At 31.9% G+C, this 72,089-nt stretch overlaps 1 protein-coding gene and 1 long non-coding RNA gene across 9 annotated transcripts; both read left to right on the top strand.

Moving 5' to 3' along the window:
- Positions 1-2,057: 2,057 nt before the first annotated feature.
- LOC141529763 (uncharacterized) lies at positions 2,058-3,335 on the top strand. Its single transcript, XM_074246452.1, has 2 exons — positions 2,058-2,820; positions 3,192-3,335. Exon 1 carries the CDS (start codon positions 2,073-2,075, stop codon positions 2,817-2,819), a length of 747 nt encoding a protein of 248 aa, XP_074102553.1. The 5' UTR covers positions 2,058-2,072; the 3' UTR covers position 2,820; positions 3,192-3,335.
- A 17,334-nt stretch (positions 3,336-20,669) lies between these two features.
- Positions 20,670-49,520, top strand: LOC141529662 (uncharacterized). Of its 8 annotated transcripts, none has more exons than XR_012479638.1 (7): positions 20,670-21,235; positions 27,536-27,909; positions 28,118-28,319; positions 28,770-29,018; positions 30,452-30,742; positions 30,829-30,898; positions 47,453-49,520. It is a non-coding gene; the product is annotated as an uncharacterized LOC141529662 (long non-coding RNA). The 8 variants fall into 8 exon arrangements; XR_012479633.1 differs by having other exon boundaries at positions 20,670-21,454; XR_012479634.1 differs by having other exon boundaries at positions 20,670-21,497.
- The last annotated feature ends 22,569 nt before the right edge of the window (positions 49,521-72,089 follow it).

Below are 72,089 nucleotides of genomic sequence, written 5' to 3'. Positions count from 1 at the left end.
AATAAAATTTGTTTTTCTTAATAGTCTTATGAACGTGGACTTGGCACGATTTTTTTACAGTGAAACTGTTTTTGTTCGGATTTATATTAACATACGTGTACGTAACAGACAGAAATCGATTAAATGTGAATTACAATTCTTAGAATCACTCAAACAACCACCTGTTGATGCTCTAACCATCAATGTAGGGCTAAATGTTGATGAAAGGTGGCTGTACATCGTAAATTTCTTGCACCACATTGCTCGTGTACATCAATAAATTTAAGCTAAGCATGGATGATCATTTTGGTTATAGTGTACAATAATTTTTTTTTTTACGGAATTCAAAAACTTTTGGAAGTTATTTTCATGATTTATTGTGAACAGAGAAAAGTAGTAGACATGCTTAATTAAAATTTTATTCTAACGTTTAAGAGCCAATATCGTAAAAGTGTCTGTTCGCTTACTTTATTGATTTCACGAAAAGAAAATTATAAGAGAAATTACGAAAAAAAAAAACATCGTAATTTTTAGCATAGGACATTGTAGTGCCAGATCAAAACTCAAACATCATAATTTAAATGATGTACCATCGTAAATTTTTTTCTAAGAATTGTACTGTTAAGGGGGATAGCCACTGTAAAATTTCGGAAAAAAAATTTTTTTTTTTTTTTCATTAAACTGAAGTTTATATATTCAAAATTATGTATTTCAAATTTTATAGAAAAATTCCGAATAGTTTTCGAGTTATAGTCATTTTTATAAGAGCGCGTCGATTGACCGTTTTACGCGCGGCGCTTCGACGAAAACGTCGCCTGCTCGCTCCGTCTTTGATTCGTACGGGTTGGCGATTGTTTTCCCTCACGATTGTCAACCGTTACAATTATTTGACTTTTAACGTATATTTTTTCTTATTGTTGAGATACTGTACCTCATAGTTTAGTTGTTTTGTATGAATACACACTCGTTCTTTAATTTATTGAGTTTCTTAGTGTACTCGTTATTGTTTACTTACTTATTTTTTTTTAAATCTTCTGATCTTTTTTTTTTTTGTTTATTTAACAAAAAAATTTGTTAAATAATGGATCGTAAACAAAGTAAAGTTATTAAAAACGAAAGAAAACTGCCAAACGACAGGAAAAAATTTAATCGACCGCTCAACAGATATGAAACTGAAAAAATACTGGCTCTCAACGACGTGATAGTGCTTCCAAGAGGAAATTATCACAAAAATCTGATTGTACAATTGATTCGAGTATTAGCTACAAAATTATAAATTTTTTTCGATATTTAATTTACTAAGTGGCTGTGTATCGTGTAAAAAGTGTGGTGGTGATGTAAACTTTACTGAGACAAGTATTCGAGGATTAGGTTTTAAACTAGTTGTGAATTGCAAAAATGTGATCCAGTTTTGATAAATTCATGTCCACTCATCAAGAATGCGTATGAAATTAATCGCCGTTTCATCTTTGCAATGCGGATAATTAGTATTGGGTTATCTGGAGCTGAAAGATTTTGTGCTTTCATGGATTTACCACGACCAATGTTCCATAGCTTTTACGATCGTCTGGTCACACAAATCAGAAATGCAGCTAGAAACTGTTGTGATTTAGTGTTGAAAAAAGCTGCTAAAGAAGAAATCCAAGAAACCTGCAAGCATTTAAAATCCAATGACATTCCTGGAATTTTTGTCTCCGGTGACGGTAGTTGGAAGAAAAGAGGGTTTAAATCTTCATTTGGTATATCTTCTCTAATTGGTTACTTCACTGGCAAAATCGTAGATGTAAGTATGAAATCCAGTTATTGTAAGATGTGTGCGCTAATGAGCTCAAAAAAGGAACAGCTGAATACGATCAATTTATGCAAGACCATGCTCTAGACTGTCCAATAAACCATGAAAATTCTTCTGGACAAATGGAGGTAGATGGAATAAAAGAGATGTTTATGCGATCAGAGTTATTACATAACGTTAAGTATGTAAACTATATAGGTGATGGTGACACTAAAACGTATAAAAATATTTGTGATGCTAAACCGTATGGGGACATGGTGAAGATAAAAAAAAGGAATGTATTAATCACGTGCAAAAACGAATGGGCAGTCGACTAAGGGCTTTGAAGAAGCAACGAACTAACAAGAAGACAAAAACAGGAAAAGAAGAAAATACACAGAAAAGTTTAGGTGGGAAAGGTCGATTAACGGACAAAGCAATTAATGAATTTACAAAGTATTATGGTTTAGCAATCAGACGTCATTCTAATGATGTTGATGAGATGTATAATGCTATTTGGCAAACATTTTATCACAAGTTTTCATCACCCGAAGATCCGCAGCATTTTCTTTGTCCTGAAGGTGCAAATTCGTGGTGTCAATTTCAAAAAGCTGTGGCAACAAATACTTTGGACTCATTAGTTGAAAAACCACCACTTCCTGCAGATATTGCGGAAGCTTTAATACCGATTTATGAAGATCTATCGAATCCAGAGTTATTGGAACGATGTGTCGGTGGGTTTACACAAAATAATAATGAAAGCTTCAATGCATTAGTGTGGCAGCTCGCCCCAAAAACAAATTCTTCTTGTTCCCTTATTGTTGAAATAGCTTTATATATTTCAACAATTACATTCAATGATGGGGCTCTAGCAACTCTGAAGATATTAGAGAATCTCGATGTTAAAGTAGGACCAACACTCTACTCATACTGCGCTGAGCGCGACGCTACTCGGGTTAAAGCTGCTGAAAGCCGCATGGAAACGGCCAGTAAAAAAATAAAAAAGTCAAGGTCAATACTAAAGATAAGGAGGAAGAACCCTCATATGGCCCAGGACTTGATAGTTTGATGTGAGTATGAATATTTTGTGAAAGACTAGATTTTAAAGTTGCGAGAATCTTCTTAAAACTTTACTCGCGTTTTTCTCAAAACGACTTTTTTCAAACTTTCCGGTACTGTAACTTTCGTAAATATGAACCGATTCTCAATTTTTTTGTTTCCCCGTATTCGTCTACTTAGTGGCTATCGTCGCACGTAGGGGATTTTGAAAATTTTAATTTTTAAGATTTTTAAGGCTGTTTGAGTCCAAAAATGAGGAAAAAGACGAAAAAATTTTCAATATGGCGCCATTTTTTCTCAAATCAAAATTTTCAAAATCCCCTACGTGCGACGATAGCGACATTCCTATAGATTAAAATGCCGTTTGGTTTTTTTGTTTCAGATAATCCGTTTTTGAGTTACAGTACCGGCAATGGAGGGGGACATTTTTTTGGTGCTCTACAAAAATGTTTATAACTTTGTGATAACAAAATATTTTTGAATAAAAATTTAGGAGAATTATCCTCAACATATACTTTATAAAACAAAAAAAACCCGATCCCCAAATTCCTTTATTATCCTAGTAAAAAAAATTCCCGAAAATTGCCTATTTTTTCCAGCGTCACAGTGGCTATCCCCCTTAAACCCTTCATACAGTCTAATGCACTACAATAAAAATTACGATGTTACTATAATAATATTTTTCTATCACTCAAATTTAAAAGAAGTTTCGGTCACGGAATAGTCTAGACAACAAGAGCAAAAAGGACGAGCAGATTAAGGCCTCCGCTTAAAATTACGTTCGAGGCGTCATTTTGTGCGGATTCTTAAGTAGATATGGGGTATTCTATACCAAATCGACCACTTTTGAACCCGACCTCTTTAGATTTTGCAGAAACTTTTCCATTCTTTTCTACCCTTTGAAAAACATTTTTGAGAAATTTTTCAAATTTTTTTGTCCAACCTCAACAAAAATATGAATTTTTCAAAAAAATGGCTTTTTTATTTTCAAATAGCTATAACTTTTTTAGAAATTGATTTTGGGGTACCTTTTTTTTTTTTTTAATTTTTGTTTTTGAATGAATTTTTTGAAAAAATAAACGAGAAAAATTTAACATGATCAATTATATAAAATAATCGGGAAGTTATTAGTTTTACCCCGTTTTGCAAAAATCGAGTTTTCAACAGATCTCGACGTTTTAAGGTCCTAGGAAGCCGTTTGAGGGTTCTCGAGAGGGTGTCACTATGTCACTATGTCCGTAAATGTGTGTGTGTGTGTGTGGGGGGGGGGGTCCCTCTTGCAACTTTTGAACGGCTCGACCGATCGAAACGCGGTTGGTGGCATTCGATTAGGTTTCACCAAATTTAGATTTCCTGAAAATTTGAACCGATTCAGACGGATAAATTTCAAAAAATCTCAAAAAAGTTGAAAAAAATTACTTTTTTTTAAGTGGTTTATTTTGGAATAACATTCAAACGGCTTTAGCGATCGATTCCAAAAACTAATCAGCTGTCAATATTTAAAAACGACGTCGACCACCGCCAACCGCATCAAAATTGGTTCATTCGTTCAAGAGATATCGTGAATGAAAGAAATCGAAAAAATCTAAAAAATTGAATTTTTTAACAAAAAACTCTAAAATTTTACATCTGATCAATTTATGTTAATATATTGTTTATAGTACTGAAAAAAACTGCATCGATTGCTGCAAATCGAATGAAAATCGGTTTACTAAATTAAAAGTTATAACAGTTTGAATATGAAAAAAATCGTTTTTTATGAAACTTTTGGGCTCGAAGAGCTTTAAAGTATCAAACAGCTTATTTTTGAGCTTGGAGAGCTCAAAATATGACAATAAATTTTTGAACTTGAAGAGTTGAAAAACATCGCAATACCCATACAAAGACTAAGGATCCGTCGATCATTGGACGATGATAGGCATCCGATCCTTGATGATCGGCCGAGAATCGGATTTTTCATTGAGCTAAGGCTGGCTGGGTATCGGATGTTAACATCGTCCCAAGACTGGCGACTAAACATAGGCCGAGCATAGTAACCGAGCATCGGCTGATCATCGGCTGAGCATATTCAAACGGAAAAATAATTTTTAAATCAGGCTGAAGTATCGTGAAATTATTGATTATATCGAAGTCCCTTGAAAAAAATTTTAAGATTAAAATGCGATGGGAATCGAACCTGGTCCATCTGCGTGGAAGTCTTGAACATTACCAACTGCGCTGCATGCCGTAGTTAATAGAAAGAATTTAGTTTAGCTATTTAAATGATCAACAAGTATTTTATTCCAATGCATACCAATAATTCGCTTTATAGGTACTTTTTTTACTCAATTTTTATGAGTAATTAATGAATAACTAATTGAAAAATTTTCTCTAATAAAAACGGTAAATTTATCACCTAACTTATTCGTTTGATAATATTTATCTCCCATAAATACAAAATAATGCCAGTAAATAAAATTTAAGAAACAGCTGATGTGATATTTAGAGGAGATGCATAGCAGAAAATTTGTCATGTTGGCCAAGCAACGTCTGATGATCGTTTGTCGTTGCTATGAGCTTAGTAGAGCGGTCGATGGTGAGCCATTCATAGGCTGATCATAAGGCGTTAATCCTTGTCCAAGCATTAATAGCCTAGCCTCGAACGATACTCCGTACACAGTAAAAAATTTACGTCATTGCGTCAAAAAATTTAATGTTAAAAATTTTTGTGTTAAATATTTAACACTTTTATAAGTAAATTTAACATTTTTATGTGTAAATTTAACATTTTTATGTGTAAATTTAACAATTATTATTTTAAACCAACACAAATATTGAACATAAAAATTTTTAACACAAAATTTTTTGACGCAATGACGCAGAATTTTTTACTGTGTATGGGTATGAGTTTTTAACTTGAAAAGTAATTCAGTCAATACATTTGTTAATAAAAATAAAATTTTTGTAATTTACATACAATTTTTGCATTTATTTTTTACAAGTTCTGCTGAATGTATTTTTTATAAGTTCTGCAAGAAGTAAATTCATCACATCATCGGCCAAGGATAGACTGATGATCGTATGTCGTTAGTAAGAGCATCGATCGGTGGCGAATGGTGTACCAGCCATAGGGCGATGATAGAGTACCGATACTCGGCCTAGCATAAGTAGCCTAGTCTTGGCCGATCATCGGTTTTTTCCGAGCACTAGAATTCAAATTTGCGCGCGCAAGCGCGCGCCTTACTATAGCGTTTGCATATATTTTCATGCTCATGATATATTCGACCAATCACGTTACGAATAGTTTGATGCCACATACATTTCATCTCAATTTTATTATGGGATCGGTGACTTCGTATGGATAGTGGCAAAATTGCAAGTGCGTAATAACTTAAGCTAGCGGGAAGTAGCAAGGATGGCCTTTAGGGTCAGCCGTTTTCCAAATTTTTTTCTCAAAAAAGACTTCAATCAATTTGACAATCATCCCCGCTAATTCCGGAGTGGGCCGTTTTTTTTTTTTTATATTTTCTTTATTTATTTAAAAAAAAATTGTCAAATTTTCATAATTGGAAAAAAATTTTTTTTTGTAAACTTTATTTCTATCATAAAATAAATACAATTTAACGATTTTATAATATAATATTCTCAATTTATAGACTTAATTTATGAATACAATGACTAAATTTAATGATTAATACAGTTAATATCCAATGATTTCACATAGACAATACAAAAAATGATTTATTAATTTTCTCCCTGGTGTTTCAATATTTTACAAATTCTTTGTTCATTAGATCTTAAAAATTGTTTAACATACAAACAACCATATTTGTCCGGAATTATACAATGTAGTTGTTGAGTTCCTACAATTATTTTCGTTTTAAAAAATTTGTCATTTAAATCCGTTAATGGTGTATTATAATCTTCTTCTGGAGAAAACTTAACTATGATATTTAATAAGTTATTCGGATTAGAAGCCCATTCAAAAAATTCTATCGGTGTTGTTATTTGTTTATCAACTGCAAGTTGGAGACTTGCTCTTGCTGCGTGTCGTTTGATGATGCTACCAATTCCATCACACGGACCTTTGCCAAGGGCAGTCGCAGAAAAATGCCATTCAGCAGGAATATAAAAATCATCTTCATGATAATATAAATTTACAAAATTTTCAAAGTTTTTGAACTGTTGAGGAGCCCCATCAGAAAAATAATAAATCTTGTTACAGCGTTCAGGAAGACTTTTTACATAATCAATTATTAATTTGATGAAAACATGAATAGCAACGATATCATGATTATTACAGTCTGAAATAATTACTAAACTTTTATGTCCAAGTTCATCATTTACTTTGTAATACATAACCACCGGAAAAACTGTTGCTTGGTTATTATTCCAGTGAAAATCAGATGCTGCATTTTGTACTTGGCTTGTTCTTTAGCAATAAATAAGTGAGGTAAAAGAATTTTTAGTTCACTACAAAAGTTTTCAACAAATTCTTCTGTAGGCTTGATAAAAGTTTCCAAACTACTTCTCGGTTTTGATATCCAATACTTATACGTACTATTCTCGATCTCCTGATTCTCAAAACATGTTAGTAGAATGTTACTCAATTCATTTACCCCTGGATAGATGTTACATCCACCCAAATAACATTGCACCGATCGAAACTCACAAATTATCATGTCCAAACAATCACTATAGCGTTTCATGGGCTTTTCTGTAGTTATTGTTAAAGAATGAAGATTTGGACCTAAAAGAAAAGTTATTAAATGGACAGAAAATTCACACACTTATAATTATTAATTAATTTGATAATTACCAAGCATCATCAGTTTTGATGAATCGTACATACACAGATGGTGTGTATTCTACTTGCTCCTGCTAACACACAATATTTCGGTCGTAAAGAAGCGAATTTCGAAAATCCAATTTTCTCTGTTGGTTTATTTCACGAAAAAATTGGTATAGTTTTTTTAAGTTAGACAGAACAAGCCGTTTTTGGATGTGTACTCGATTATCATCATTATTTCGAACTGAAGCAAAGTCTTTCATAACGGGCATCAAAGCACTATACTTATCATCGCTGTAAAAATTCTCAATTTTTACTAACATTTGATGAGTAATTGTCCTCCCTACACAAAAAATCTTATGTAATTTAGTCTTCAGATGTACCAGAAACATCAATTCTACGCTATACCTACCTAATTTCGATTCAGGTGTTGAAAGTAGACCCTTTTCTTTAACCAACTTTTTTGCTACCCTTGTTAAATGTCGTGGTGTATTCACAGTTTCACACATACGTCTTTTACTCCATGTTTCAGGTAACAATGTTGAAATTTGTTTTTCTAAAGACATCCGTTTCTTTATTATTGAATTCGTCATGCAGCATTTTAATTAAGGAGCGAAAATTTTCACTATCGTCGTCGATCGATCCTTCATCGACAGCTGAGAGCAACATTTTTTTTTAAGCTCTCAGATATCTGATTTATTTTATTATTTAAAAATTGATAATCATTCAATTTTTTTGATGGAATCAGCGATTGATTCAACAGTCGCAATGCATCGTTTATAACGGGTAATTGAGTTACAGCGCTAACTTGGGATGCCGAGCTTGATTGTGAATTTTTGGATTCGCTATTAAACGACAAGAAACTTTAAAAAAACAATGAAACATGTAATTGCTAGGATTGAATTTAAGTAATATCTGAATAATTTTAATAAACTTACGGAATGATAAGGATAACCGGAGATCTGTGGCAGTTGTGTTACTATCACTGTCAGCACCATCGTTGTTCTCATTGTTGTCAGTAGAATCATCTTCCTGGTCACTTGTATCAACATTAGAATCATCAGTAGTATTTGTTTGTTCTTTTACTAATTTTAAAGCTTCTTTTCGACAAAAACTGCATAACAAATAATTTCCACCTAATCCTAACGTTACTTTCATTATGTCAGTAGCTGGACGTAAACCCATTTTTCTTGAATGTGATTCCAACTTAAATGGATTACAACGAAGATCGAATTGCTTTATTGATGCCATAATCTCTTCATAAGATTCTTCCAATCAATTTAGATTAATAGAATAAAACAATTAGCTTTTCAAATAACACCAAATCAAAATAGTTTTCATAAACTATAATAATTATTTATTTATTTAGTAAATGTAATATCAACAATCTTTCACTAGACACTTGATCGCACAAAAGATGAACAGCAATTTACAGGTTATCTTTTAGACAGTATGAAAAAACCGGATTCATAAATCGATACACACTAGGGTATAGTTTCTAGTATATTGACTATAGGTAAGTCTATAATTGTCCTACCCTAGTTTATCGACCTTATTAATAAGTGAAAATTTGAATCTTCCCTGATAGCCAGCGCTTTCTCAGTAAGTGTTGACTCCCAGCAGTTACGGTTAAGTTATACATCAAGTTGGCGGTAATTCTTCACTCAACAACAGTTGTAAGCAAATTGACAGAAATCTACGGCCGCAACTTGAATACAAGTTAACAATCAAACTTGTAGTTAAATTTCCTTTCAACTTTACTACAATTTGAAGGAAATACTTGTACAGCAAGTTTTGACGTCTATTTGCAGAGTAAGTTATAGGTAACTAATAGGTAATCGCTCGCTTTGCCAACTCTTTCCGTCAAGTTTGCTTCAAATTGCGGACGTAGATTGACAGTAAGTTATAGGTACGGTGGCTATCAGGGTTGGTCAATATATTCGTAAATTAAATCTATAAATTGAGGATTATGTCATAAAATCGTTAAATTGTATTTATTTTATGATAGAAATCAAGTTACGGACAAAAAATTTTTTCCATTTATGAAAATTTGACAATTTTTTTTTAAATAAATAAAAAAAATATAAAAAAAAATCGGCCCATTTCAGGATTAGCGGGAATAGTCGTCAAATTGATTGAAGTTTTTTTTTGAGAGAAAAAAATGGCGAACTTCGAAAAAATGACGATTTTACTCAAAAAAACCGATTATTTTATATAATTGATCATGTTAAATTTTTCTCGTTTATTTTTTCAAAAAATTCATTCAAAAACAAAAATTAAAAAAAAAAAAGATACCCAGAAGTCAATTTCTAAAAAAGTTATGGCTATTTGAGAATAAAAAAGCCATTTTTTTGAAAAATTCATAACTTTTTTGAGGTTGGACAAAAAAATTTGAAAAATTTCTCAAAAATGTTTTTCAAAGGGTAGAAAAGAATGGAAAAGTTTCAGGAAAATCTAAAGGGGCCGGGTTCAAAAGTGGTCAATTTGGTATGGAATATCCCATATATAACTTTAAACTAATTGTTTGCGTGATATGGAACTAACCGTAAAACATATCTAGATAAAAATCCACACAAAATGACACCTTGAATGTAATTTTAGGTAGAGGCCTTAACCAGATCGTACTTTTTGCTCTTGTTGACTAGACTACGAAAAAATCATTCTGCATCACTGGGGAATCGAACCTGGTTTTCGCTCCATCTCTAGCCCAAGGATTATCCCCTTACGCTATCTGAGGGAATATTTATATTTTCTGTTTAGTCACATAATAAGACCCTCCATGCAGTAGCTGGTCATCTTTCGGTGGTGGCGTCGCATATTACTGGGCTCTGACTCTTTTTTATGAAAACATATAGTATGCGTCCTTATTCTCTTGCTTTAACGGAAAAAAAGTTTACTAAATAACATCGTAATTTTCAATAATTCAAATTGTATTCTGTAGACGGCAGCATCGTAAGAATTTTTATGTTATTTATTACTTACATTGTTTGTTAGAATGTCGATGTTCGCATCGTAAAAATTAATAAGCAAATAGTAATTTTTAACTTATAAAATTATAAAAATCAAGATATTTAAAGTCTAATCCTGGATCACGATGTTACTATTGTAATTTTTTCGCGATTTTTTTATCCATGTATAGTGATAATTTTGACGAAAAATGAAATACCAAAGTAAAAAAAAATCGAAGTGAAAATAAAAAGTGAAGAAATAGTAGGCGACAGAGTGTGGTGACTTTTATGGCTAACATCGCGTCATTGGAGTGACGCAAAATCGCCACTATTCCCCGTAATACTACTATTTCCCCGCGACACCTATCAACCCTGCAAGCGCACATTACTCCCTTTCGGTCTTCTCGTCTGCGCTTGAACATCTACTACTACCGTTACCGTCGCCGACTAGTAGTCGAAGAATTCGAGTTGCTATAAATCTCTCTTGACAGGTACGCGATTCCGTGCACGGGGCTGAAGGGAAGAAACGACTCCCTTTTCTTCTCGCACGTACCCTTCCGCGACATCCCGCGCTGTGCGGGGAATTGTAATAGTTTCGCTCACGGGGTAAACATGGTGAACCATCTCTGGTCCGAAAACCATTCTATTGAATGAAGAAAAAAAAAAGCAGAAAGTAAATTGAAGCAGGCAATTGCTATCTCTCTTGGGCGTATTTTAGATGCTCAATTGTCTTTGTTGAGATCTGTCACTCTAGTTTCTCTTCTATTAAGAATAAAAGTCTTCCGGCTACTGGGAAAATGTGGTGAAACTTTAAATTTGTTGAGAATTGATAAGCTACTTTTTAAGAATTGTTCAGCAAGCTTTTACGATTGAAATGGTAAAATATTATCAACTCTTAATGATCCTATAATCCGAACAAAAACAGTTTCACTGTAAAAAAATTGCGCCAAGTCCACGTTCATAAAACTCATCTCAATAACGTTTGCACTTTACAAAAAAAATAAGACTCAATATAATAATTGTCATTCTCTACAAAAAAAAGTGAAATATAAAAAAATACCAAGAAACTGTCATAATGTTAAAAAAATTGAAAGAAAATTTGTTGAAAATTTAAAAATTAAAAAAAAATTTTTTTATCGTACTTGGCGCGCGTCATTGAGTACCCCAAATTTTTTCAGGATAAATAAACATCCTTTGAATGATTAAAAATTTATAATTAAGTCAACCTATAAAACGCATGAATTTAATTAATCAACTATTATTATTTAATAATAAGTTTTACAAAATTTAGGTAAAATCGACATGTCATACATATGTTATTTGAAATTTTTTAATATTCCAGACATCATTTATGATTTTACAAAAACGCCCTCTCGTGTTTGGTTATGAAAACTACTTCAAAGTAGATACAATTGAGTGCTCTAGAAAAGAAAACATATGGCCGACTAAATTGAGAAAATGCGGTGTGATTGCCAATCAAAATGTGTTAATTACAATTAAACTAAGCAATATCAAGTTTTTTCATTGAAGCTTAATGACAGAGCTGAAAAAAATTGAATCCAAAAATTTTATATAATTTCAGATGATTTCACCACACCACCATATTGATAGTTATGTCCACTAAAAATTTTAAAACAAATTTAAAAACGGATTTTTTCACTGAAACTGATAATTAATCGAGTAAGCAGTGTTTTTAATGAGTTGAGTATGCTTGACTAATGTAAATTTATAAGTATAAGAATGTATGAAATCATATATTATGTAATTATCCTGATTAATAATATTGATTGAAAAGTATTGGGATCAGTCACCCTATGTGAACTGTATATCTATATATACATGAAAAAGAATTGAAATTATTCAAAAGTATACTAATTTCATCATTTTCAATCCTTTTCAATCAATATTTTTAACCAGGGTAGAGCTGATCAGCCCGAATATGTATAACTATACATAATTACATAAATTCGAGCAAAATCGTTTTTTCTCGGGTTGAAATTCTTCCGAAAAAATTTGGGGTACTCAATGACGCGCGCCAAGTACGATAAAAAAATTTTTTTTTAATTTTTAAATTTTCAACAAATTTTCTTTCAATTTTTTTAACATTATGACAGTTTCTTGGTATTTTTTTGTATTTCACTTTTTTTTGTAGAGAATGACAATTATTATATTGAGTCTTATTTTTTTTTGTAAAGTGCAAACGTTATTGAGATGAGTTTTATGAACGTGGACTTGGCGCAATTTTTTTACAGTGAAACTGTTTTTGTTCGGATTTATTGTATCATACTAAGTTAAGATAGAACGTGAAAATCTTAAGGTCCCTGACAACTATTTTAAGAGTTGGCAGTAAATTGCTCTGCAAGTTGACCTCAAGACTTAACATATAAGTTCCTTAAGTAAAGTTACAGTGAAGACAATCGGAAGGGTTATCAAGAATCTTGATGTTACTTGCATTTAAATGCCAGTCGTAGATTATCGTAAACTTGTATGTAACTGCTATTCGGATTACAAAGAAAGGCCGACTATCAAGGGGATTGAAACTCGAAAGTTGTTATCCTCATTTTGCTTTCTGACGGATGTTAACTTGTAACCGTGGGGTTTAGCCCAGGTCCAGTTAGCTACCCCTTTCCTCTTTAGAAAGGGCGCCACTGGGATTTTAGACACGGTGTCCCAGAAACCGGGGGAAGCATGAGAGGGAAAAGACAGGGTCGTGAGAAGTCCGAGAAAGGCTGTAAATAAACTGAAAAAAAACTATTTACCAAAATAAAATTGATTTATTCCACCAAATCCACAAACTTAATAATTTCCTTAAAACTAACTTAATTGTGAGAACCTCTCACCTACGTTGGCCCTTGCCAATTTTTCCTATAACTAAATTAACCAATTTATTCAACCTCGTCACTCCGACGGAATATCTCAATATCTTAATTTCCTCGTCAACCTGACGGAATACCATAAAATACCAACTAATTACCTCGTCAACCTGACGGAATACCAGTTAAAACCTATTCCCGACTGCGCCCCCGACTCGGGCGTCTACGCAGTGGTTTCCTAACTTAATCCGTTGTACCCCCGACTCGGGCGTCTATACAACGTTTCTAAATAACTCCCTAATTCCATATAAAATCGTCCACCGGACGCTAACTTAATTTCTCTAACTTTTATTCAATGTGCTAATTCTCTCAATTTTAATTTCAATTAACAATTAAATTTTCCTAACAATTCTCAATATACAATTTATCAATCTCACAAAATTTAACACTTGTCGGTTTTCTAAATTATTCAATTCTTAATTCCAAAATTCTATCAAAATTTTTCAATTAAATTTCACTAAATATCTTTTGACAATTTTCCCTTAATAATTTACTTATTCTCAATTTTCATCAAACTACATAATTAAAATTGTTTCATTAAATTTAGCCAACCGGCCTTAATTTATATTCTCACAATTTCCAAGAATTTAACACACAACTATAAATGACCTTTATTCTGAACTACGCACTTTTCCGAAATTTCCAAATTTTCTAAACTAATTGTCAACTAATTTTGAATATTTATAACAAAAGACCGAATTTATTTTAATTAATTTCTTGATGACAGTTATTTGATAATTATTCTTAATTCTATTTTCTTAATTTCTAAATGACCTTAGCAAACTTAACCCGATTGGAATTTGAAAATTATGTATAGACTATTCGAGACGCTTAATTTTAATTTCAGTAAAACTTATATTGGTCAATTCAGCCTGATTGAAATACAAGGGCCTAAATAACCAATTTACCTGAAGTTCCAATTATTTCAGCCAACGATGGAATTATCCCAGAGCAAGTGAAATTTAGCCAACAGCACTTCCTTCAGCTTCTCGAGTCCGTAAATTTCTTTTCCTCGTCTATTCGATCACAGTTATTTCTCGTACAAATTTTCTGTAAAAGCCGATAAATAAATAATGGATCAATTCTAAATTCGTCAGCCTAAAGGCCTGACTGGATGAAATTTTTTTTCAAGGAATTAAAATATAACAGCTCGCTTCGTTCCTCTTTCGTGAAGCCTCGAGCAAATTTCTACTTACGTTATTTTGATGGTAAATCACTGAGCACTGTACAACCACAAGTCTCGTCCGCCAAAAGGTGCTGTTTTGGTCTTCGCCGGCTCTTTTATAACCTCTCTCTCAGGTTCTCGAATTTTCCCATTATCTCGTTCCCGCTTAGATTTTCTGGGGAACAACGGTGGGGACTTAGCGACCCGTACGACCCGGTGACGAGTCTTACAACTAGCTACTCACGCTCAGAAGGTACGGAGTAGTCCCTACTCACCGCGACAAGATAACAGTGACACTAGCCCTGCGCGGGAATTCGAATTCCCTGTCACAAACTTGCAATCTAATTTAGTGCTTATTTTTAGATGTATATTCATTGTGATTCTGCAGCAATACTTAACAAGTATTGAGTTTATCATCAGATTAGTATAAATGCAGCTTGTAGACAGTTGTTGCTCTTAAACTTCTGTTGTCAATCTAATACCAATCTACGTATCTGGGCAGATATCATTTTGCATGTCCAAATTGATGATGTTTTTTCGTATCCAGTTTAATGTCAGTTTAACATTAATTGGTATCAATGTTGGCCAAATTCATTTGAACTTAAGATTTTTATAAAAATTTTTTAACATTTGACGCTTAATTGCCGCTCTCATTCAAGGTCAAATTTTATTGTGATTTTGTTTTAATTGGAGATCACCTTTCAATGTCAGCATAAAATGACTTCATTTTATGATTATTCAAGATTGTTATCAATTTTGTGAGGAGTTAAATAATGAAAAAGTGAATTGATGTTCTAATTATATCTCAAGTTGACAGCGAATCCTGCCTTTCCAAATATTGCTGTTAGATTGACGTCAATCCACTAATGGAGTTTAATATACCTTTGAAATGACAATTGACAGAAACTAACGACAAAAGCCGAAAAACAAAAATTTGCTGTAGGTCGGCATGCAAATAGACATCAATAGTTGACGTTCTAGCTTACCTATGTTCAGGGCCTGGAAGTTGAGGCCAACAATTAAACTTAAAAATAGAGCAAATTTAAATTAATAATCACAAGCGAAATGACGATCGCGAGCAAGTTCAAGCGCTTAAATACTATACTATATTTTAAGGATAAAATGTCAAAATAAAAGTGAGGTTGTCATTAAAACACGTGGGCTTGAACAATACAATCTAACATCAACGACAAAACTATAGAATAAAAATCACAAGTACAGGATAATGTGAAATATTTACAAATGTTTCATGAAATTTCAGATAATTTTTAGCAAAAGTCTGTCTTATTTTTTCTGTCTAATTTTTTTTTGTCTTATTTTTTTGTCATTTCTTTGTCTTATTTTATTTTGTCATATTGTTTGTCTTATTTTTTTTTGTATTATTTCTTTGTCTTATTTTTTTGTCTTAGTTTCTTTATTTGTTTTCTCTTATTTTTTTTGTCTTATTTCTTTGTCTTAGTTTTCTTGATTGAGATCATTTTGTAAATTTTTTTGGGCTTGACTAGGCAAAAAATCATCTAATACTTTTTTTGTAGAGAACATTTTGCTCTATAATTACCTCCGAAAACTTGAGCTTAAATCGATCAGCAGGAAAAAATTAAAATGTAAAACCTAATTTTTTAATAATTTTCAATTTTTTCACCGAAATTATTGTGTAACATTTTTTGAGCTTGTCTGAGCCAAAAATATTTCGAGATTATTTTGTAGAGAATATGTTTTTCTATATCTACCAGCAAAAAGTTAAGCTTAATAGAAAAAAGTGTAAAAATATCAAAATTATATTTTTTATAAATTTCAAGTATTTGACCGGAATTATTTTAAGTCAGCTATTTTTTTTTTTTAACACGCTTTTATTAACTTCACCTGTATGTTTGTATGTAACTCTCCTTTGCATAAAGAGACTACCATAATGATATTATTTAAATTTTGATTATTATCAACCTTGATTATTATCAAGAAATAATTCATAATAAATATAGTTTAAAAAAACTAAAAAAACACGCTTTTAAAGAATATTTTGAACTAAAAAGTTAAAAATAAATATAGTTAAAAAAAACTAAAGAACACGCTTTTATAAATAATATCGAACTAAAAAGTGGAAAATAATTTTAAAAATAAACTCAAAAAAGTAGTATATAAAAAATACTAGCAGAACTGAGAGAAAAGCGTGGGGCGCTCGATATATGAAAATTATGGCACAAGGCGCTCCACGCTTTTCTCTCAGTTCTGCTAGTATTTTTTATATACTACTTTTTTGAGTTTATTTTTAAAATTATTTTCCACTTTTTAGTTCGATATTATTTATAAAAGCGTGTTCTTTAGTTTTTTTTAACTATATTTATTTATCTACTGTTGTCTACCACACAAGTATTAAAATCCGCTTCTAAAACTTTGCTCCTCTTTCGTCTAGCCTAAATCTGTACGCGGAGACTTTTGCTAAAAATTATCTGAAATTTCATGAAACATTTGTAAATATTTCACATTATCCTGTACTTGTGATTTTTATTCTATAGTTTTGTCGTTGATGTCAGATTGTATTGTTCAAGCCCACGTGTTTTGATGCCAACCTCACTTTTATTTTGACATTTTATGCTTAAAATATAGTATAGTATTTAAGCGCTTGAACTTGCTCGCGATCGTCATTTCGCTTGTGATTATTAATTTAAATTTGCTCTATTTTTAAGTTTAATTGTTGGCCCCAACTTCCAGGCCCTGCCTATGTTTCATTAATGAAATATGAAATTCGATAGGGGATATTAATTTGCATGCACAAAAAAAAATTTACTTGAGTTAAGAAAATATTTTTCTTCCTAATTATTTTCTTGAGCGAAAAAAAAATTTTTATTTGACATAAGAAATTTCACTTATTCCAACAAAATTAATTCTCTTGCTTTAAAAAATACGCATCTTGATCCAAGAAAATTTATTCAAGTCAAGGAAATCTTCTTGTTTTGAGAAAATTCAGCCTGATAATTAAAAAAATTTAATTCTTGACAAAAGTAAATTTTTTGTATTGAGAAAATTTCTCTCTTGCTCCAAAAAATTAAATATCTCGATAGAAGTAAATTTTCATTAGTATTTGTATTGATTAACATGTCAAATGAGAAGATAAAATAATATTGATTCATTTTTTGTATTCAGTATGTATAATTGCATCCTAAAATAATATAAAATGGGTACCAAATATTCGAGAGAAAAATTTTCTCAAGGTGAGAAAATTTTTTTCCTCAGCTGAAGTTGGTGGCACTGCTTCCCTATAGTAGCTAAAAATCTTGATCAAATATAAAAATTTACTGTATCAAGTATTTATGATAATTTGAATTAAGAAAAAATTACTTCCACCAAGAATAGAATTTCAAAAAAATTTTTACTTCGACCAACACAACTTCGGTCTTCCTTCAAGCACCCGAAAATTTTCTCGAGCTGTGAATTTTGTTTTGCAGTCAACAAATTTTTCTTTCTGTGTGTAGTTTGCCGCCAAACTGCATCATTAGATAGATGACAGCTTGCTGCCAAAGGGTTATTAAGATATACATTAATTTGCACCGTAGATAGTACGCGGTAGAAAATTTTAACGATTTTACTATCGTAAGTTCTATTAAATGAAATAGTAACGGTGGACTACACTTGTCATTTAACAATTCTTACCATCAACTACTGTAAATTTCATTCAACAAAAAATATTAGCAAGAGACTCAAAAAGCCCATTACTATATATCTAATTATATAAGATGTATTAGTGAAAACTTTACTGATTTCCTTCAGAACTGACTCGGAGTCTAGCGCTGCACCCGGCCAACACTCACACTAATTGAAAAATATACCGATTCAACTAACCTAAAATTTGTTACTTCTATTGGAATGATAGAGACAGCACAGGAAATTTTCAAAATGAATACAAGAATAATGATATTTTTATTCTCTTATTATTTACGATAGTAATATCGTATTTTTACACGCTTTCTGTTAGCTTCATCTATTTCTAATTCAATACAACAATTATTTGGTAAAGTTATGATAATAAGTTGTAAAATTTCGTAAATCAATAATAAATTTCTTTCTAAAATATTTGACAATTATTAATAATGAAAGTATAGTTCAGCTTTATAATAGTTTTATCGTAAATTTTCTCAGAAATTTTTTTCCGTGCAGCATGTTGAAAATTAGAAATTTAGGAAAACGGGCACCACCACATAAATAGTCAGGACAGTTTCCTAGGACCTCAAAACGTCAAGATCTGATGAAAACTTGATTTCCGAAAACGGTAAAACCACTAACTTCTCAAATTTAAAAAAGTTTGGAAAATCCAAAAGTGCACGACTCATAATACTCATTTAATTATGAAATATAAAAAAAAAAAATAACGAAAAGAAAACACATGAATCGTGCAAAATATTAAGAAAAAAAAAATTTTTAAAATAACAGCTGTACTAGGAAAGTGATACACAGGCGCCCCTGGTGGAATAAAATGTACATAATATCCATAGATATAGATATATCACCATCCATGTTAATTTTACATGGATATATATATATATAGATATACAGTCTTGTAGTTTTCGTTTTTTATTAATTGCAATTAAACAACACTGAATTAATTAATCATACGCATTCAGTGACCTACAATCGTCGATTAGAATTTTTTAAAAACAAATTTAACTCAAATAATGGAATTTTTCACAAGTTACAGTGTTTCCGGGGTTTCATACATGACGGACAGGAAAATTTTTTGACCTATTTTGATGTTTTTTTCCGTTTCATTTACAAATATATAGATAGATACTCCAACCAAAGACCAATGGATTTTAGTTTTTTGTTAATTATAAATAAACAATACCGAATTAAACATCCATATTCAATCGACAACCACACGTTGTTATTCTGAAACTCTAAAAAAAATAATTCTGATAATTAACAATTGTTAATAATGTGTTGAAATTATTTTTTATGTTATTCATCATCCTGATGTGGGAATACTAATTTTTGAGCATATAATGGGAGTATGAATATATTAGAGGCATTTAATTTTGAGAAAATTCCGTGAACTCGACGTGTTGAGAGTAGAGCACTACCTCAAATTTGTTCACGTTGGGAAACGTTTGATAAATTTTGTTTCAAAAAGTATTTCAGACATAGATGACTTTTAATTTATTGTCGAATCATCAAATATAATATGTTCATCATACATTACATGGAAAAGAGATCCAATAAGTGAATAAAACGTTGCAGAATTAATAGTTGATTGTAAATAATTAATAAACATTGGAGGTACACATTCCTAGAATTGTTAATGGATAATATAGTCTATAACACGTAGGTGAAAAAAAGTTTTTTTGAATTATTAATTTTTACAATATCTTGTAAAATATTTTACGGTGATATTTTCAATAAAATTTCAAACAATGTCACATAAATTATTTAAAATAATGAGTGATAGTAAAAAAAATTATCAAAATGTATAAATTTACACATAAAATCAATGTTTTCTTATAAGTCATAGTACAGTCACAGAAATATAATATTTTAAATAGTAATATATGCAATACTAATAATTTATTGATATTGTACACTAATAGAAGGGTTTATCAAATTTTAATAAATATTTTGTTGAGTGAATTTGTTTCGCTTGCAATGTCATATGATATCAAGATTGCTTATAAACAAAAATTATCTTAATCATCTTTATAAATTATTTGCATCAATTATGTTACATTATAATAACGTTTATCGTAAAATAACAAATTCTATCACAGCTCATACTTATCTTTTATATTTTCAAATATTAAAAACGTTAATTTATTTAGTGAATTGAATTATTATCATATATTCCAGCTATAAGGTTATAAAAAGTGTCAAAAGAAAATTGCTACTTTTGCTTTTATTTTAAATAAATATTTTTTAATAGTTAAAAACTATTCATTAACTATTAATAAATGTTTATTAACATTTAATAAATTGTACTCAACAAGTTACTTATTAACTGTTAATAAATATTCATTAAATCCTATAATGTGAAAAAAATAATTTATCAACAGTTAATAAAGCTTATTAAGTATAAACAAATCCTTCTATCAGTATAGTGAGAAAAATGATATCTTAAATATTATATAAATCGCTTCATGTCTTTGGTACTTAATCATTCAAGTCCAGTTCTGTTCATTATTAATTAAAATGGAAAAAAGTATATTTTTTATTCCGTTGATGTAAAATATAGTTTATTTATAAACAGTCACTTTTATATTAACTTGGATTTATACATTTTTACAAAATAACTATTTTACAGTCTAGTTATGAAAAACATAAGAAAAAGAACATAAGAAGTTTCATCAGGTATATAATTTTATAAAAGATCCCTCGGATGACCATAAAATGTCTAAAGTCTGCTAAATTTATGGCTAGAAAAGTGAAAGCTTTGTAACTCAAATAATGTATTGTATAGTATTGGTCCTATACTACAGGACGTCTAAAATTTTAGAGAATAACACTATTCTACACTACACTTATTCTTCAGCTATATACACATGTTCACTTTGGGCATCTTTGTGTTAGTAACAGTTACCGTCAGCAGTGATAATTTATGTTAATGGATGTTATATGAATTTACCAGAATTATTTACCTACACCAATTTCTCGAGCAGTCTGTGACATCTAGTCAAAAAGATCAGATCTCTGGTGTGTTGCTTTCGTTGTTCTATATTATTATTTACTTATGTTCAAAAATTTAATCATCTTTAAAAATTTGCAAATAAGTGCTCTATTAACAATTGATTTATCACTTTACATTTATCCCCACTCAAGCATCAGCGCCATCATCGTTTAAGTCTCAATTTTTTTAATTCAGAGTAATGGCGACGCCCAGTTTAACTTCATCCCCTAGACGCAGAAGCAGAGGTGCGCAAATATAATACTTACTAATGGTCATTGAAGTAATCAAGTGTGTACAAAGTTAAATTTTCAATTGTGTTGTTCATTGTTTAAACATGATATTCATGGTTATGTTAAAAAAGAAAAATTTTTATCGATCATTTAATTTAAATTTTCAAATCAACAAATCATAATTCTTCGAGCTAATTTTTTAAATTATGAGTTTGGCTCTTTAAATAAAAAAAATTAATGAATTTCGATGATAATTTAGTCATTTTTAAGTGTAGTGATAAGTGTTGATCTTTTGCAATCAAAGTAATTTTCGAATTCATGATTCTCTAATTTAGATAGCAAAAGTTATTTTTATGATTAAAAGTGTCTATATAAATATTTATGTTATTTAATGATATTAGATTTTTTTATAATTATCTTTTATTATCGATAGTGATACGCATTTTTTGCAAAAGCATTTAGATTTTAGATCAGAGGGTGGGGCAGACTCTTAATTAACGCCGATCGATTTGCGTCAAACTGAGACGCAGTGTATTACAACGTTCACTGAATACATATACATATAAGGCATTCAACATAGAGTCAATCACTTTATTATAGATTCGTTTAAATATCTAAAATTCTCAAATTTCCATGTCATCTACTCGAAATAATTAATGTGAGTTTTGTTTTAATTTTTCTCCATAGCTTAGAAAATTTCTATCATTTTGTGTATGGTTTACATTGGCGAAATTTTTGGGTTAGAAAATAGAATAATAAATAGTTTTAACTATTGTCTTTGAAGATTTTGAAGATACTTATTGGAGAATGTATAACTATAAACAAAAATGTATATTCATAAATACTATACAGATTTATTATATCATTAGACTCAAATTTTATATCATAGCTAATTTTATAAATTAAGTAGATATATATCAAGTCGTGTGGGGTTAAAATAAGAATTTATCAAAAGTAAATCGCAGACACAGTGAAAGAAATTTTCTCTAAAAAATACTATTAAATTCACGGTAATCGTGGGAAAGATGGCATGACCTAATCATTTGTCGGTAAGTGAAATAATCTTTAACTTTTTTTCAACAAATTTTACTGCAGTCTACGGTAAATTAAAATTTACCCGATAAATTAAGTTTTCAGTAACTTTTATGAAGTCTACCATAAAGTAAATTGATTTTATCGTAATTTTTATTTTAAAAATCATAACAAATAAAACAGCCGTCTTATGTCCCACGACTACAGTGAATTTAACAATAATTTTTAAATAATATTAAATTGTCGCTTCGCTCGTGCGTTCAATTTCGCTATCGTGGGCAATCGACAACGTCGCACGAGTTGTACATACTATTTTTTATTACAAATGCGGCGATATATGTGAGCACAAAATCGGGGTCCAGGGGCGAAGTCCCGGTGTGTTCCAGGGGCGGAGCCCCTCCAGTCCCTAAAAACAACCAGAAAGTTAAAAAGAAAAAGAAACAAACATACATTAGATAATAAATGCAAAGTAATTAATATTAATTAACAAAAAATAAATTTACACATTGAAACAATCAATGCATAAAATTAAATGACATTAAATTTAATTGTGAAGTAAACTTGTCGCACACAAATAACAGTTTCATTTATGAAAAAACTCACGCGTAATTTTAAAATGGGCAAAAAACTCTTTTTCAACCGTAACAGTGAGCGCCAAGATACTATTTTTCCCGCATGAGTAATAAAAAATTTCTTTCCGTTCACATGTTTAAATTGGTTATGAAAAGGGTTGAAAAGTCGTGTCTAACTACTTGAAGACCTCAATAATTTTCTTGAAAACAATTGAAAACAATATCTATAGTCATATTTCTGTAAACTAGCGAGAAAATTTTAATTGAAAGATATTTTCTTTAAATTATAATTGAAAATTACGTACTCATACGTTATTCAAAATGGGAAAAATAAGAATGGAGAAAATAGAATAACTGAAAATTATAAAATAGAATTATAAATTATAAATTATAAATTATAAATTATAGAATAACTGAATAACTATAAAAAATTATTTTGAAAATGCTTGTAATTTAATGCAACACGATATTTCTATTTTAATACAGTATGATATAAATTGGTATTCATAAAGTATGATCGATTTAGAACAATTGATAGGACGTGATCAGTTATTTAATTTATTTACTTGAGTAGAAATGTTCGTAGACCTATATGAATGAATTGAAACAAATTTAATTATTTAATCTAGTCCAGTGTGAATAACTTTGCTTGAATTTAGATTAGTAATAAGATTCTTAAACCAAAATTTGGAAGAGAGCTGACCCTGAAAGTCATCCCTGAAACTATCCACTTATCGAAATTTTACGAGTTATGTTTGAAAAACACCTTATTGTTAACTTTGAATCGCCATATCTCTCAAACAAATTAACCGATTTTGATGGGGTCTGCGGAAAATTAAGTTTTTTTTTTTAAATTAAGAGCTGATTAGACTTTGGAATCAATCGATACAACAATTAAAATCTTTTGGTCTCTGGACTAATTTAAATTCACATGAAATCTAATGACAAGAGAACTCTTTCAAACGCCGTAAGCCGCGTTTCAATCGTTCAACTGATGACTTCACATAAATGCTTACACAAAACATAAAATTTTCTCATATTACTTTGTACCATAACTTCCTGATATATATAAATTTAATAATGATTTTCGTCCGAAAAGTTGATTGCGTAAGTATTCAAAACTTATTAAAATATAAAAATATTTTTTTTAATGTTCATAATTCTATGACAATTTATTTTAAACTTAATTTACGGGCGGTACACTTCCCTCACGCAAATTAAAGCCCGTCGACTTTTTGTAGTTGGTTTGTTGACTGAAAAAGCTAAATGTTTAATAACATAAATTGATGGACTTCTGCTAACACATGACGTCATATGTTCGTTCATGGACGACGTGATACGGTTCCCATTTTTTTTACTTTCGACTATACGAATACTATATCCATTCTCCAAGCTATGTCAAGGTTGTTATACAATAAAAAGAAAAGAATTGTGTATTAGTTTATCCAAAAGCCGATAAAAATTTTAACACATTAGAAACAATGGAACGATTTTATTGAACAATAAGATTTAAGCTTATTCCGATTTCGTGTTATTATTGAGAAGTTTATTTGGATACACTGATAGAAGGATTTCTTAGCATTTAAGAAGATTTCTTTGTATTTAAGAAATCATTTCTTAAACATAATTTCTTAGTAATATTCAAAAATATTTCTTGGTATTTAAGAAAAATTTCTTAGAATTTGTAATATTTCTTAGTATTTAAGAAATATTCCTTAAATACTAAAAAAAATTTTTTAAATACTAAGAAATGATGTTTAAGAAATGATTCCTTAAATACAAAAAAATCTTCTTAAATACTAAGAAATCCTTCCATCAGTGTATTTATTATCATCAACAATAAAAACCTTAAGTTTTAACTGTATCATTACTAAAAATTAAGACTAAAATCAAACGTAGCTCTGTGGGTATTTTAGTATAGTTTTAGTAAACTAGCTGTAAATACCCGCTTCGCTGGGTCATTTTGAGTGCAGTTATTTGTTAATATAATATAATAACTTTTGTAAAAAATCGACTTGAGTATGGGCTCGACATTTTGCCTTAAACAGTCCTTTGCCTCATACAGATTACACAATCGGGTCGTCTACGCATACCTTTTACTATGGGAATTTGTAAATTTTGTATCAGTTTTCTTATCGTCCGGTGTTACTATCCACACATAGTAAAATTCATTGGAAATTTTTTGCAGTGTACACTGAAAAAAAAGTTTTTTCCCACCTAGGAAATTTTTCCCTCCAGTAAAGAAACTAGTATATCTGTGTGGAGATTACCAAAGTTTTTTTCCTACACTAATAAGTATAGTGATTTTAAAAAAACTCGGTTTCTTCCTCAGCAAAATATCAAAATAAAAAAATGGCCGACTTAACCTCATTTGACACAGATGCATATGATGTGTTTATGATATGGTAGATCTTTTTTATTATAATATATAAATTAATAATTATTAATTTATATATCATATAATAATTAAATTTAAGAATGACACTAAAGTTGACAGACATTAAAAATTTTTTTTAGAATTTTATGGTAATCAAATTATTATAAATTTAAAATTTTATTAAAAAATTCCTCATGTGAAAATTAATAAAAATTACAAGTTAAAATTTTTAGTAACATTTTTTTGTAGCATTGTTGGCCGAGACGAAGCCGAGGTTGAGAAACATGTGATCTGAGGCTTTCTTATTTACTGGCCAAGGTCAGTATACTATTTTTCTATTCGACAGAGCCAGAAAGCGGCAACTTCGTTCAGTGCAGTGGCCCGAAAGTTGGCGCTTTCTGGCTGGAGGAAGGAAAAAATTTTTTTTTGCTCGACGGGCAGAAAGCGTCAACTTTCGGCCCGCTGCGCTAAATGAAGTTGCCACTTTCTGCCTTCGTCGAGCAAAAAAATAGCATACACTCCTCGGGAAGTAAATAAGAAAGCCTCAGATCACATGTTTGTTGACCTCGGCTTTGCCTCGGCCAACAATTACAGGTGATCTGAGACATTTCTTACTTTACTTCCCTCGGTGTGTAATATACTATTAAAACTGACAGCTGACAGCTAACTTCAGTATCATTTTTAAACAAATTAAATTAATTATAATTCTATTGAAAAAATGAAATGAAATTATTGAAAAATTGAATTTTTCATTAATTTCAACGACTTGATTTCTATTTTTATTTTATTGAATCGAATTTGTACAATGAATAACTCTTAAAAAGATCAATTAAAAAAGATAATTACCTCCAAAGATTTTTTTTAGAAAAAGGTACATCCCATTAGAGTAACTTTTTTCGTACCCAAGAAGAATTCATCTAAATCTTAATATCAATTGTAATAAAGTTCGGTAATTGTTCAATAAATAAAAAATTGATAAATACAACTTTCCAATGATGTAAACAAACACGCCAGGACTATAAAATTAGAGGGAAATCAGAGAATTGGCGGCGCCACCGCTGCTATTGCTATGGTAACGCAGCATTAGTTTTAGCTCTATAAAAAACTGAGGTATTATCAGGCGAAAAATACCAGTTTTTTATATTAAGAAAAACGTATATTGGATAAGAAAAAAACTTTAAAATGGATAAAAATGCTTTGTATTCTGGATGGAAAAAAACTTTTTTTTTAGTGTGGATTTTATGACTTCCCATGTTATTTTAGAACTTTTTAGATAATTCTAGAAATTTCTAGATCATTCTAAAATTTTTTAGAACAATCTCATTTGATGAAAATCTAAACGTAAATTTTGGGACTTCCTAGACCATTTAGAATTTCCAAGATTATACTAGACATTTCTGGAACATTCTAGAATTTTCTAGAGCATTCTCATTCGATTAAAACCTTAACTTAGATTTTAGAGCTTTCCAGATCTTTCTAAAAATTTATGAATCATTCTAAAATGTTCTAGAACGTTCTCGATTGATCAGAATATTCATATACATACTAAAGTTTTCTAAATCATTCCAGAAATTTCTAGAACAATCCAGACCATTTTAGATCAATCATAGTTTCACATTTTTAAAGTTAACATGTTTCAACTCCTGTATTTTTTACACCCTTATAATTATCGACTTGCAACCACCATAGTGCACAATGGGAACCTTCTACCTATTGCCACATACAAACACTGTTCGTCTACGATGCGTAGTTTTGGCTGCAAAGTAAATATCGGACACACACCTCCAATTATATATATATATATATATATATATATATATATATATATATATATATATATATATATATATATAAAAATTTAGATAAATCATTATAATAATATGTTCATTAAGCTTTTCATTCAAAAGAAAAAAAATCACAAACCCATGAATAGAATGTAGTGAATAAAAATTGTAGTAACTATCATATTTATAAATTTTTCAAGTTAAAACTGAAAATGTATAAATGGTTAACATCATTATTTTGTATTAATTGAAATTTATACTCAATTCCTAATTATAACACTATCGAGAGTAAATTTTATTAAAAAATAATATATGCTTTTTATGTTTGTAGATTAAAACTGAATTGGTGATAATGGAACATAACAAAAGTTATAGCTGTGAAGAGAGCTGGCTATCGTCAATTTCATTTTAGAGACGCCATAAAACAACCATGAAGGCACATGAAGGGCTAGCAGGGGATTTTATAACTACGAATGAGAAAAGAAAGGGAACAGAATGATGCCGGCTGGTAAGCAGATGGCTGCTCCGTTTATTGGTTTATTCGTAGGTAACAGCGATATGTTCCGCCTGAACTCCGAGTAGTGTCGAGGACGAATTTTATAATGGTGTACACAACATAAACAGCTGGTATAATCTTAAGAAAAAAAACTTATTTTGACTTTACGTCCGTCATCATGAAAGTCATCATAGAGATTCATTCATGAGGTATGTATATGTAAATCTTATCATTCACAAAACCGGTAATCCGGCATCAATATACGTATATTTTAATTTCCAACAAAAAAATTCTCTACTTCATCTAGTTAGTGTTTTTCTCAATAAAATTTGGATATACATTTATTTCGATGGAATTTCGACTAATTGTATGAAAAGTTTTTTTTTATTTAATACAATTTCTTTTTTTTTTATCTAGGTAATTCAAGTAGCGAGACATATTTTTCACAGTGATATCAGGTGGAAAATGAGCTGAAAAATCCGATCAAAAGTTCATGAGATTACATTATATCGAATACAATGATGAATAAAATGATAGCATCTCAGTGACATAGCGACAGCATAATTTCATTTAGTCTAGCATGGTGGCGCTATACGAACTAAGATCGATCGATAATGCGGTACAAGTATAATTTATTTAACATAGCGGTATTCTTATGAACACAATATTTGTATTGTGAGAAAATTTGTAACCATTCTACAGTGATACAGTGTTAATTAATATAGTAATAGAATTATATAGAATGGGATACTATTTCGTATATAATTAAGATTGATACATGTATTTATGTGTGTATTTAAAAACACAAAATTACATATCAAAAGATCTTTTATGCATAGTGACACAGATATTTTACGAAATAATAATAAAATGTGTATTAATCAATATAAAATGTAACTAATATAGATTTTTTCAAAATTTTGGTAAAATAAATAACAACTGCATTTAAAAATGATAAATTCACAGAATTAATACAGTGATCAAGACATCTTTTTGCCTGAGATACTTTTTATTATTCATACTTAACATGTAGCAAATTTATAACTTATTTTTATCATCATTTCTATAGATTGAATCCAAAGAAATTAGATGATATTTTGAAAACAACCTATTTCAAATTCAATACGATGAAAACACTATGAAAACAACTTAAAAAGGTGACAGGATTTAACTCCTAATATGTTGAGTAAAATATGTGTTGACATTCAGCTACGGATTTTGACACTTCCTCAAGTTGAAGTGATGGATTATCGGCTCCGTTCTAACCAGATTATGCATATTCGTTTTTAAGTAGCTTTCTTCATGTTACACAGAACAGGTATGTCTAATAACACATCCTTTACAACGGACTAAAGGCTTAACTTTGATCCATATGAAGTATACTATCTTCAAAAATCTTTCAAGTATGGAATTTAATATGATATACCAATAATAGATTTTCAGCTTAACTACCTTCACTTAACTACCACTTAGTTTTTTTTGTTTACTTATTAAGAAACATAATATAATCCTCTGTTAAGAAAAATTGAAGAAACATGAAAATTCATTCAATTTTCTTGTGATTTACAAGAGGTAGTATCTCAATAAAAAATGGTTGTAGTAACCATGGACTATAAAGTTTCTAAAGCTTTAAGTTTTTATTTTTGCAATGTTTTGGCAAAAAAAGAATACATTTACTACGATTTTCACGCAATAATATACTGTAGAATTTAACGTAAAAATTTCTAAATCTTTTTTTTATCAAAATTTCAAAAACATACAAGAATAACATTTACACTAATGTACAGGTCAGTTGAATAGTTTATTCAGATTAAATTTAACGTTTTTTCCTCTCTACATCTGCTTTAATGAAAAAGGATCGTTCGTTTTTTGATCATCGATATCTGAACAATTATTTGCAGAAAAAAATTTTACAGTCTTAAGATAAATAAATTACTAAAAGATCTAATCTTCATTTTTTTGTTATTAAAAAATTTTTCTACTAAGTTTATTGAAAAGCCTATTTTTTATTGGTTTCTGGCACGAACATGTAAACTTAAGCAAAACACTAAAAAAATTGATAAATTTTCGTTAATTCCATAAGTTTTCTATCATTAGTTTTCTACAACTGACACAAAAATTTTATTCTCTTATTTGTTAGAGCAATTTTGAAGAATTTGAATGCTTTGTTCATTAGTTCTTACACTGATAAAAAAATTGACTTGACTCAAGAGCCAAACTCTTGAACCAAGAATTCCATTTTGAAGAAAATTATTTTCTTGAGTCAAGAGAATAAATTCTTGAAACAAGAAAATTCTCTTAGATCAAGAATAATTTCTTAGCTCAAGAATTTATTCTCTTGACTCAAGAAAATCATTTTCTTCAAAATCGGATTCTTGGTTCAAAAGTTTGACTCTTGAGTCAAGTCAATTTTTTTATCAGTGTAGTTAATCAAGTTTATAATATTTTTTATAATTGCAACATTGTTTTCATTAAAATATATATCTATTAATAGAAAGACTACAAACTCATATTTATTTGCTATATATAGATTATCGAGGTGAATTGATTTCACACTTAGTCTAAATGATATATATTTATTATAAATTGGATAATACTATCTTTCATAGAGTATCATCTTTTCGTTAAAAAATAAAAGAAAACTTCTCATGATTCTATTACAAAATTAGACAACATATCATTTTTTTAATTGATCTTCTTGAATAAATTGAAGAAAAGATATTAATTGATGTTTTTTTCGTTTATTTTCAGTTAATGCACGTACCATGTGCGTATTATTAAACTGATGTTTAGAAAAGCATTTATGTCACGAGCGCAAACATAAAGAAAAGAAGCGGAAGAATTTTTTTTCCACAGTGGCTGCTACTAAAAAAGACTCATGGATTGACAAGATAAGCTATGTCATGGTTGACCTGTTAACATTGAATCTATCTTTAAGTAAAAATCAATTTAAATCAGTCAACGATAATGCAAGTAAAATGTTATAGATATTGTTGAGACGTTCTTCAATTAAGTCCATTTACGCTTAAAAATGATTAATGAGTATAATTTTTACCCATTATTTGTATGAAATTGTTTGTTCATAAATTAGTTTTGGTGTATAATTTTAACCCATTTCTCTGTTTTAGGCACCACAAAAAAAAGTAAAGTTGTGTTACTTACAATACTTTATCTGAAATTGAAGAAAAATTAATTTCGGTAAGAACAATTTTTAATTATGACTGTAAAGGGTTATCTTGAGCTAATATATATACTAGGGTGTCTGTTATTTCCCTAGTTGATTTTTTTCACTGCCCCCCCAGATTTTTAGTTCTTGGCCTAAAAAAAAAAATATCTGACATAAATAAGCTCTTAATTACCAAATTAAACCGTGCCCAAATCGAGTTACCATTCTGAAGAAAATAAGACTTTCGAGTCAAGAAGAAAAATTCTTAAATCTAGAAAGTTTTCTTGAACTAAAAATTATATCTTGACTAGAGAATTTTTCCACTTGATTCAAGAAATTCTTTTTCTTCAAAATGGTGTTCTTGGTCCAAAATTCTTGTTCGAGTCAAGTTAAATTTTTTATCAGTGTAGTATTTATTTATGTGTCATTTTGGTTTGTAGCATCTCTTGCAGCATCAGCTCCATACCAAGATTTAAATTATATCAAGACTCTGTATCAATACAGGACAACTGAAAAGAAAATTTCTTAGGCAGTATTGCACAAAATCAAAAACCATCGGTGGTATTTAACTGGTGAAAAAACTGCTTTGGCTTTTTTTGATCCAAATATATCACTTCACGTTAAACGAAAAATGATTAAGGCAAATTATTTGCATCACTCGAGTAGTACGGAAAATTTCATACTAACTTTACCATCTCTCTAAACCTCTGCGTGTAAATTATGCAAAGTCGAAAATTACTTACTCAAAATCGGTGGGGTATATTGATTTGAAATTTTGGTGGTAAATTATTAATATATTTATCTTAAAAAAAAAAAAAACTTTTATAATTTTCTTGAATTATGCGTTGAAAGATTCAACTATTCATGCGACTAAAAATTGCTTAACAAATAAATGCGAATAGAGACAAAAAAAAACAAATAAACGGTAATATTACTAAGAATGTATTCGATACATCGCATTGTTAACGTAACTGTAACTGTTAAGCTTTTAAATAAAATTTTTGGAACATTTACAGACGGAACAAATGATTATAACACATAAGACTTCATAGCAAGACTGAAAAACTGTGATAATAACATCGATCATAGTCGTAGTGGCATTTTTTTCGAAGGTAAAAAATTAATTCCAAAAAGTTCCGAATTCCCACATTATTTAAATGGGAAATGTAACTCGATTTGAACACGGTTTAATTTGGTAATTAAGAGCTTATTTATGTCAGATATTTTTTTTTAGGCCAAGAGCTAAAAATCTAGAGGGGGGAGGGGCAGCGAAAAAAAATCAACTTGGGAAATAACGGACACCCTAATATATACAGATTAACGCTTTTTAATTACCCGCTAAGAAAATTGAAAATTTTCAAAACTCGGGAAGTTATTGGTTTTACCCCATTTTTAAAAAATCAAGTTTTCATCAGATCTTGACGTTTTGAGGTCCTAGGAAGCTTCCCTGAATGTTTTCGCGATGATGTCCGCATGTCCGCGCGCGCGCGCGCGCGCGTGTGTGTGTGTGTGTGTGTGTGTGTTTGACCCTCTTATAACTTTTGAACCTCTATTATATTTTTGAGCTAGGAGAGTTCAAAATGAAACAAAGATTATATTTTTGAGCGTGACAAGCTTAAAAACTTAATGTGTAATTTTGAGTGCTTAAGTATGGAATTAGCGGGAAGTTGCAGGGAAGGCCTTTATAGTCAACCGGTTTCCTAATTTTTTTTTTAGTCAGACCTACACCAATAAATTTCTAAAAATTCAAATCATAGTTCTTACAATCTGTTCTTTTAGGCCCTTTTCGATAAGCCTATTTATTAATATAGAGTTAAATTATTGGGCTCCCTGTCTTGATTAATCTGTAATAATTACTTGCAACAAAGATTTCTCATGAAAAATTTCTCATGCAAAAATTTCTCATTGATTGTTTTAACAAACGACAACAATAATTCAACAATTACGTAGCGGTTGATCCACAGACAATTCATCCGCAAAATTTCATCCACAGACGATTGATCCGCCCGATAATTGATCCATACGACAAATGATTCGTTATTAATTTTCAGATAGGTGCCGTGTTGTGCCCTTTTATCATGGTTTTTTTTAATTTTATTCAATATTAGATTTACACATAAGCTTGTTACCGTGTTGTGCTTTTTTGTCATGATTTTTGTGTGCAGTAAAAAAAAATTTAACTTGATTCGAGAAAAATGTTCTTGAATTAAAAAAATAATTTTGAAAAGAGTAATTGTCTTGAATCAAGACAAAAAATTCTTGAATCGAGTAAAATTTCCTTAAATCAAAAAAAGTTTATTAATTCAAGAATTTTTCTACTCCAATCAAGAAGATTAAGTTCTTTAAAATTATATGCTTGATTCTGGAAAATTATAAGTTGACAAACATATAACCAGTCATATTTCTGGCTTCTCAAGTTCTAAAACAGTTGGATGTTTTAAGGCTAGACTGTAAGCGTAACCATCTTCTAAATATTTCCACAAAATACAATCTAATTTCGATTAGAATTAATACATTAATTTATATATTGATCTAAAAATCTAATTTTTCTGGGGTTGAGAAACAAATTTATCTAATCAAGTGATTAAATTCTCTTTATTCGAGGCATTTACTTAAAATTACTCGCTTAACTGGTCGTGGGGGTAATCTGCGTACTTAATCTCGTTGTAAACGTGCCGTTATTTTCTGGCAAGTGTCTCAATTAAGCCCTGTGAATGCCTCAGTTGAGATATATGTATCGAATAATATTTTTTATAACGACTGCTTTCAAAGTTCAATAGAGAGAAATTATTCATTTACAAAGAACTATTGTAATTAGCTTAATTATATTAGTTATCAAAAAATTTTGCAATGTCTCCTTATATCATTCATTCATTGGTCACGTAGATTTATAACAACTTTTTTTTTTTAATTTTAATTAAAGTGATAGATAACTATAAATACTATAAATAATACACACAGTCATGATTAGGAATCGCACAGAGTTGAACATATAATCGACAGACTGCTTTTTATGAGTGGTGATTTGGTATACGCAAGCGCTAGAATTAGTCTCACTACTCTCTTAAATCGAAATAGTGACTATAGTGACTATTCACTATTTTTGCAGTGCAGAGTCGATCACTAATTCAAATAGTGGTATACTTTTCACTACTAAATAGTGAATAGTTACAATTTCATAGTCGACAGTCACTATTTCGATTTAAGAGAGTACACTTGATAGTTTGATTTATAGTGGTAATGGCGAACAGGTACATTCAATGAATCTTATATATTTATTTCTTAATAGAAATTAAATCGAGTTTTTGGGTAGTAGCTGGCCAGTTCGACTAGACTTGCTAGTTACTGGTTAGAATCGAGTGAAAACTTGATTACTTCTACTAGGGTTGTAGTTAATTTTCATTTTCACACGGTCAGTCAGTTGGAAAGATTGACTCCGCCTACTATCCCGCACGATACTATAGTGTATACAACCATCACGAGAATACGCGACTTTACGTACGCTAAGTAAGGCTTGAATGATGAACTTTGGAAGCAGGAGCTACAAAAACATTTTTTTCTATCATAGGAAAAAATAAAAAAGATAATTCTAGTGCATGTAAAATTTGTAATTGTGTAATTCAAAAAGCAACCATGAAATATCAGCTTATAAATATCATTTATAAGTTACATCGATTTATAGCAAGAAAATTCATTTGAATAATGTCTATTTTATGTAAAAAAATTCTAGTTTCTCTGTACGTATAAAAAATTGAAAAATCCAAATGTGCATGCCTTAAGCGGTCGTGTAATTTGTAAATTTTTCAAATTCCCTCGGATAGAATGGAAATCTTTGCTAATGCCATCTAGGATGCTCCGATGAAAGAAGCAGATTTTCACTAACTCTATTTATATATTTTTTTTAAATATGGCAGCCTGAGATGTAAATTTTTCAGCTTCGACAGTGCAGATTTTATTATTTTATAATTATACGAATAATTATAGAGTTGTAGTTTTTTAATCACTTCGTCACAATTAATTCACAGACATATTGAATAGTGTATTACACTCCTTGGGAACGAAAATAAGAAAAGCCTCAGATCACCTGTAATTGTTGGCCGAGGCAAAGCCGAGGTAGCGCAGGGGGACGAAAGTTGCCACTTTCCGCTCGGAGAACAAAAAATAAAATTTCAAAGAATTAGTTTTGTTTTTCGAAAGTTGTGGTGATTATAAAAAGAGTGTTACATGAATTTAACAGGATTTATTTTGAAAAATTCATTTTTTTTTCTAAATTGTGGGTTGGACCAGCTGTTGATTGTTTAGAAAAATGACCATTCATGTTTTCTTTTATTGTGGTATGAAGGCCGACCTATTTTAACCACTATATTATTATTTATTTAAATAAAACTCTGATGGAACCCAGTTTTTTCATTTTTAGGCGAGAGTAGAGCATACCTACGCTCTCGCTCAAGGCATGCAAAATATTGTTAAATATACTTTCTAAAACTATTTAATTTTTGTCTTTCTAAGTTGACGATTAATAATAACTTTAAGCAAGTGTCTAGGTAAAAGCATTTTACAACAAACTTCTTACACATACGTCTATGAAAAATATCTGTGCGTGATGGAACTATATTAAGAATAGAGCCATAATAACTACTCAATTAGTAACTTATATGCTAATTTCTTTTTATTTTTTGACGTAAATTAAATTAACCTTAAGTGTTACATTTTTTTTTAATTTTCAATTTAATGATCAGATAACTCTGGGTCTATTCGCTCAAATTAAAACAATTTTTTAATTATAAAAATAAAACTGAAGGAGGTGATTTCTTATACTGGGCTGAGCACGAAGCAGATAAAAAAAAAGTTATAATTATATTCGTAAGATAACCATTATAATTTATGTTAAAGGCCCAGTTAATGTTCTACATCTACCCTGTAGATCCGAATTTGTTTGAAAATAGGCGACAAATTCGGTTCTAGAGAGGTTTGTGTGGTGCATACAGAGCAACAATGGTCTCAATAATTTTTAATAATGAAAAAAAAAAAAATCCGATATTACAAATTTAATGAAAAGGAAAAAAAGAATAGAATAAATCATGGTTCAGTCGAGAATTATCCTCAAAAATGTCGTTTTTTATGTAAAGAATTATGTATCAAATATCAAATAAATAATCATAACTCGGCAAGTGCTTAGTTACTTATTACATTTGAAGACTTGTTATAGCCAAAAAAATTCCTTGAAAAAAATATCATACTTACAAGACATCTGAATTCGAGTAGACTAGATATTTATCGCGCACCTGTGGTTCTGCATTGAAATCAAATGTTTCCAAGAACGATATAAAAATAATTCCTCATCTCACAATAATAAAAGAGAAAGCTAACTTAAAACTTAACGTACCGTAAGTTTCGTTTTAAATACTTTAAATATTTTCATGTGCTTTTACCAGACTCACAGTTTTTGATTTTTCATGACTTGTTTCAATAATATTTAAAAGAGTTATTAATTCTTGGTGATATATAATAGTGGAGATGTTAATAATTGAAGTTTACAGTTAGAAAATTATAATAATTCTAAGATTAAGTATATTTTTATATTAAACTTATTTGAAACACTTATACACAGTATAGTTATTTTCGATATGTATGCGCAAAGATAGGTATTTTGGTAAGCTTGAAGTGACGTCACGAGACTGAGATTATGGGCGCATTTTTAACAAAACTGAGTAAGTTGTTATCGGTCGAGCGAAGAGAGTACTACAAAAAATACATTTTCGTCCTAGGCGGATGTATGGGGGTTTATATGTGCAGACGATAGTCAATTTGTAAATAATACGCGTACGCGCCAGTATCTACTGGGCTGTATTAGTTGTTTATGTACTTTGGGCTAGCCACGCGCCAGTGCTATCGAGGTGATAAATATTTTCAGCAGGGATAGTATAAAGCTGAGGCCCGATAAAGCCGAGGCTTTATATCCCTGCTATAAATAATTATCATTTCGATCGTATTTGCGCGAGGCTTGCCCATGGTGCTTCAACAATTTTTCATCCTATGGCGGACCTATGCGGTTTTTTACGCGCAGGAGATACTCAATTTATGAATAAATAGTGTACGATGCCATCATTCTCTACGGGCGCGAACGCGTATTATTTACAGATTGAGTGTCGTCTGCACGTAAAAACCCTCATACTTCCGCCTAGCACGAAAAGAACTTTATACAGTCGAGGACAATGTCACGCATGCGTCACTAATCTTTATACAGCCGAATAGCTTACGTTTAAACTGTCATTTTAATAAAAAAAAAAAAAAAAACGCACCTACGACTAACTTCAAGATTTTCATGTATTTGTATTTAGAGAAATAGAGGGTTATACCATATTACGCTATTTATTTATAATAAGTATCTCGTGCACATAAAAACCCATATACGTACGCCATAAGACGAAAAATTTTTTAAGCAACATGGGCAAGTCACGCACAAATACGGTCGGGGTGATAATTATTTGCAGCAAGGATATGAAGCCTTCGCCCTATCGGGCCTCATACTATCAGCTTCATACCCTCAGCCTTATACTATCTCTGCTGAAAACATTTATCACTTCGGCAGTTTTGGTGCGTGGCTCGCCCAAGATACATAAATAACTATTCCGTCATTTCGTCAAAAAATTTTGTGTAAATTACATCAAACGTTTACCTCGAGGTGTACACAAAAATTTGTTTTCATGTATGGCCACATACGATTTGTGTCTAAATCAGAGTCGAAATTTAGCACCTCAAATTTCTGATATACTAGCAGCCTTATGGGTAAATCCAGAATAGTGAAACAACATACAGTTCAGAGCCTAACTGGCACCTCAAGTTGACGCTTTTTGGTCGTTTTGCATACTTGAGGTGCTATTGGGGATCTAATAGCGTCTCAATAGCACCATAAAAGTCTCAGTTACAAGAGAAAATTTGAGGTCTTTGAGGTATTATTGAGGTGCTACATAATAGTTACTGAAACCTCAGTCAAGAAAAAAAAATTAGAAGAACGGTTGACCCTAAAAGCCATCCCTACAACTTCCATACCGAGGGGCTTAAAATTGCACTAATGATGTTTTTGAGCTCTCCGAGCTTTTCTATGCTTTTGAGCCCTTCGAGCTCAAAAGTCTGACAGAAATTTGATAAAACACTATTTTATGAATTTTTAAACCCCAATAACTTTTGAAATAATGAACCGATTTTCACGCGGTTGGCGGCATTTGACACAATTTTTCAAGCTCCATAATGAATATCCACGCTTAAATTGATCAAACTATGAATTTTGGAGTAATTTCGAAAAAACACTTTTTTTTTGGTTTCCTTTCGTTCACGACATCTCTCGAACGAATCAACTGATTTTGAGCAACTTGGCGGCGATCGACGCAATTTTTTTATGTAAAGAGCTGATTAGTTTCTGAAATCGATCGGTAGAGTCGTTTAAAACTTATCCCAAAAAAACCACATTGAAAAAATGTTTTTTCGTAGTTTTTTTTAGATTTTTCAAAATCTACAAGTTCGAATCGGTCCAAATTGTATTCAAAATCTAATTTCGGCCAAGTTCTTTCAAATGGTGCTAACCGCGATGGACTCGGTCAAATCGTTCAAGGCTTATAAGCGCATCACACACACACACACACACACACACACGCGCGCGCGCGCGTATGTTTGTATGTGTGTATATATATATATATATATATATATATATATATATATATATATATATATATATATATATATATATATATGTATATATATATATATACGGTGACATTGTTGAGGGAATTTATCAGGGAAGCTTCCTAGGACCTCAAATCGTCGAGATCTGATGAAAACTCGATTTTTGAAAAACGTGGTAAAACCACATGTTGTCCGAGGTCAATACACATGTGATCTGAGGCTTTTCTTGTTTTCCTTTCCAAGGGGTGTAATATACTATTTTTTCGAATGTGATTTTTTTGAAATAACTTTTAAGCAGTTTTATCGACCGATTCCAAAAACTAATCAGCTTTTAACATCGAAAAACCACGTTGATCACCGCCAGCTCAGTAGAAATCAGTTGATTCGTTCGTGAGTCATCGTTGTCGGAGAAAAACCGAAAAAAGAGTTTTTTTCGGAATTATTCCGAAATTCCACTTTCGGTTGATCAAAACTCGAAAATTCTTCATGAGGCTTGAAAAACTGCGTCAACTGGCACCATTCGCGGAAAAATCGGTCCATTTATCTTAAAGTTGTTGCGGTTTGAAAATTCACTAAATAATAGTTTAAAAAAACTAAAACCACGCTTTTTATAGAAAACCGAACTAAAAAAATTGAAAATAAGTTTTAATAAATTTAAATTAAGAATAGTGTTAAAAATTTCAATAAATATAAATTAATAATAGTGTAAATAAACAAAAATATATTCGATTTTTAAAAAAAGCGTGGAATGCACGGGTCAATAGATATAAATATTCTATTGACAGACATGAGTAGAGTGATTATCATTTATATAATATCTTAAAAAGCACCCCACGCTTTTTTTAAAATAAATTACATTTTTTTTTTATTCACATTATTATTAATTTATATTTATCGAAATTTTTGACACTATTCTTAATCTAAATTTATTAAAACTTATTTTCAATTTTTTTAGTTCGGGTTTCTATAAAAAGCGTGTTTTTTAGTTTTTTTAAACTATTATTCATTTTCCACTTTTTAGTTTTGTTAATTTTAATAACTTTTTTGGTTTTTTTTAGTTTCTTTAAACTATTATATGCTTTGTTGAATTAAAACTTCTCTTTGGTGTTTTAAAATTTTTTAATATTGAATAAATCGGCTAAAAATAATGGTTGGAAATTACAATTTTTGCCTTGTCAACTACAGATGAAAATCATGTAAATGAACAAAAATCTTAATTTTCAAATTAAAAAATAGAACAATCTTATCAAATTAGTGTATTGTCATCGGTCCTCAATAAATCGACAAAGTTTGAACAAAATCTAGCCGTTTAAAGTGGGTCAAAATCGCGCCCAAAGGAGTCGATAACAAACAAACATACAAACATACAGGTGAAGCTAATAAAAAGCGTGTAATAAAAAATAGTGTATTATTGGACTTCGATTATATTTTTAAGCTCGGAGAGCTCAAAATGACACGAAAATTTTACTTTTGAGGAGCGTAGAATAGAGTAGCATCAAGGTATTAATAGCATATCAATTAATAATCATGATAATATATGCGTTCATACGTATTCCATAAACGATTTATAAAATATAATCATATGATAAATGTATATACAAGTTGCTAGTAAAGTTTGATACATAGTTGTGTTATATTATTCATGATATTTGGTTCCTTATGACTGAGGTAGATAACTAGTAGACATACAAATATACAAAGGTAGTAAAGTTTTGGAGTTAAGAAATTTGGTGACATTAGTGAGTATTTTTAGTCGTAGATGCTGAAGAAAGGTAGACTGTTTGCCTGGAGTTCAGAACCCCATCGAATTGTTTAATATTATTGAGTAAAGAAAAATTAGTTAACAGATCAACCTTCACATCCAGGCCTCTGACAAGAGAATTGTACGATCAAAAGAGCCCGCCGAAGGAGGGCGAAGTTCGATCGAAATTATATTACACGTCTCGTTCGAAGATGATAACTTGATGTAGTACTGATTATGTGTAAATCTCACAACGTTTAGAGTTTTAATTTAAAAAAATTTGGCACTCTGTGTGCCATCTATAAGCTAAACTTATCTGTTACCGACTGTTTCTCCTCATGTTTTTCAGAGATTCCTCGTTTTTTTTTTTTTTTCTTTTGTTAAAAAGAATAACGTGCTTGGTAATGCTAAAAGATGTCAAGCAAGGAAGATGATTATGGGTAAATAGTTGGGATGCTATAGGGAGAGACTGATCATCTTCGAACGAAACGTGTAACATAATTTCGATCGAACTTCGCCCGCCTTCGGCGGGCTCGTTTGATCGTACAATTATATTACACGTCTCGTTCTCGATAACTTATAGATGTTTAGCGTAAATAACTTGTAATCTTAGTTATTTTTATTATTATATTCCCTTAGTTACAACTATTACTGTCTTCTAGCTGTATTAATTTTTATTGTTATTAATTGCACGTACAAACTGCTCTTTCGACTCACAAATCGGTTTATTATAAAATTTTGCGAACATCTTTGATCTTTCTGTCAATCCTGCTGTACGGCGAATGATGTCAATGTTAACTCCAACCTTGTGAGCTGACGACACCGCAGCGTGACGTGTGCTGTAAGTTGAGAATTGTTTAGAGTTAATTCTTGCTTTCCCTAGAAGTTTCTTGATCCAATGTCCCAGAGTTTGTGCCGAAACTGGTCCGTGCGGTTTGATTGTAGATATTAATAGCCTTGAATTATCTGGGGCTCTTAAGTCCTTTGTATACTCTAGGTATTTTTTAATTATTGATGCCATGCATAAGCCAGTTTATTTTTAAAATAAGGAAATACTAGTTCTGGTTGAAACGCTCCTAGTTTCGATGTTTTAATTGTCTCTGGAATCTTTATAGTGACCCCTGATTTTGAATAGTTAATATTTATATCAATCAACGTTAGGGTCTCTAATCTAGGGGCAGTCGTTAGCGCTAACAGAGTGGCTACTTTTTCTCCAATTTCCTTAGTAGTCAGGCTGTTAAGTGGATGAAGTGACTCGAGATACTTCAATACTGGGACTGTATCCCATGTGCAGTCGTATTTAGGAGTCGCAGGCTTTTGTTTATATACTCCTTCCATAAATCTTGAAATTAGACCATCCTCAGAGATCTTTTGTATCGATATTAAAGATACGGCTGCTCTAGATGTATTTAGTGTACTATAATTAGCGCCGTCTTGACATCTTCTGGTTAAAAAGGCTATAACATCAGTTGAACTTGCGTTAAACGTGTCAATCTTATTCTCGATATCAAATTGAGACCACAGTTTTAATGAGCCTTGGTATTATTTTTTAGTAGCTGGACTGAGCGATTTAAACATGAATTCTGCTGTATTCCGGCTTAATCCCTTTTTGATAAAGCTCTCCATGATAATTTCCCCACTAGTACAGATAGATTGGATGCTAGTGGGTGTTTCTTCGACCTGCAAGGAGAAATTAGTAAATTATCGTTAGGCTCCAGTATCCAAGGGGGTTCAATAAGAAGAGAATTGAAGAGAGGATACCAAGGTTGTGTTGACCACTCTGGTATAATCATTACACCCTCTGCTCTATCTATAATTATTTTCCTTAGAGTTTTAAAATAAGAGAAAATGGGGGAAACGCGTAGAAATTTTTATTATTCCATGGAATCGTAAATGCATCTACGAATGATGCCTCTGGATCCGCAAATCTAGAGCAAAATGTTTTGCACTTTTCATTGATTCCTGACGCAAAGAGGTCTATTGTAAATGGACCAAACTTCTTCTGGGACTTATTAAAAAGGATTTGGGATAACTTCCACTCCGTGTCCATGTTAGTGATTCTAGAAGCGGCATCTGCTTCCACGTTCTCTTTTGATGGTATGTATGATGCGACAACCCAGAGTGTCCTATCCTCACACCATAACCAAATTTTTCGCGCTAGTTCGCTCAAATGAGGAAACTGTACCTCACCCATTTTATTTACATATGCTATGGCAGTGGTGTTGTCTAAGCGTAATAATATTTCTTTCTCTGATAAGTGTGAAGCGAAACACTTTAATGCAAAGAAAGCAGCTAGCAGCTCTAAATAATTTATGTGGTGTTTTCTTTCTTCCTGACTCCAAAACCCGAATCCACTCTTTTTCTCACAGTGTGCACCCCAACCTGTTAAGGAGGAGTCTGAGAATATCTCTAGTGTGAATTGCTGAGTTCTGATTGGATTATGTCCCAATCTGAGCATTTTTAATCCACCACGCAAAATCTGCTGGCTCTTCTTTTACCAAAATGTTTGTTTCATAGTTATTGCCATTTATGGCTAGAGCAAGAAATTTTTCTCGCTCCAATCTCTTACAATAAACTGGACCATAGGCTACCGCCGGATATGCTGCCACTAAAACTCCTAATATATGAGCTATTTCGCATATCTTATACCGATTTTTAAGTTTATAAGTAAAAATATTATTTGATTTTTCTTTTTATTTGTTAGTTCTAAAGTTAAATCTTTTGTGTTAATATTAAATCCTAAATATTTACATTTGTTCTGGGGAATAAGTGACTTCTTATTATAATTTATAATTAAGCCCAATCTTTCCAAGATTTTAATTACTTTATTAATATTCCGTAAACATCGTTCATATGATAGATCCATGATCAAGATATTGTCTAGATATATTATAAGTAACATTTCCTGACGCCTGAGATAATTCATCACCGGCTTCATAATATTGGTAAAGATGTACGGACTTATACATAACCCAAATAGAAGACAAGTAAATTGAAATAACTTGCCTGAAAATGAAAATCTTAAGTATTTTTTAAATTACTTATGAATTGGGATCATATAAAAGGCATCTTTAAGATCCATGGAACCTAGGTAGGCATTGAGCATAACTAGCTGCTTTGCTGCTCAAATGTCTTCCATTTTAAAATAAACCTATATGATCCATCTGGTGTAAGAATTGTAAAGAATGAGGAAAGAAATTGTCCAGGTGTAGGTTCACATGGCTCGATTGCTCTTATTTTTAAGTTTTTTGATTACGGATTTGATAATTTCTAAATCTTTGTCATTGCCACGATACTCTGGCGGTGGAGTATCATGGTATGGTGGCTCCTTAAAAGGTATTTGGTATCCCCTCAAACAATTTAAAATTAATTGATCCGAAGTAATTTTTGCTCATTCTTGGACAAAAACTTCAGTCTACCTGCAATTACCTGGTCAGTTATTTCCTCGACATGTACTGGCTCTTTGATTTGCTGTATTGTCTTGACGAACTCTGTGACGTGCTCTGAGACGTATTCTTCGTGCGGCTCCTGAATTTGATCGTTGGTTTCTTTAGGAATTGACCCACCTGCTTGTACTTCGCAGGTGGGTTCTTCCCGTTTCCCTGATTCTTGTTTTTTGACCAGGCTGATTTTGTTGCTTGTTTATCGGTGGCCTTTATGCCCGCTGTAGTCTTTTCTATGGTTTTAACTTTTTTCACTTGTTCTGTGAAATTTTTCCCATAGAGCCATTCATCTGCCTTAGAGGCGTCTATCGCTGGTTTTATAGTCTTAGAAAGCAGAGGTGTAATGAATGACTTTTGGCAACGGACTGTTGAAAGAATACGTCCGTCAGTAGTTGTCCCGTATGAGATAAATATTCGAGAAATTTCTCTTGATCGATTTCGTCTGATTCTCTGTTTAAAACCATCGATATTGCTGCTCCAAGTGCCGATAATGCGGAGCCTACAGTGTTTTGGATTTCGAGAAAGTGCTTGTCCCTCTTGACAGCAATTTCAGACAGCACCGGCATGACTTCTAGGTTAACTTTAGGCGCTTCTGTAAACAAAACTCCTTTCCTAGGATAGAGTTCTAGGATTGATTCCTTTGTTTTCTCCGGCAGTCCTTCCTATGTCCATTTAGTCCATATAGTGACTAATTCAGGTTGGAAGTCGATCTTTAGCTGTTTCAACGAGTTGGAGTCGTCACCTAAAATCTTTAAAATTTCCTCCTTGGCCGCTGAGTCCTTTGTAGTCTCTGACTTCTCACTACTGTCAGTTTTTTCTGTCGCGTCTACAGCTTCGCTGTTGTCCTGTTTTTTGTCAGCGATTAAAGTGATAACGTCACTTATGTTCACTGGAGCTGTACAAACAGAGGACAGAGAAAAAAAAATAAATTAGTAAAAATAATTCTTTCAATAAGAATTATAATTTACTAGAGATGAGTTGTTTGTCTTATTGACAGGCCCTCACTTATCGTGCAACTCACGACTTAATATGTTCTTGTTGAACATAGTTGTGAGTATGACCAGCCAAATATCGTGTGGATATTTTGGCTATGCTTAAATATTCGTGTAAAATTTTTTAAGCTATAATTTTTTACTCACCATTATTAGGATTATTTTCAGACGGAAGAATATTCTCTTTCTCTGGTAGATCCTTAATATTATTATTATTACTAATTGTGGTCACTAATGTACTCACTATATTAGTGAGGTTATCTATTTGGTTTTGCATTACTTACAAACTCTCATCAGATCGGTTTCGACTTCTACGTCTCTTGTGTCTTTCCCTTGATAATGATCTCGAGTGCTTCCTCTTCTTTATTGTTGAATAGTCGAATTGTTGAAATTTAATTAATTAATTAATTAATTAATTGACACTCGTAAACGTGCTTGCTTTACGCACAATGAAAAAATATGAGGAGAAACAGTCGGTAACAGATAAGTATAGCTTATAGATGGCGCACAGCGCGACAAATTTTTTTAAATTTAAACTCTAAACGTTGTGAGACTTACACATAATCAGTGCTACTACAAGTTACCATCGAGAACGAGACATGTAATATAATCAATAAAGTTCGGTGAGTTGAAGTCTCCCACAGTACCAATGCTCCAGCATCCATAAGAGTGTAAGACGATAGCAGTTCAAGGAGGTCAGAGTAGATATGCACCTGCAGGTCCGGTGGAGTGTAAATATTCACTAAATGAATTTTAATACCAAGACTGATGAATAAAATACGATAATCTCAACCTGAGAAAAGAGTTGCCAAATATTATCAAATTTTAACAGTACTACATTCAGTGTACTCCTGCAAGCGATCAGTACACCTCCACTCGATCTTTTGAGTCGTGTGAAATAGATAAAGTTATATGGAAGACTAGATCGGAACCGCGTTAGCATTACTTCAATCCAGTACATGTGGCTTCTCACGACGCCTACTTTTAGTTACTGGTCCCTTTCTGCGGTTTTTTCTTTTAAAAGCATTTGCGCGTAAGCTGCAATAGCTGTCCAGTTATCTTCTTTTTTGAGCATGCAGGTTACCAAGCTCTTAGGGGAGAGTGTGATGCCAATGGCTTCTTCGGTGCTGCTTCTGTATTACTTCTAGCGTACACACTCGAAAAACGTGTATTCGCCGTCGTCAATTTGGTCTGGGCATTGTTTGCCCGGAGAAAGTCAGATGTTGATGTTTGGGATCAGGCGTGCCATTCATCTGCCCGTCTCTCTCGATGTCCATCGGTCCTGCCACTTATGCTGTATTTCCGTCTTTATCCTCGTCCTTGCCTCCTTCATGTTTTCGCCACTGGTCTTAGCGTCATAGAGTTTTGCTCTCTCGAATGCGAGTGGGTCGATGGGCGCGGCTTCCGCAATGACCAATACAGGCGCTTCGGAGACCGTGCAGTAGGCGCAAGTAACCCTGAGTGCGCCTCGCCGCTGCACTGCTGCTATTTTTCGCCGGTAGGTCTTCTGCTTTAATATGTCTGCCCATAACTCCGCTTTTTAAAGCAATACCAAATGGGCTGTTTCCAAAAGGACTCTTCTCTTTTTGGTTCTTGGTCCCATAATGTTGATCACGATTCTTGCTAGGCTAGATACCTTCTTGCTGGCTTTCCTGTGGGCACTGTCAAAGTCTTCGCAGAAAGATAGTTTCTCGTCTATCATTACCCCTAGATAGCGCAGAGTCCTTGTTGACGTCAGTGTTGTCCCTCCTATGTCAACAGCAAATAGTTTTGGGAACCATTTTTGACGTGTCAGGACGATCATCTTGGTTTAATGCTTGACGAGTTTCAGGTACTGTTGTGTGTGTGTGTGTGTGAATGAATCTAAACCTCTCATAACTTTTGAACGGCTTGACCGATTCTATCGCGGTTGACGCCAATCGAAAGAGCTTGACTGAGCTTAGATTTTAAATAAAGTTTGGACCGATTCGGACCGGTAGATTTTCAGAAATCTAAAAAAAACTACGAAAGAAAATTTTTTTACATGTGGTTTTTTTTTAATAACTTTCAAACGGCTTGACCGATCAATTCCAAAAACTAATCAGCTCTTTACTTCGAAAAACCACGTCGATCGCCACCAAGCCGGTCAAAATCGGTTTATTCGTTCGTGAGTTGAAAAACTGCGTCGAATTCCGCTAACCGCGTGAAAATCGGTTCATTAATTTAAAAGTTATTGCGGTTTAAAAATTTAAAAAATAGTGATTTATTAAATTCCTATCAAACTTTTGAGCTCGGAGAGCTCAAAACTACATGAAAATTAGATTTTTGAGTTTGAAGAACTCAAAAACATAATAAGTGCAATTTCGAGCGCTTAATTACGAAAATAGCGGGAAGTTGCAGGGATGGCCTTCAGGGTCAACCGTTTTCCTAATTTTTTTCGTTCTATCATCGACTTCGTTGAACCGATCTTCCGTACCTGAAATCCCTCAATAATTAATAGATTTTCTTTAAACTGGAATTACTGGGGACCGCAGTAGTACTTCAAGTAGGTTCAATTGAGAGATAATCAAACATTTTTTTATTATTAGGATACCAAGGAAACTTGGTCATTTGGTGATTTACTAGGTTCCTGGTTTGTAGGTTACTTTTTATTTATTTCATTACAACATTTTGTTTAAATATTTCAATAGCACTCTTTTTTTTCTTTTAAATGTAAATTCTGTTCATAAATAATTTGTTTATTTACAGGGTACGTGAAAAATTCAATGAAGAATCGGGAAAAAATATGTGAGAAGATAACCCATAAATCAGAATTCTCTCGAACTAATCATCAACCATCTACATCATTCGATCCACAACCAACTAAACCACATACGTTAACGAGTTCGTCAATAAACGTCATTGAAGCTGAAGTAATGATTCCAACGAATGACAAGACATCTCCAGATGGTGAAATGGAGTGCGATCACTTCTTTGATAGATTTGAGATCAACGCGGAGGATTTACTTGAAATCGATAACTAGGACAACCTAAACTCAATTGTAGATCACGAACATCTGTCTTCGCCACAGCTAACAACATAAGAATACTTGTAATGCAACATAAATCAAATACTTTTTTCTTAATGAAACTTTACCTAATTTATTTCAAAACTGCGTATTTCATGATGACATAATAAACAATTTTTATTATGCTTGTGATCATAGCGAAAATGAGAAAAAAAAATGTACGCAGTAACAATAATTTAATTTGATTATTTTTAATATTTAGATGATATGCTCGATTTTTTTTTTTATTTTTATCCGATGATAATTTTTCTTTGTTGAATTTAAGAAATTTTAGTTTTATTTGATTAAAAAACCTCTTCTACTGAAATGTTTTTCAATTATCTACATTGATTTCTTTTTCATTTGATGCCTGCCACTTGTTCGAAAAAAATTTTAATCGGTATTTTCACCTAAATTTTCTCTGGTGATATGAGACCTCATACTGATAAGATATAATAAAGAAATAATAATCAAAAATAGCGGCATGATGGCCGAGCGGACTAAGTCATTATCTTGTTAGTTCGTTCGCACATGATGTCGTGAGGCGAGGGTTTGAGCCCCGACAGTTGTTCGAATAGTTCCAAAACTAACCGTCGGGGGTCGCTCCGGTAGCCGAACTGTACTGGCATGGGTTTTCTCTGTGGTTTTCCCATCGCCACGATTCCAACAACCGATAGAAAGGGGTGAGGGTTGGGGTAAATGCAGTACAGAAGCACAAGTCGGTCCACAGCCGCATGGAGATTATAGATACGTACAAAAATTTGAAAGCGTAAAAAACGTTGATTATAAGTAGATTATAAGTGGAAAGAATACGTTGAACGCAATGAAACAAGTATTAAGTTAAAAGGCCGAAAGCCAGTTATAACATCTATGATAGTTATATAATAACCATAAAACCCACTTGTAAATTGAGTGGTATTACAGTGGTCATAGCGAAAATGTGGAAAATATGGGATATAGTCTTGTAAAAACCAAAATAGGTATACAAGTAAAAACGATATAATAATAATCAAAAATTATTCAGTCTTCAAAAATTTGGATCGGGTAGTTCGGCTTCTATTTATAATATTATATAAATAATAACTATTTATCTTTATTGATTAATAGCACCGATCTTCGAATTAAATATATTCGAGCTCAAAAATCTAATTTTCGTGTAGTTTTGAGCTTTCCGAGCTCAAAAGTTTGATAGGAGTTTAATAAATCACTATTTTCAGAATTTTCAAATCGCAATAACTTTTGAATGGATCAACCGATTTTCATGAGGTTTGCAGCATTCGACGCAGTTTTATCATCCCCATAAGTTATTTTCAGGTTTCAATTGATCGAACCGAAAATTTCAGAGTAATCCCGAAAAAACACTTTCGTCAATTTCCTTTCGTTCACGAAAACTCACGAACGAATTAACCGATTTTGACCGAACTGACGGCACTCGACGCGGTTTTTTGATATTAAAAGCTGATCAGTTTTTGAAATTGATCGATGAAACCGATTGAAAGTTATTCCAAAAAAACCACTTTTCAAAAAATTTTTTTTTGTAGTTTTTTTGCAAGTTCTGAAAATCTACTGGCCCGAATCGGTTCAAATTTTCAGGAAATCTAAGTTTGGTTAAGCCCTTTCGAATGGCACCACGATGAAATCGGTCAAACCGTTCAAAAGTTATAAAAGGATTACATACACACACACACACACACACACACACACACACACACACACACACACACACACACACACACACACACACACACACACACACACACACACACACACACACACACACACACACACACACATTTTTAGTTGGTCGTTAATCTTATAATAACAAAAACTTCAAAATCATATGTGCAGAATAAAAAATTTTATGTTGAAAATATTTGTGCTAAATATTTAACACTTTTATATGTAAATTTAACGCTTTTTTGTTTTTTTTCTTATCTTTTGTTTTTTATTAATATAAATTCAATAAGAAAGTTTTAAATATTTAACAAAAATTTTTTTTAGGTAAAACTTCGTTATGTGATGAAATTGTGATTTTTAGGAATTAAACTTAAGATAATTAACTATCTAATTTTTTGGCAGTCGTCATCTTTTCAGTGCAAAGTTAAAAATCTCACAAAAATAAAGAGATGAAATGTTTATGAATAAATTACAATTGAACTTAGCTACGAATCTTTAATAAACATATGTCTATAAATTACTGAACATTACGTCACTCTAGCTCTGCTCCCTTCACTATGCAGCAGCCACTTTCATCTTTACTCCAACATTGTACTCATGCAACGATTAAAATCAATCGTAGTTTTTTTTCATTACTTATAATTACTATGAATATGAATGCAAATAAAGTTTTTTAGTTTCTTTTTTCTACAAACGAAATTGATTCGCTAGAAAAATCATGCATTATTTATTATTAGTAATTATGATGTAATTTTATACCATTAGTGAATAAATAAATAAATTACTTTAATAAATCAAGATAATTACAGATTGTGACCGATTTTACTGTCGTGGTCAATCATTCGCATAAAGCGTGTATACATTACAATGTACTACTTGTAATTACGCAATTTTATAATGCCTTAAAGGTCATAACTTATTATAACTAAGTTTATTATATTTATATACGATGGCTAATAGATTATTTCTTTCACTCTAGATATAGAATGAATTATTAGTACTTCAAAAATTCGATGGTGTGCATAAAGAAATCTTTTACCATTAAAAAATAAAATATTTATTTATGTCAATTTGAAAATATTTCGGTTAATATTAATTAACGAATGAATTCAAGATTTAAATCTGATGATTGAAATTTAATTTTGAAGATAATCTCAAATTTTGAAACAAAACCTTGGCGTACTTAAAATCAATCGAAAAATACTTTTCTTGAAATTCGGAATCAGCCAGTTACTTAAAAATAACGAAACGTCCATATGTAGTGTAGCACCATAAAAAAATCTGGAAAACGGTTGACCTTAAAGGCCATCACTACAACTTCCCGCTAATTCCATATCTAAGCGCTTAAAATTGAACTTATGATGTTTTTGAGCTCTTCGAGCTCAAAAGTTTGATAGAAGTGTAATAAAACAGTATTTTTTTAATTTTCAAACTGCAATAACTTCTGAATGAATGAACCGATTTTCACGCAGTTAACAGCATTCCACCCAGTTTTTTAAATTCTACAATATATTTTTGAACACAAACTGATCAAACCAAAAATCTTAGAACAATTTGAAATATTCACTTTTTCCTAATTTTTTTGACAACGATAACTCACGAACCAATCAACCGATTTCCACGTTCTTTGGACTCTAATAATTATTTTATTTCATGAAAAACGACTCAAAAATAAATCTCGAAGTTATGTAAAAAAACACTTTTTTCGAAATTTTTCGTTTTCGATAACTCTTAAACGAATCAGCGGATTTTGACGAGACTGGTGGCAATTGACGTGATTTTTTAAGCTTAAGAGCGGATTGTTTTTTGAAATTGATCGGTCAAGCCATTTAGAAGTTCTTCCAAAAAAAACAATTTATTAAAAATTTTGTTTTGGAGATTTCTTAAAATCTAACGAGCCGAATCAATTCAATTTTTTACGAAATTTAATGGCAATGATACTCTTTGGATCGCCACCTGTTTCAATCCGATTGGTCAAGCCGTTCAAACTTTATAAGAGGTTTACACACACACACACACACACACACACACACACACACACACACACACAGCCGCACGAACACCATCGCGGGAATAGTCATGGAAGCTTCTTAAGACATCAAAACGTCGAGATCTGATGAAAACTCGATTTTTGCAAAACGGGGTGAAAACAATAACTTCCCGATTTTTGAAAATATTTGATTTTAGCGGGAAATTAAAAATAATAGTCGTAATAGCAACCTTGCAGTCTCTATGTGACTGCCGTCACTTGTGAACTATAAAAAAAATGAAATTTGGCTTTATTAAATAATGAATTTTGTTGAATTGCACTGTACTTTTTTACATATTGACATTTTAAAAGATATAAGCTATCCTGATGTGACACTCATCAAGAGTTTTCATGTAATATTGTTATATATGTAATTCCATGTCTATTTGGCTTACTTACATTTAATTTAGTTTTATTATTTTGGGTAAAAATATTTTACATTATTTTCACGGCTCATAGAAAAAGTTTACAAAAAATCTACACATAGTTTTGTTAGATATAATCCGCTTACATGTATTCAATGAATGTAAGCAAATTCAGCCTAAATGATTTTAGATTGTAAGAGTCAGTACAGATAAGAATATATGTTTACTAATATTATGATTGTGGAAGCAGTTAATATTGAGATTCTTAAAGAGCCGATTTTTTAATTTCTCTGGCAGCATTTATCGGAGTTTTTCAAGTATGGAGAGTATTTACTGAGTTTTGAGTCAATATATCGCAAGATTTGGAAGTTGTTTTTTGGATTTTTAGTATAAAACAGCCGTTTAATACAAAGTTTGAACCGAACCAATAAAACTAAATGACAACATACATCGTCGATAAAGTTGTGGATATCATAAAGGTACAATAGGACGTCTTCTGAATCACTAAAATAACTTATCTCTCCGTTGTAATAAGACTTGGTCTTTGTTTCCCCCGTAAGATGCTTTTTTGAAAGTTCCTGATTTGCATCAATATGAAACCATAACACAATCATCATACCTGATGATGTAAATATCCTTGAGTATCTTTCGTTCGAGCACTTGGAGTAAGGAACACTAAGGAAGTTTTTGCCAATCACCCATTATTTATTACGCCCTGAAACAAGTGGTCAGTTGAACTTTCATTTATCAACAGACTAACCTTTAACTCACCTTTGGATTTGGAATAATTGTTGTTGTTGTTATCATTGACGTTCAAAATAATGCTATGCTGGATCGACGAAACATCGTGGTCAACCACCCACAACTTGTTAAAATTGTTTAAGCACTGGGAATTAGTCATCGTGGAAACTATATCGAAAGAGTTAATGAGTCGACAATTAGAATGGTGGATACTTACTCGAGCGTAGTCAGATTTGAAGGAATTCTAAAAAAATTCCGGTAGGCCTCGAAATTAACTTGCTTATCGTTAAGGACTAGTGATTTATCTAGTAATCAAGAATCTAACGATGATGAAGGTAAAAATGATAAACTGTTCTTTAACAACAGAATTTGTGGATGGTGTGACAAAACTGTGCCTCATAGAGAAAGAAAAATAAAATATAAAAAGTTTGGAAAATCCAAAAGTGCACGCCTCAATCTTATTGTTTTCTCCTCTCGTCCTTGTTAACATATTTAGATAAATAACTAAAAACAAATTATAAACCAATAAACCATAAACCAATATAAATGAAATGAAAAAATCTTCACAATGTACTATTAAAAATATTAAAATGTAGAAAAACACCTCAATAGTCAATGTAACTTTACCGTGAGTTGTAAGTAAGTACCATTTATAGATATTAGTTGGAGTTAAATTCACGAGGTTACAACTTAAGATTTTACATTTATATTTTACATTTTATTTATTTTACATTTATATTTTTATTCAATAAACAAATAAAGAAAATGCTTTGAAAGAAGTTTAGCAATTTTTTCTATTGTTTTTTTTTTTATCTTTATCACTGCTAATAATTAAATAATTAATCAAATTAAAATAAAATAATAAAAAAAAAACAGAAAACTCGGCTATGGTTTAGTAGCGCCATAACTCTAAGGTGAGGAAAAAAAATACTATAATAAAAAGTGACATTCGGCAGCCGAAATGGAAGTAGATTTCATTTTTACGTATTAATTGAAATTACAATTAGATTTTAATGTACGATTTTATTTTATAATCATTAGACTCAAAGTTTACATAAATTGAAGCTTAATTTCTCCGCTTTCAGATGCATTTTACAGAAATCGAATATCTCGACGCATTCAAAAGTTATTTAAAGAAAAAGTAGTGCAAGTATCAAATTTTCAAAATTTTAGAATTGTGAAATGCTGTAATTTCTAAACGATTTAACCGATTAAGCTCATACTTGAACTTGACCTTCCTAATAGTCTATAGAATAAGTATGTTGAGTCCAGTTCAGGTCCCTTGAGAATTCTCCACGATATTTTCTGACTCAGATCATCGAGTTAGGTCGAAATATAGTAAAATTTACGGAAAATTATGTCATGAGGACAAATACAATAGTTAGATTTTTATGAAATCTACTAAAAATGTATAGATAAATATACAAAAAAATTAACAGTCATATATTAGTTTTTTGTAAATAATAATTTAACGACAGTGAATTGAACGCTCATATTAACTAAGAAATTCTGTCGTGTGTTACTTTAGATAATTAAAAAAAAATTATTCCGGTACGATCATTTTTTCGACCAATTTTGATGCCACATACACCCACCCATACACGGACGTCCAGAAATGATTATGTTTAATGTTATTATTTACTATATTAGACAAAAAAAACAACGCTTCGCTTATGAGGCGTGCAATTGGAATTTTTCCCATTTTTGCATAGGCAAAATTTCTATGCTGACATAGGAATTTTTACTATGTTAACATAAGTATTTTTCCTATGAAAAAACAGTAAAAATACCTATAATTTATAGGAATTTCTCCTTTGCTTATACAGAAAAATTTCGATCTCAACATAAAAGAAACTACTGTTTTTATATCAAAAGAATTCCTATGTTAACATAGCAAAAATACCTATGATATTATAGAAAAAATTGCTATGGTACGCAGGAGAAATTTGCATGTGACTGAAGCTTACAAAATACTCAATATTTGATGGAACTGTTTTATTTAAATCATCACTTCTAAGTGAAACAATGATGTGCGGCTATTGTAAGTAACATAATAACGATGGTTTACAAACTCTTACGCTGTAAAAAAATTTGGACCCGGTGTAGTTTAAATAATTCGATGTGAAAATTACATCAAATACCGTGTTGACATTCAAATTAAAAAGAAAAATTTAGTGTGAAGTAATTCAACACTCCGCGTTCGGAGGGAATCTGGAGTTTTTTTCAGCGAAGTGATTCCGGGGTGAATCTGGATTTTAATCTGGAAAACATCCAAGTAAGGAGTTTTAAAACTATAATAAATCTTTATTTAACTTAAACAAGTTTTATGTGTCTAATTATTTTTTGTGTCAGTATAATACGAATAAATAAATGAATATTTATATTTATACATAATGTTTGTGAAATATATAAAAATATGTAGAAAATTCATGTGAGTACTCAAATAAATGGACTTGATAAGAATGATGTGAAAATGATCTCATGTTATCAAGAATATCGTTAGTTAACAAAATACCATGTAATTGTTTAATTAATAATTACACACACGATGTAATTTTTCAATTATTGACATTTTCTATAGTATAAGCTTATTCCGATGTTACACTCATCAAAATCTTATATTGAAGTACCCTAATTAATTTTTCTGATTTTATATAGGTGATTCTCTGTAAAGACGTCTTAAATCTGTACAAAATTGTCCGAATAGATTATTTTTGATTTTATAAAAAAAAAAATTAGGAAAACGGTTGACTCTAAAAGCCATCCCTGCAACTTCCTGTCACTTCCATACCTAGGCGCTTAAAATTACACTAATTACACTAATGAGGTTTTTAAGCTCTTCCATACTTGAGCTTTCAAAATTTCACTTTTTACGTTTTTGAGCTACGTACGTTAGATAGTCATTTTAACAATATTTTTTTCTCCGTGCATAAATTAGATTTTTATTAAAATATTCTTATTATTACTTAATTCATTGAACTATTTATCTAAATATTTTCATTATAAGTTTTAAAATTACATCAATGTAATTTGCTGTTAAAATTTTAAATTCAATCTGAAATGATAATTATGTAATTTACTCAAAAGTAATGAAACATTTATAAATAAGTTTTTAACTCTTTATTTTAGTTTTGTGTTTTTTATTAAGTAATTATTCGTTATCTAGCTCTACGCCACATTTTTTTTTATTTTAACACCCACCCTCACAATCCCTATTAGGAGTAGAATTATTCATATCCGTTTTAAGATGATCTCCTTACGACAAATAAAAAATTCCTAATTTGCAGCTTTTAGTAGCTTTGTTTTTAAAAATTAAGATTTTTAATTATTAACACCCACCTCCGCAATCTATATTGGGAGTAAGTTGTCATACAATCCACTCTTAGATCATTTTTGCCTCGAATATAGCAGATTTTTAGTAAATTTGAAGTTTATAAGAGCTACAGCTGACCGATTTTATCGCGGTTGAAGCCATTTGAAAGGGCTCCGCCAAACTTAGATTTTGAATACAGTTAGGACCGATTCGAACAAGTAGATTTTAAGAAATCTCACAAAAAACTCATAAAAAATTTCTTTTTAAATGTGGTATTTTTGGAACAACTTTTAAATGGGTTTACCGATCAATTTCAAAAACTGATCAGCTCTTAACATGAAAAAACTACGTCAATCACCGATTCTTAGTTCAATCGATTGGAATTTAAAATTTTTTTAGAAAGCTTAGAAAAGTGCGTCGAATGTCGTAAACCACGTGAAAATCGGTTCATTTATTCAAAAGTTATTTCGGTTTAAAAATTCAAAAATTATATTCAAATTTTATTAAACTATCATCAGATGACACGAAAATTATATTTTTGAGCTCGAAGAGCTTAAAAACGTAATAAGTGCGATTTTGAGCGCTTAAGTATAGAATTAGCGGGAAGTTGCAGGGATGGCCATTAGGGTAAACCATTTTCTTACTTTTTAATTTCCCACTAAGAAAATTAAAAATTTTCAAAAATCGGGAAGTTATTGGTTTTACCCCGTTTTGCAAAAATCGAGTTTTCAACAGATCTCGACGTTTTAAGGTCCTAGGAGGCCATTTCGAGAATTCCCAAGAGGGTGTCACTATGTATGTATGTATATATATATGTATATATGTATACATATATATATATATATATATATATATATATATATATATATATATATATATATATATATATATATATATATATATATATATATATATATATATATATATATATATATATATATATATATATATATATATATATATATATATATATGTGTGTGTGTGTGTGTGTGTGTGTGTGTGTGTGTGTGTGTGTGTGTGTGTGTGTGTGTGTGTGTGTGTGTGTGTGTGTGTGTGTGTGTGTGTGTGTGTGACCCTCTTATAATTTTTAAACGGCTCGACCGATCGAAACGCGGTTGTTGGCATTCGATTAGGTTCCACCAAACTTAGATTTCCTGAAAATTTGGACCCATTTGGACAGGTAGATTCCAAGAAATCTAAAAAAAACTGCAAAAATACATTTTTTAAAAGAGGTTTTTTTGGAATAACTTATAAACGGCTTGACCGATCGATTCCAAAAACTAATCAGCTCTCAACTTTCAGAATCGACGTCGACCACTGCCAACCGCGTCAAAATCGGTTCATTCGTTCGTGAGGTATCGTGAACGGAAAAAATCGAAAAAATTGAATTTTTTAACAAAAAACTCTAAAATTTTACATCTGATCAATTTATGTTAACATATTGTGTATAGTACTTAAAAAACTGCATCGATTGCTGCAAACCGCGTGAAAATCGGTTTACTAAATTAAAAGTTATAGCAGTTTGAAAAATAAAAAAATCGTTTTTCATCAAATTTTTATTAGACTTTTGGGCTCGAAGAGCTCCAAAGAATCAAACAGCTTCATTTTGAGCTTGGGGATGGTCTTTAGGGTCAACCGTTTTCCAAATTTTTTTTTCTTTTTTTAATTGACTAAAAGCATAAAATTAATGAGAATAAAAATTTTTATAACAAAAAGATTTGGTTTGTAACATTCAAAACTTTCTCTAAATTCTGTAACAATTAATAATTAATGGTAGTTTTTTGGTATTGCTCATGTAGCAATGGTTTAAAAATTCGACTAAACTCGAAAGACTGGATTTGACTCAGAATGTCGAGAATATTTAAATACGACATAGATGTGCAATTTTATTTCGGACAGAATCTACGAAAAGTTATATTATACACTTGAAAGAAAATAATTACACATCAAGAGGATTACTGAGTTCTTGGAGTGTTGAATGATAGATAGATATCCGTTGATTATTCCATATTCGGCTTTTGTACCAGATTATATGCGTACTCGGCTTATAGGTTCACAGTTCACAATGCTCTGTAGAATGGTGAGATAAAAAGAATACAAAAAGATCTTTGCGACTCAAATTCTAAATCCACACCTAAGTGTATGGGAAAAAAAGAAGATTAATGATTTAAACACGAAAGAAAGAGAACCGTGTATGTTGATGGCGGCTATGCGCGTATAGAGAATTTTTAGATGGTTGTCTCCGTTATTAAAGTTTGCTTTTGGTATTTATGTATTTTTTTCTTCTACTTGAGTTCGATTTTCTATGTTGGCGCTGTTCTTCAAGAAAATTTAAACTTTCAATGATTATTGTCATTAATCTATTACCATTATGTTGTAAGATACAACTTTTTTAATTTCCCGTTAAGAAAATTGAAAATTTTCAAAAATCGGAAAATTATTGGTTTTACCCCGTTTTTCGAAAATCAAGTTTTCATCAGATCTTGACGTTTTGAAGTCCTAGGAAGCTTCCCTGAATGTTTTCGCGATGATGTCCGTGCGGCTGTATGTATATATATATATATATATATATATATATATATATATATATATATATATGTGTGTGTGTGTGTGTGTTTATATGTGACCCTCTTATAACTTTTGAACGGCTCAATCGATTCCATCATGGTTGGCGCCATTCGAAAGGGCTTGACCAAACTTAGATTTTGCATACATTTTGAATCGATTCAGATTGGTAGACTTTGATAAATCTCAAAAAAACTACAAAAAATAATTTTTTAAATGTGGTTTTTTTGGAATAACTTTCAAACGGCTCCACTGATCAATTCCAAAAACTAATCAGCTCTTAACATCAAAAAACCACGTCGATTACTGCGAACCCGATCAAAATCGTGATTCGTTCGTGAGTTATCGTTGTCGAAAGAAAATCGAAAAAGTGTTTTTTCGGCATTATTTCGAAATTTCTCGGTCTATTGATTTGAACTTAAATATTCTTTATGGAGCCTAAAAAAGTGCGTCGAATACTGCCATCCGCGTAAAAATCGATCCATTTATTCAAAAGTTATTGAGATTTGAATGTTCAAAATATAGTCTCTTATCAAGCTTCCACTAAATTTTTGAGCTTGGAGAGCTCGTAATGACTCAAAAATGATATTTCAGCGCTCAAAGAGCTCAAAAACACAAGAAGTAAGATTTTGAAAGCTTAAGTACGGAATAAACGGGGTTGCAGGAATAGCCTTTAGGGTCAACCGTTTTCCTAATTTTTTCTTTATATGAACAGATTTAGTTCAAGACTAAAGAGTTCCAATACAGACAACGTGTTAGGCATCACATGAGAAATTTTGATATCGATAGTCTTTAGATTTAACAAACTATACTGATTATAGATATAAAATTTTTAGAATCACTGAGTCCTTCAAAAAGTAGTTACACTGATTAAAGTTAAATTATGAGTCTTAAAATTTAAAAAAAATATATATGCAATTTGAGTTAGTAGATATATGACGATGTCTATTAGCCAATTTCATAGAACAAAAACATATGCGATATCACAAGTCGTCTTGAATCTTCCCACTATTTTTTAATTCAACGCGTTCGATAATATTTACGATAATATCTTCAATTTAACACGTTCGATATACCTAATGGTAGACAATAGAGCTTTTAAGCTTAAATCGTAAATTTCCATTATTGTATCTCTCGAATACTATGACAAAATTTTGATCCGTTAGTAGTCGGAATGGCTTCCCACAATTCTAGAACATAGAGATATTTTGAAAAATCTGTTGTCAAAAATCGAATTCATACTAATAACAAATCAAATTTAAGAGATTGTAATGGATGTTTATATTACTATCTCGCTCTTTAGTTTGATAAGGATGTCATCTAAATGATATTAGACATCTCACTGATTGTATTCTTCTGTGTAAATTTTCACTCTATTTAAAGAAAAGTTTTATAACATACTGACGAGTTTACAATCGATCAGTTTGACCTATAAAATAGATGTTTTCGAGTAAGTTGTAAAATTGATTAGTTTTTACCTTGTTATTTATTTTTCTAGTCCTATATTTTTCTCGTATAATAAACATAACAAACATACAGTTACGTTATTTATAATTAAAAATTATTTATGTGGTCAAATTTGCGCATATTGATATTTTTTTTTTTTTTTTAATGCAGATGAGACTGAAACAAAATATTCTGAAATTATAGCTGTATAATAGAATAAAAAAGTGATATGAACATCAGTTATTGATTTATACGACGCTATGCACAAACGCTTGAGGTTATTTTTTTACCATCCCGGGAAAAAATGATCAGACCTGACCATGCCTGTTCATGTATGATCAGGCCTGAAATTAGACCTGATCATGCCTGTTCATGTATGACCAGGCCTGAAGTTATACATGATCATGCCTGATCAGTTCTGTTCATGCCTGCTCATATCTGGAGTACTAAATACGCTCAGGCCTGATCAGGCCTGTCCATGCCTGACCAGACCTATCCATGCCTGCTCATGTCTGTTCATGTCTAAAGTGTTAAATACGTTCAGGCCTGTCCATGCCTGATCAGACCTCTCCATGCCTGATCAGACCTGTCCATGCCTGTTCATGTCTGAAGTGTTAAATACGCTCAGGCCTGTTCATACCTGTTCATGTCTATTCATGTCTGACCATGCCTGTTTATGACTGTTCCTCTCTGACTATAGTCAGAGATATGATAAAAATTTTTTCTTTGACGAAAAAAATTTTTGGTCATCACAAAAAAGTGCAAAATTATTTTTAACATTACGTTTATTTAAATAATTTTGTAATAAAAATTTATTACATTTTCTATGGGATGTTATGGTCTGCTCTGCTCCTGCCTAATATGAAAATCATTACTTATTATATTATTTAAATAAATGTGATATTATAATGAGATTCGGTTACATAAATAAATTAGGACTATCAAAATATATTATAAAACCAATTTTAACATTATATTTATCATAAACTTATTCGATACTCTATGTACTTCATAGAATTGTTACATCTAATATAGCAGCACAGCAGGCGGGAAATTCAAGGCAAACGGATAACACCAGAGTTAAACAGCATTGAGCATGGTTGGTAGTTGGATGGTTGACCGCTGGTGTTACATCCTTACAATAATATGTAATTATTTTTTTTTTTTATTTTATTTTATTATAGAGAATTGCGTACGACTCTATCAAGTACTACAACCATAAAATTAAGCAAAATAATTAATTAAAAATAGTAATGGGTTTTCAGACCTGACCATGTCTGATCAGGCCTGATCAGGTCAATTCATGCCTGATCAGGCATGGTCATTTTTCATGTCTGATCAGGGCTGAAGACTCATGCCTGTTCATGTCTGATCAGGTCTGATCATTTTTTCCCGGGATAAGTTAGCAATTACATACCGAATCTTCCATATTAAATCTAATTCACAGGATGTTTTTGCCGTAATCAAAAAAGTAAAAAAAATTTTTTTTGGAGTTTTAATTTTGGCCTTGTAATCAATGTTTTTATTACAATTGTACCATTGACAGTATTATGAATTCACTTTCATAAATTATATACTTCAATATGAATAGCATGAAAACATCGCCACACTGTAAATTGTTTGATTATAATTTCATGTTTTAACCAAAATACGATAGAAGGAATAAATTTAAATTTAAAAAGTTTTTATGAAAGTATAATCAATTAACTTTCAAATTTAAGAAAGAAAGAACTGAAGGAAATAAAGGAATGTTTTAAATAGTATTGAGAAGGATACACCGATAATTGACGAATGAGTGACAAGCTACAAAAAGCATCAAAGTAGTTGCTCGTAGGGTTCCATAGCATCCTATAGAGTTCTTGCTACCTGCTGTTCTTTAGATATTGCCGACTAAAAATTCATTAATTCAAATTGTTTTAAAATTCAGATGAAATTACAGAATAGAATCTAGCAATCAAATTAATATTGAAGCTCTATAAATCCTGAGATACACTTCAGGAACATTTTTAACCAATCGTTAAAGAATAATTCATGATGCACTATGCTTTCAAAAAAGAATTGGAAAAATATTTGACCTGTATGGACATCTTTAGAACTGTTAAACGGCATTACCGATTGAAACGCGGTTAATGGCATTTAGAAAAGTTCTATTAACACTAGACATTAGATTCCATATGAATTTGAGTCAATTCGGCTTAGTAAATTTTTAGAAATCTCAAAAATATAATTAATAAAAAAAACGTTTTTTTGAAATAACTTATAAGTTAACGTACACGGATAAAAAATTCAACTTGATAGTACTATTAATTTAAGATGTTGTTTCTTAAATCAAATTAAATTTTTTATCAGCATATCGATTAATTCTAAAATCTAGTCAACTATTAAACTTAAAAAATGATATCGATTGCCGCAAACCGTATTAACATCAATCGATCCATTTCAGAGAGATTAGTATCGAAAAATATGAAAAAAAATGCTTTTTGTTTTTAAAGTATTTCAAAATTTCTTTTCATAACTTTTCAATGTAATAAGTTAACTATTTGAGCTCAAAAAACTGAGTCGAATGCCGCAATTCTCATCAGAAGCAGTTGACTGTGAGGTGTTTAATTTAAAAAAAATTAGGAAAGCGGTTTACCCTGAAGGTCATCCCTGGAACTTCCCGCTAATTCCATATCTAGGGGCTTAAAATTGTACTTGTGACGTTTTTGAGCTCTTCGAATCCATCAAAACAATTTATATGTTAGTTTGAGCTCTCCAAGCTCAATGAAATAGCGTTTGTATGCTTTTGAGTTCTTCGAGCAATCATTTTTTAAAAACGATTTCATTTTCTACTTTGATGAATTTATGACTACTCCCTTGACCAGCAGCACTCGCTGGGCTCGTGCCGCAAATGTTAGGGTAGGCATAAATTTTTTTTGCATGTATGTATTTTTTTCAGTACTTTCGACCGGGTAGCAAGAAAACTAGTATATACTACAAGAGCAGAAATTTGAGAGCCCTGAACTGCGTGCCATGATGCACGAGGCGAAGCAGGAATATGTGTGTGCGTGCGTGCGTGTGTCTGTGTGTGTGTTTTTTATAGAGGTAGGTCAAATACGTTTATGTATACCGGTACCAGATATTTGGCCTGAGTATGTAGGACTCAGATGTCAATAGTATTGACAACAGTACTGACTAAACATCCTCCTCTCTCCTTCCCCATAGATGTTATGAAGAAGACTGGATCGGAACCACGTTAGCATTACTTTTATCCAGCCCGTGTTGTGTCTCACGACGCCTACTACTCGTTACTGGTCCTTTTCTGCGGTCTTTCCTTTTAAGAGGCGCTGTGCGTAGGCTGCGACAGTTGACCAGTTATTTTCTTTTTTGAGCATGCAGGTTACCAAGCTCTCAGGGAAGAGTGTGGTACCAATAGTTTCTTCAGTGCTGCTTCTGTAATCCTTCTAGTGTACACACGAAGAACGTGTGTTCGGCTTTGTCGATTTGTTCTAGGTAGTATTTGTACGTCAGCGTACGATGCAGCCCCATTTTGAAGAGATAGGCATTAAACTGTCCGTGTCTTGTCAATAGCTGGGTAAAGAAGGAGTCCGTGTTCCCATGCTTCCGTGAAAGCCAGACGTTGATATTTGGGATCAAGCGCGCTGTCCATCTGCCCGTCTCTCGATGTCCATCAGTCCTGCTATTCATCTAGCGTTTCCTTCTTAATCTTCGCTTCCTAAGGGCTGTCACCGTTCATTTTAGCATTGTAGAGTTTTGCTCTTTTGAACGCTAGTAAGTTGATAGGCACGGCTCCCGCAATGACCAATACGGCCGCTTCGAAAACCGTGTGGTAGGCGCAGGCAACCCTGAGAGTCCCTCGTCGCTGTACCGCCACTATCTTACGCTAGTATGTCTTTTTCTTCACGATGTCTGCCCATATTTCCACCCCGTACAACAATACAGAGTGGACTACTTCCAAAACGACGCTTCTCTTTTCGGTTCGTGGTTCCATCGTGTTAGCCGTGATCCTTGATAGGCTAGATACCGTTTTACCGGCTTTCTTTCATACAATATCAAACTGTTCGCAGAAAGATAGTTTTATTTCAATCATTACTCCAAGATAGCACAGAGCCCTTGTTGACGACAGTGTTTTCTCTCTCATGTCCATAGCAAAAGTTTTTTAGAACCATTTTTGACGTGTCAGGACGACCATCTTGGTTTTATGCTTGGCGAGTTTCAGGTGATGTTTATCAAGTCGGGTTTCGACTTGATGGGTTGGTTTGACTTTCTGGGTTGTCCCGTACAGCCAAGGGTGGTGTCACTCTCCACTTGAATACCAATTTCATTTCCTTCAAAACTTGGTTTTACAGATTACGTCACAATGCATTGCTGACATATCATGTCAGATAAGTCCTGGCTTGAAGAGCGTTTCGCAGCTCTCATTGCGCGGCGACGTAGCTTTTAGCATTTTTTGTGAGGTTTTGCTTTATCTGATGACCACCAGTACGCGGACCTTTGGAAACCCCGAAGGACGTTTTGAGATCCTAGGAAGCTTCCCTGACTATCTCTGCGATAGTCTCTCTCTGTGTGTGTGTGTGTGTGTGTGTGTGTGTGTGTGTGTGTGTGTGTGTGTGTGTGTGTGTGTGTGTGTGTGTGTGTGTGTGTGTGTGTGTGTGTGTGTGTGTGTGTGTGTGTGTGTGTGTGTGTGTGTGTGTGTGTGTGTGTGTGTGTGTGTGTGTGTGTGTGTGTGTGTGTGTGTGTGTGTGTGCACTCTGAATACTCTCCCCGGCGTTGGCGGCTGCGTCGACAAGATCGTCTCCTCATAGATTAGCAGCAAGGCACAGAGCTTGGTAGTTGGACGTACTAGCTCTGTAGTAACTGTCTTGAGTCTTACTACGTGAACTTGTCCATATTTGCCTGGATGAAGAGCGATGACTTTGCCAGCGGCCACTTGGTACGCGGGAGATCCTCAGTGGTGATCAATACAATTGACTCCCTTCGATCTCGTTGCGTGGATGGTGCCATTTCGAAATGGCCTGGTAGCGGTCGATGCAGTCCTGGTGATAGCGTTTCCAAAAATGTTGAACCATTTGCTGGACTTGTTCCCAGTGCGAGAGCCGAGTGGGCTGTACTTCTGTCAGCGATGGCTTTGGTATCAGACCTAGGCGTTCTTCCTTGTGCGTAGCGTTGTCAGTTGTAGGCTCCAGAGTGGGCCAAGAGGATTCGGGTTCATGAAGCCATGTTGGTCTATGCCACCAGAGAGCGTGTTGCTTAAGGTTTAGCGTTGGTATACTTTTTGAAGCGCAGTCAGCGGGATTTTGCTTTCCTGGAATGAATTTCCAAGAGACATCTCTAAGCATTTCTTGGATTTTTCCCACTCTATTGCGTGCGAATGTTTTCCAGCGAATTGCTGGAATTTTAATTCATGCGAGAGTCACTGCGGAGTCAGTCCAGAGATTGATTCTGACAATCCACCAAGCGTGGTGGATTGTGCTATAGGTAAATTGAGCAGTCCTCGTCTTATCTCAGCGTTAATGATCTGTGCAGCTGGTGATGCACCCAAGATAATGTCTACAGGACGCAGCTGTAGATACTGTGGATCAGCGAGGTTGAGATTCTCAAGATTCGGCCATTTCGGATCAGCGAACACGAAGAATAGTAGGTGTACCGTAGGAGTTGGTAGAATATGCATGCCCACTTGCATTGAAGCAGGCGTACATAGGGAATGAAGTTCAATTGGGTTCACACCAAGTGAAATTCCTGCGGTGACATCGCCAATGCCCTTGAGCATAACCTTGTCACGTTGTAGAGGTTGTCCAAGCTTCTTGAAGAGCGCCTGTCTCATGAATAAGAACTCTGAGCCTTGGTCAATCAGCACTCTAGCGGTGATTGGATTACCATGATGCGGACGGACCTGGACTAAAGCGGTAGCGAATAATACTTGGGCAGAAAACGTATCTGGAATAATCAACAGTTAGTGTTGAGGTGTAAGCGGTCTAATGGAATGGTTAGTAACCTTGTGTGGTACTGTTTCGATAGCGATCAGCGGTAAGGTGTTGAGCTCCTTAGTTGTAATGTAGCTTGTTATAGCATTCAATACCGACACGTAATGAATTTGAATAGCAATTGCAGCGTCGAACTCCATAGCAAGATTATCTTAGGCCCGAAGTTGAGTTTTCAGTCAATTAAGCGAAAAGTTACTAGCGTACCGGTGTACGAATGACCACCAGAACCAGAACTCGATGTGCTCAGCAAGACTCCCGACACTCGACCTTTCCTAGCGGATTTTAAGATCACTCAACACTTCACAATCTGCCGTAGCGAGAATTAATTGAGATAGAGCCAGCCTGATCAGGCTCGAGGGACCAACTGTAAAATGTACTATCAAGCGGGACTTCTTGGATCAGGTTTAGACTGACTATCTCAATTAACACCAGCGGAAATATTGAAAATAATATGAACTATAATTGAGTGAAATTTTGAAAGCTTAAGTATAGAATGAGAGGGGAGTTGCAGAGATACCTTTGCAGGCCTTTATGGTCAACCGTTTTCCTAATTTTTTTTTTTTTTTTTTTACATGAACCAATTTAGTTCAAGACAAGAAACATTTAGTCGCTGCAATAGGAAAAGTTCCGGTGCTCCAACAGGATTATATTCTGTTCTATTGTTCTGCTGCAACACATATTTTTTCAGAGTACAAATTTTTTCCTTAGGTTATTCTTAGAAAAGTTAAATAAACGTTATGAAAACGAATATAGCGATCGATGAACAGGTCATCTGTTCCACGGGATTATTTGATTCGATATAATCACAAAATTTTTTTGTCGTACTATTCCTTATAATTGCGTAAGAACTATAACTCTGAAAAATTTTTGATTAGAAGATTTATAAACTAGAATCTTGTCAAAATAACTTTTCTTTTGTGTCTTGACATTACTTTTCACTTAAATTAAGCAGTACCTATCAAAAATGGTAAATTTTCATTTTTACCATCAGAAGTACATTGCTTCAGTTGAGGATTTTTCTTCTTTGTGTGATCTCTCTATTTGCCGGAATTCTTTCTTAGACTCTTCGATAAGAAAAGGTTATTTTATTAACTGTGTATTTTCAGAAAATGCATTTTTTTACACTTTTTTAGAAGGTACCTCCTTTTGCCTACGAAAAATACAAAAAAAACTTTTGGCAATAGTTGGAAATTCTTGTTATTTACTTCTAAAAAAAGTTAAAAGAGAATTATTCAGCGTATTCAAATCCTCAAAAGATTGATCTCTTAAATCGAATTTCACTATTTGATAATGAATATTAAGTATTTTGAAGAGCAATGTATATCACCGATATATATACTGTTCTACCAAATAGTGAAAATCTACTAATCCGATTTAAGAAAGTAGTATTTCCTCAAGTATCCCGTACTACTCCTTTTTACCTTATAAATTTATAAATATAATTTATATTTTTTTTTTTTTTTTTTTTTTTAATTTAAAGTCGCATAAACTACTAAGGTCATGAGCGACTTACTAAGGGGTAACTTTTGAGATTAGAACTCGTCTTAAACTTTTTTGGGCTCAGCAGAATAATACACTTAAATATTCATTGGTGTACGCCAAACTCGAACCCGGTCCAATGTATTTTGGAAAGCAAGGGCCGGAACCGATAGGCTACTGCGCGCCTCAATATTTTTTATTATCATTTTTACTTGTATACTGATTGGTTTCACAAGACTGTTGCCCAAATTTTCTACTTTGTTTTTGTTATTACCCCAGTAATTCCACTAAATGTTTGCGTTCAACAATTATTGGAAACGAGACTTTCACTTTGTGTTATTCCTCACATTTTTTTTTTCGCTTATAATCACACTGTGCTACGACTGTGGCCGGCTTACACGTTATAATCAGAACTCGTATTTGCATTCCTTTTTGAGCATCGCACGATCGCTGCTCTACAACCATGACAATTTTTATTAATTTACAAGTGCCGCCTCACCGTCGCACCACCGCCATGACAAGTATAGTACATTACGTACCTAGGGAGGAAAGTAGGACATTTCAACCCGCGCGATATTGTCACCCGCTCGGGTGACAATATCGCGCGGGTTGAAATATCCTACTATCCTCCCTAGGCACGTATACTATTTTTCATCATACCAGGACCGAAAGTTTGATAATAATTTTACAAAATAAATAAAGACAAATGAGGTTAAAATAAATATATAAATTCACATAAAGTTAAATTTTTTTTATACAACATACTTATTGAAGTAAATCTTAAATTAATATTGAAATGTAGGGATAGAGTACCGATGGAGTCCAGGGGCGAAGCCCCGACGGGGTCGGGGCAGAGCCCCGGCGGGGGGTTGGGGAGCCGGAGCCTCCCCCCCAGTCATAAAAAAACAATTTGTTTAATTTTTAAAAGAAAACAAAAATCAACCTTCCAGATAGAACAAAAAAAGTTAATAATTTTCAATAGTATGGTGAACATTTGAAACGATTCACATAATTATACTTCAAATAATAATACTTATTAGTAAAAAGAAAAGGATGTATATTGAACGTTTGAAACATTGAATATTATAATTGATACAATAATTAGTAGAACTTAATTATCAAAACAGAAAATAAAGTTGAATTTAATGCAATCAAATAGTAATTAATTTTCTTTGTCTTCATGATAGTGAAAATGAAATTCAAATTTACAATTTTCAAATTTGATATTTGCATTTTCCGGAATACTTTTTAAAATATTTTGGATGTCATCATTTTTTAAAGAAATTTTTTTCCTCCGCTTCGCATCGGGCAGTCCATTATTGGGAGAGTGAGTACTCGGTCGGACAGGTTTTGAAGAGGATTTTGAGTTCTCAGTCGTTTTTTCCTCGATTGGAGCTGAGAAATCATCATTGATATAGTCCATTACCAAATCATGATCCATTTCAAGTGGTGATGATATATCTTCTGATGATGCTCTGGATGTATTATTTAAAAATGTTGAATTTATTGGAGAAGTAGATGATGTTGTTGTTGTTGTGTGAGCTATTGTTGTTGATGTAATTTTATGTATAATGGATGATGCAATTGTCTTTGGAGTATCAGCTGTTGATGACGATGTAACTATATTTGTAACAGCTGATATTGTAGGTGTTGAATAAATCTTAGGAGCTGTTTGAATTATCGAAGTTAATGTATGTGTCACTGTAGCCGAAGATTGACTGATATTCATAATTTGATCATAAATTTTTTTTTTGTTCCGGATCGAATTTTCAATATATCCACTGGCTACCGCATCTGATCTCCAACCTCCGTGTTGCTTGATTGTCGTCATTGAAGCTCCAGAATCAGCCAACAACGTTGTTGACGTACGCCGAAAACTGTGACCGGTATATTTCTCGGGTTCGGGTAAATTCAAATATGTAGCAATTTTTTTAGGGACTTGTCCGAATATATTTTTGCCGATGACTTGACTGTACACATCGACCCTTCTGAAAGTATAAAAAAAACCTATCCGTATTGGAGTTCTTAGGTCGTAGAGCTTTGTACTGCAAAATTTTATTGCGGTATTCCGGGCCAATTACAAAAGTGCGAGGATAGTCTGTTTTTGTCTTCAAGATGGTAACAATCAGCTGACTGCCGGTATCTTCGACGTCTTGTACTCACAATTCAGGAAATTCTCCACCTCTCATTGCTCCAGCAATACCAAAAATCGCAACAACCTGGAATGAAGTTTTTATAAATACATGTAAATAAACCTATCTTGTTATAAATAAATAAATAAATAAATAAATATGTACATAAATGACGATTCTAGGCACAAAAATTAGTATGTAATAATTGTTACTTACTTTTTCAATTAAATAACCATTATCTCGGCTTCGCCTCGGCCAACAATTATATGTGATCTGAGGCTTTTCTTATTTTCCTTCCCAAGGGGTGTAATATACTATTTTGTTCGCCTCACCACCGCTGCACAACTGCCGTTTGGCAGTATACATTAAAATAAAATGTTTGTTGATCATTTAAATAGCTAAACTAAATTTATTAGTTAACTTACGGCTTGCAGCGCAATTGGTAATGTTCCAGATTTTCTTGCAGACGGCCCAGGTTCGAATTCCTTCACAGTTTGATTTCAAAAAAGAAATATAAGGGTTTCTAATAATGGTGCGTAAGTAAAAGTACTGGTCACAGAAAGTTGTTTGTAGGATTATTGAACTTTGTCATATTTTTTATCTATACGAATACAATGTGCTTTTTTAATAGGTTGGACCATCGATTTTTGGAAGGTCTTATTCCGCATATATTTTGTTAATTTGTTACTAAATGGTAATCGAAATTGATTTACGAGATTAAGTCTTTCATTAGAGTCGTTGCATTTTATTAGGTTGCCAAGCGAGGAATAGATCAAATTGACATTTATTTGTATTATTTTGTCAATTGTAGAATCTGGTAAGCCGAACACGTATAAATTTTGTATATATTTATCAATATTATTTTGCATTTCGTTATCGTTTAAACTAGTACTGTTAGTTTGTTGATTGGCATCATTAGTCATTTGATAATTTAAGTCTTTTGGAGTATTGAGGCTACCAATATCACAACTATGAGATAATTTTTCTTGCGTATAATTTTCAGTAGATAGAACCGTTAAATTTTTTTCATGCACATTTTGAGATGTGTTTTGAAACTATTATAAGTCACATAAGTATTGGAGCAACTAGCACAACAAGTTAATGTCAAATTTGGTTTTTCAATTGACAAATAGTTGATTTGTAAGTGTTTACACAAAACATCAATGGTATTCATTTGCATGGAACATAAATTGCACTTTAAAGACATTTTTAAAAAACTTGGGTTTTAAAAAATTTTTAATATTACGAATACAATTTGAAATCAACTAAGTTGATATATTAATTAAAACGATCATAAAGTTAAGTATAACTAAATCAGCCTTTGAAAACTGTGTAAGCTTAATATTATATTACGTTTTACTATCATTGATTAGCTAACGCCGTTATAAATTTTTTAATTTAAACATAGGTAACTCTCATATAAATAAAGATAAAAACTTCAATTCCAAGTTAAAGCTTAACTTGGAGTTTCAATTTACCTGCTTCTAATTTGCTGTTAAAATCTATAATTTAAATGGTACATTGGCTGGATATACCATAAAAGTTATGCTGCATAAAAATCCTAAAGTTTTTCAAGTCGAGGTCAAACTCTACATTGAAAATATAGTGTGCCTTGAATAGTGTATCAATCGCTTCTACAATAGATTTTACTTTTAGAGAAATACAATGATTATCAAAACTTATATGATATTGACTAATGGCACTTTTATTCTGTCCTACAGCAAGCAATTCAGGCTGAGGATAATTTGTACCATCTTTAAATTCTAGTGGATTTCCAAGCTATAAAATAAAATATTAATTTTAACGTAATTTAATTTTTGTAAAATGCATATCATTTTGATCAGTCATAAATAATTACCTGTCTTAAAACAATCAGCTTATCGACAATTAACTTGATTTTCACTCGATTAGCATTTTTTTCCCCTTTGCGGTTGGTGGCATGAGCTGAGTCAAAGAGATTAGCGAATTTGTCACTTGATCCCAATCTACAAAGTATGTTTCATCATTAATTGTAAATCAAAATAGTTTATAATTATTAATTAATACTCATTAATAGTATAAACACCTAATATTTTGTCTTGTTTTTCAACTTCATATGTATCTAAAGCGGCGAGTATGTATGTAGGATAAGTTTTTATGAAAATGTTAGATGCTATCTCAGGAAAGAGGAGTTTAAATTCAACGTCAATCTATCAACATAAGTAAATAATTGATAAAAAATTAAATATTTTTAATAAAAAAAAAAACTTTCATGAAAATTTGATTGTGGGCAATCGGCGTCGTAAATTTAACTCAAATTTTTTGATTATTTAGTTCTAAAATAAACAAAATGTTTCTTAATTGATTTGAATCAGTTAGCGAGCCGTTATTAATTGACATGGAATTATTCATCTAAAAAAAATTAGGAAAACGGTTGACCCTAAAGGACATCTCTGCAACTTTCCGCTAATTCCGTCAATACGTAGCCGTTTTTTTGAGCTCCTCGAGCTCAAAAATACAGTCTGTATGTTATTTTGAGCTCTTCGAGCTCAAAAAGATACCTTTTCTGTGCTTTTGCGCTCTTTGAGCTTAAATGTCTGATAGAAGTTTCATAGAACACTATTTTGT

This window comes from Cotesia typhae, unplaced genomic scaffold (assembly GCF_013202065.1).
Source record: "Cotesia typhae breed Kobodo isofemale line unplaced genomic scaffold, CoteBio_Ctyphae contig_48, whole genome shotgun sequence".
In the NCBI taxonomy this organism is placed as follows: domain Eukaryota; kingdom Metazoa; phylum Arthropoda; class Insecta; order Hymenoptera; family Braconidae; genus Cotesia; species Cotesia typhae.
Note: the sequence above shows the minus strand (reverse complement) of the source record. Positions and strands in the feature narration are given on the sequence as shown.

Coding starts and splice junctions, on each gene's coding strand:
- LOC141529763 (XM_074246452.1), top strand. CDS start 2,073: ATGGGCAGTCGACTAAGGGCTTTGAAGAAGCAACGAACTAACAAGAAG.